This window comes from Helianthus annuus, chromosome 7 (assembly GCF_002127325.2).
Source record: "Helianthus annuus cultivar XRQ/B chromosome 7, HanXRQr2.0-SUNRISE, whole genome shotgun sequence".
In the NCBI taxonomy this organism is placed as follows: Eukaryota; Viridiplantae; Streptophyta; class Magnoliopsida; order Asterales; family Asteraceae; genus Helianthus; species Helianthus annuus.
This window is the reverse complement of record NC_035439.2, coordinates 95,758,937-95,831,025: the sequence shown is the minus strand read 5'-3', so window position 1 is coordinate 95,831,025 and position 72,089 is coordinate 95,758,937. Positions and strand designations below refer to the sequence as shown.

Below are 72,089 nucleotides of genomic sequence, written 5' to 3'. Positions count from 1 at the left end.
ACAGATCTGCCTTCATCACCACCACCAAGCACCACCGCAAACCCACCACCACCGTCACCACTACACCACCGTCACCACTACACCACCGCCACCACCGTCTGTCTCTCCTCGGCCTCTCTCTCATCTGCCTTCATCTACCACCACAACCACCCACCGCTCCCTCGATCTCCGATTTGGGGTTCGATTTAGGGTTTTTGGATGATCTTCGATTTGGGGGTTTGTTTGAAGATGAAGAACATCAAAACCCACCATCTGCCGTCGTTCGATTTGGGGGTTCCACCACCGCCATAGCACCACCGCCATCACATATCTCTCTCTCTTCTTTCCCTCTCTCCTGCCGCTCCCTCTCTCTCTTGATTCTGTGGTGGGTTTTGACTTGTTGGGAGTTGATTTGTGTTGAAGAGAGAAGAGGGTGGTGGTGGCACAGGAGGTGGTGGCGGCGGAGGAGTGTCGGAGGTGGAGGTGGTGGCGGCAGAGGAGTGTCGGAGGTGGTGGTGGTGGTGGCAGAGGAGGTGGTGGTGGCAGAGGGAGAAGAGGGAGAAGAGGAGAAGAGGTTGGAAGAGGTTGGAAGATGATGGAACATGTCTGCTTGGTGAAGAGGTCTCGCAGACCTTTTTTAATGAAAGGTCTGCGAGAAAACAAACAATTTGCAGCATCCAAACGTCTGCCCGCGTCTGCGCGGCGCAGACATAAGTGGCCAGAAGTACTTCTGGCCAAAAAACAAACAGAACATAAAAGTCTATTCAACATGTTGAAATGAATTAAATAAAAGAAATTTTATAGTTCGTTTTTCCGCTACAACTTTACAGATAAAATATATTAGGGTCTCACATGTCAAGTTAACACTTTATAAACTTTGCTAAAAGTATTGTTTATTACTATATAGTAATAAGTTTTTGAAATATTTACGCAATTGTGATTTTAATTAAAAAAAATGTTTTTGATTTATTATAAAAATAAAACATTTATACAGATACTAGTAGTAATAAAGACATAATAATTTAAAAATGTTGTAAGATCAACAAAGTGAAACATAAATAAATAATTCATAGGTTATCAATTAAAAGGGTTTATGAGAGTATATATAACATATGATACGGTTGGCTAACAACTAAAAAAATAATCAGATAATTGCTTAAACAATAAACAATTTTTTAAAGAGAGAATGTATTATCACCTGTCATTATTTGGAACTGTTTATTATAATGATAATAATATTAGAGGGTAGGGATATGGTAAAAAGTGTCTAAAATGTAAGAAGGTTAAGAAGTGTTTTAAACCATTGGATATTTGATCTAATGGTTGAGATCAATAGGGTATAAAATGTAAATTGTGTTTTAATTAGAAGGACCTTATGTAAAAATTGAAGGGCAATAGTGACTTTTCCAACGTTTCAAATATGGTAACCGTTTCAAAACCCCCATCAACTTCCTAAAGATCAGCGAATTATATGGTAACCGTCATCAATCTCCAAAAAATCAACGAATTTATTCATACTTTATCATAAATAGATCTATAATCAGATTCATGGCGTGGTGTTTTAAAACAACTGGATAAATTGACTATGATTCAGGTCATGGTGTTTTATCTGGAGACATTGTTCATGTCGTGGTGTTTTAAACGCTTATGATTCAAGTCATGGTGTTTTATCTGGAGACATTGTTCATGGCGTAGTGTTTTATCAATAGAAAACGTTCCCAGATTTTAAAACACCATGACTATGATTCAAGTCATGGTGTTTTATCTGGAGACATTGTTCATGGCGTGGTGTTTTAAAACATCTCTGATTCAAGTCATGGTGTTTTATCAGGAGACATTGTTCATGGCGTGGTGTTTTATCAATACAAAAACATCCCCAGATTTTAAAACACCATGACTATGATTCAAGTCATGGTGTTTTATCTGTAGACATTATTCATGGTGTGGTGTTTTAAACATCTATAATTCAAGTCATGGTGTTTTATATGGAGACATTGTATAATCAGATTCATGGCGTGGTGTTTTAAAATAACTGGATAAATTGACTATGATTCAAGTCATGGTGTTTTATCTAGAATCCAGAAAACATTGTATTGTGATTACATCCATGGTGTTTTAACATCTGGACAATCAATACAAAACATTCCCATATTTTAAAACACCATGACCATGATTCAAGTCACGATCAGAAATGAGGATGACGAAGATGAAAGACGATGACGGTGAATGATTTGTGGAGACGAAAGAAATTGGTGACGGTGGTCGGAGATGCAGGTGTGTTCAAATCGGAGAAGATGACGTGAACTGTGATGATGATGACGGAAGGTTAACAAGATGGTCGGAGAAGATGATCTGAATCGAAGATGGATATGAAACGATCAATCCCTAAAAATTCTCATGGCCATTTTTTTTTTCAGTTATATTGTAAATCAATTAAATGACAAAAATGTACAATTACTAATCTATCCTTTTGAATTAATTAAGAGGATGGACACTTGTCATTCCAAGATTATTTCTTACACTTCTTACAAAAGATGAACTTTTTACAGGATCCTTTACCTAATATTAGATATTAATATAATGTGGATGTGATGAGGTTAATGGAAGGTATACTAGGTAATGGTGCGGGGATCATGTTCTAGCTGGACAACTGGGTTTCGAGGTCCCTTTGGCAAGCTATTTTCCAGCATTGTTTGCACTACACAGAGACAAATCTTGCTTGGTTGCTAACTGGGTAGAAGTGGGATCTTACGGTTAGTCGTGGAAATGGAACTGGAGGAGATAGTCGGGTTAGGGTGTCGAAGCTGCTGAGTTGGCTTAGCTGCTGGCTACGTTGGGGAATCCTACTTTGAGCGAAGCTCGAGATGGGTGTAAATGGGTGTTGGACGGATCTGGTAGTACACGGTCAAAAGCGTCAAGGTGTGCCTCCAAAACACAGTATGTTCAGCCTAACTATGTATTTCGTTGGAATTCCTGGGTCCCAGAAAAGGTTGGAATATTGGCATGGAAGGGTGGAACTCAATAGGGTCCTAGAAAGGTGTGTGCTGGCCCAGAGAAACATAAATGTACCGACTACTTTGTGCCTGTTGTGCGAGATGATCCCGGAGACCAGTGAATATCTATTTGTTTCATGTGGTTTCGCTCAGGCGGTTTGGGCAGTAGTTTCACAGTGGGTTAAGCAATCTAAATTCTTCGCATTTGGCGTAATGGATGTATTGGATTTGGAGGTGCATACTAGGGGGTCGACCAAGTATAAAAAGGTTGTGTATGCAATCCGCCTAACGATGTTGTGGTGCATATGGAAGTCGAGCAATGATGTTATTTTAACCAGTGCAACCATTCACTGCAGAAAATTTTCGGAGATATTAAGAGCCTTAGCTTTTTGTGGGTGAAGAGTAGATCCAAGGAGGCAGCTCTGGATTGGGCAATTTGGAATGGTTCAATTTATACAGGGTGGGATGATAGTATGTCTTTAGTTGGGTGGAATGCTGATGTTGCAGTTTATGTGTAATAACCAAGTCCTTTTTGGCTAGTTACCGGCTAGCTTTGTTTGTTTGTTTTATTTAATAACTAGTTTTAAGCACATCGCGTTGCGGCGGGGCGAACACCAATGTCAAACTACTGTCAACGACCACCAACACTAAAGTTGCAGCGTGTTAATGCGAAGAATTAAACCAAAACGTCAAACATATAAAAAATAACTAAGTCGATCTAGGACTCGCACATTATGATGAACCTGTCAAACGGGAAAAATAGACGACGTAAAAACGTTTAACCACACACACACATTGCGTCATGTTAACTCGCAACATTTAGAACAGAAAACGAAAATTTTGTGAAAAATGAAAAGTATAGAGCACAAAAGTTGTGATGTTAAACTGTAAAAGATGAAAAGTTTTGGGGTTAAAAGCAAAAAATCAAATAGTTTTGGGTTATAAATAAAGATGGAAAGTTTTTAGGGTTAAAAGTAAAGAATCAAATAGTTTCGGGTTAAAAGTAAAGAATCAAATAGTTTTGGTTTAAAAGTATAAAAAATGGAAAACTTTTAAAGCATAAGAGACAACACTTCTATGCGTAAAAATGTTGCAAATTATAGCATTGAGTAATGAGTAATGAGTAATTGAGTAATCACTAACGAGTAATGAGTAATTATAGCATTAAGTAATGAGTAATTAGTAATATATGTTTCATTGGACGTTAAAAAAATAGATGAAAAGACAAGAAACAGTCTAAATATGATTCATTAGAATTTAAAAAAATAGATGAAAACACAACAAACTGTCTAACGATAATAGCTCATGTATACATAGTAAACTTTTCTTTTTGGTTTTATCTTTTATGTTTTTTTGTTTAGTAAACTTCAAGATTTTTTACTTTTGTAATAAAACTTTGATTTTGTTATAATTTTCTGACAAAACTTAAATAAGTTTAGTTTTTTATATTAGTTTTTGTTTTATAACTTTTTTTTTCGAGTTTGATCGTCTTTGTTGCTACTTGCCATTGTGTTTGATGGTCACATTTGGTCTCTCGGATTTTTTTAACCCTACGTATGTTTAATACGTGTCGGTATACATTCAACATTGTCTATGTTTTACGTCATATGAATCATGCGGTGTTAAAAGTTCGTGGTTTATGAAAAGACAACTTACTCATTATTGCAAGTTGAATATTAGCATAGTAGGTTTTCAAAATACTATTTACTCGAATGCATTAGTTTAAATAAAAATTATTCATGAACCACACTTTATTGTTGTCTTATACTTGTTACTATAAAACTTAATACATTTTATTGTTGTTTTATATCTTTTATATACAGTATATTACTCTATTCTCACAGTTCTATGAAAGAAACAGATCCTTAGATAGGAGTAGTATTGGATAAATAAACATAATTCATTATTTTGCGATTTATGATATCTAACTTTTTATATATCTTTTTACTACTGAATTTGAGACCAACAATCCTCAATGAACTTACAAACTGATATATAAGATGAACCATTTTCACGTATTGCCTTTTCCGCACCTTTCTTTAACATGTCTACATTGATTTTCATTACTTTTACTTCTTCACCCTCCACTAAATCCATGACCATCCTAGCAACATCCTCCCTCCCCACCACTTTCTTCGTCGGCAACACCTCCGGCCTCACCGCCACCTTCAGCTCCTCCGTCAACATGGCAGCATTCATCTTCTGCTCTGCATACAATGGCCATGCAATCATCGGCACTCCATTCGTAACACTCTCTAACGTTGAGTTCCATCCACAATGTGTCAAAAACCCTGCAACAGACGTGTGGTTCAAAATCTCCACCTGTGGGGCCCATGATGACACCACAAGCCCAACTTTTTGGGTTCGCGTCAAAAACCCTTCCGGAAGATAATCACATGTAGCATCTGATTGACCAGCTTTGAAAAAAGATCCATCGGGCACATGTCCGGTCGGTGGCCGCACCACCCAAACAAATCTTTGTCGGCTTAGCTCCAAACCCCAAGCCAACTCATTTATTTGCTCGGCTGATATCGTCCCTCCGCTTCCAAACGACACGTATATAACCGACCGCTCTGGTTGTTTGTCGAGCCACTCAACAACCTCACCCTTTAACGCGTCCGGTTCATATCTTTTGTTTACCGGTCCAACTGTGTAAACCGGTTTGTATTTCACCACGGACCGTAAAATCTCATTGGTTCGTAGTGCGTTAAGAGTTTGAGGTTCAAGATCTTCCCACGTGTTAATCAACATTCCATCTGCCAAAGTTACACCAACTGCTAGGTTTAGGTAAACGTCATAGTTTTCATCATCCCGGTTCAGCATGGCATCGAAAACCTCGTCCGGTCGTACTGGTCTACAGCCGGGTATCTCCAACGGCTCTTTCTGGTCAACATATTGACCCACCACTTGCTTATCAAGCACCGGAGAGTAAGTGAAGAGTGCGGTGAACCATGCGTTGCCAGTTACGAACACGTACTTCGGTATCCCCAGTTCTTCCGCAACGGCCCACGACTCGTTGGAAAAAATATCACCAACGAAGACGTGGGGACGTGAGTTCATTGCGGAGATAGTGGCACGGATGGCGGGAATTGTTTCCCGCATCATGACGCAAAGTTGCGTGACAACGTTGGCGTTGCGTGGAGCGACAGCGGAGATGTCAGCAGCCGGGATTTGGATGACGGAAAGGTGGGTGGTGAAGGAAGTAATGAGTTGGGATAGGTATTGTGGGATGGTGGCAGTGGCGGTGACGGCTAGGACGGTGACACGGAGGTTTGGTGGGTGGCAAGACGGTGGCCGAGTAATAATATTGGGAGTAAATGGCCAACGCCGGGACTTGCAAGCATTGCTACGTGAAGTTGTTTGGTGGCCATTTTTGATAATAGGATGAATAAGTTTTGTGGAAATGTTTTGTCGATCTACGTTATATATAGTACTCTATTTATGAAGGAGAAAATTGTTTAGTTCAACTTAAAATATCAACGTTTCATAAATTCGTAATAACATGAATCTTCTCCTCATTGTTAATATGCAATTAATTCATCTTTAACTATACATTAAGCTTACACTATATGATCTTTCATATCTTGAAATTCTATTTGTTATAGACTGAAATTTTCCAACATATTATATAGATATTGAAAAAAAAAACCATCAACTTAAATGTTAGCAGTGATGGCATTATAATATATCATAAATGAATATTAACTTTTTTTTTTTTTTTGATAAAAGGCGGAATATTATTGAACCTGAGCAAGCTGCTCAAGGAGAAAAAACAGTACATGGGAAAAAAAAGAAAATAAATAACAGAGGAGATACAACCTCAGTCATGTGTTACATGATCTGATATATTACCATATGAACCTAAACTCCCTCCAATTCATCCATTCTAATTTCAGTTTTGCCGCCCTTGAACTTAGCCACAGAAACGACAGTGCTTTTACCTCCCCCATCATCTTCGATAACTGACAAGCTTTGTTGTTGAAGATTTTGTCATTGCGTGCTTTCCACAACGACCAGCAACCCGTAGCCGAGATCATGTAAACCGCCTATTGCTTATTCCCCTCCATCTGCAGATTGTTGATGTAGTCTAACAGCTCAACCACACTTAATAAATATTAACTATACAGGTAATTGTTGTGTTTATATCAAATGAATATTAACTATACAGGTAAGTTCAACGACTCTTTACAACATATATTTCTTTGCAAAAGATATTATTTGCATGTTCCTAGCGTGATAAGTAACGGTTATATCAAATTTGCCTTGAGTTTTATTCACTGGCGGACCTAGAAATTCTTTTCTGAAAATGCGAAAAAAAATTAAAAAATTTTAGATCCCTAGCTATATAAAAAAAATCAGTTCATAACGAGTCGGATCGGATCAGGTCGGGTCATGTAAAACATGTAAACATAAACAAACAAAGTTTCGTAGGTCGGATCAAATCGGGTCGAGTTGGGTCAATTTCAATTTTGAAACAATCAATGTTGTTTGGTATAGAGAAAACAATGTGGTTTGGAATTGTTTGTATTGAAATTGTATTGTACAAAAAATAGGGTTATACAAAGATGGTGTTTATATAGTCCAACATATTACACACTAGTCCATATACTATTTGTTTCCTTATTTCCGACAATCAAACCATATTTCTTAACTTCCTATTACATTAACAAACAAAGTTCCAAGTAAAATAGTAAACAATATAAGTAAAAAAACCCTCACAAGTAACTAAAGTAACAACAAAAAAACATCAGAATTCAAACCCTACCTACCCTACCAACTTCTATTTACCTTAACCATTAAATAAAACAACAAAAAAACTTATCTAAGACATAGCTTAATCTTTAATTAGAAAAATCCGACAAAAAAAAGTAGTACAACGCATTTCCTCTTGAGAAATCGCGCCATAACTTCTCTATTCATGGTTCTTATCACATATAAATCGCTCCATAAGTTCATAAAACAACACTAAACACTTAAACAAAATAAATAATAATGTTCAACCAATACCATAGACTATAATTTTCAATTTTAATTTTCAAATATTCAAGCCCTAGTTTTAAATGTTGATTAGTAATCATATAAACAAACAAAACTTACACTACAAGAATTTTGAGCTTTAGTGGCGACAGTATTAGTGGCGACTGCTAATATGTCGTCGCTAAAGGTGGATCCGTGTCATGGGACCATTAACCGCTTATTGGCCGTTGGATGAAGACCTGATCCAACGATCTGGGAAATATCTCATTTGAGTTGCCACTAAAGGGTTTTAAGCGGGATAAAGTCCTTATCCATTCCCTTTCCCTCCATTCTACCCTACACATCTCCACTCACCATCTCCAGAGCCCTAATATGGTTCCAAGTTAGGGTTTCTGGTGTTTGTGAGCCCCGTTCCAAGCTGTGCTCCGTCCACCCCACTCAAAACACTAAAGATTCCGGCCGCCTCCACTCAATTTCTACCACCTCCGGCGACATACACAGTTAGGGTTCTTTATATCGTTGTTTATTTTAGTTATATAGTTATATTTCTTGATTTTTTATAGTGTTTGTAGGTCACCTCCACTAAAATGCAACCACTTCCGGTCATCTCTGCTGAAATCCGGTCACCTCTACTGAAATCCGGCCATCTCCACTGAAATCCGATCACCTCTACTGAAATCCAGCCATCTCCACTGAAATCTGGTCACCTCTGGTTAGTTCTTTTCAATCTCTCTTTTAATTTCTTAATTTTGTGTAGTATAGAATCACTACAAGAAAATGAAGCTAGGGTAACCCCTAAAAAATGTTGCATTAAGCCTTGAAAAAGTTGCATTAGGCCTAATGCAACTTTTTATTGGGGGCTGCATTAGAAGCAGTTGCATTAGATATAATGCAACTTTTTTAGGGCCTAATGCAACTTTTTTCTTAAGTGTTGCTTTTAGTATACAAGTGCAACTTTTTTTCTATGCAACTTTTATAATACTCAAATGCAACTTTTTTTATATTTTAGTTACAAAAATGTAACCTTTTTTTCACCCAAATGCAACTTTTTATACACGTAAATGCAACCTTCAATATGGTTTAGTTACAAAAATGTAACCCTTTTTTAGAGTTAATGCAACTATTATTTTCTTTTTATTAGAAAAAAATGCAACCTTTTTTTACGCTAAATGCAACATTTTTTTTACCAATTTTAGTTACAACTAATGCAACTTTTTATACCCAAATGCAACTTTGTACTATAAATTTTATTGCTATTATTCGATATACATTGAATCGCAATTACACTAGAACAAATAATGACAAATATCATTGATAGAGAAATAGTGTACTTTAACATACTTGTTCAAACATAAATAACAATGTGTTCAACACAAAGTTTCAATACAATACTAAAAAGAAACAGAAACATTCTACTCATCTCGATCTCCAACAGACAGTCGTTTCATAACTTTCTGCATCATAGCTTCCAAGTTTTGTCGTTGTCTGTCAATGTCTTTTTGCATAGCTTCCAGCTCAACCTTTTTTTTTCATGATCTTCTTCAATCTCTTTACCATAGAATAACTTCAAGCTATCATAATTATGAAAGTTCATCTCCCTAACCAACCCTACATCTAACGAAAGGTGAGTCGCACGTGTTCTATAATCGCTTCAGCTATATATGATCCTTGCACTTCTCCTGGGGCCCGCATTGCGGATTTACAAGAATTGTTGGTTTTACATAGTATAATGTCAAATGACAAGGCACCAAAATTGTATTTCTTGAGTGAACCAACGAAATTCCATGGTATTATAAGGCTAACATCTATTGACATCCCAGCATTGATTAAAACATCTAGATGTAGGGCTGTGATTTTCCCCTTAGATTTGAATCCAATCGTGTAATTTATCTTCATTGGATGTCTTCTTCCTGCTCCTGCCAATATCATGTCGGTTTTTCGATTTACATATGTTCTTACAGGACGGCGTAGTTTGTAAGCTGCAAGTGCGCATGCTGCCGCAACCTATATTATCAATATTCGTAACAAAACGCAAAATTATTATAACGAAAAACTGGTAGTATAAATGTATAATAATTGATACTCATGGGCATAGCTTTAATAGCCTTTCCACCAAAACCGCCACCAACTCGTCGTGTAATCACACGAACATTGTGTTCGGGAATATTAAGACACCGGGAAATGATACTTTGTACCGATTCAGGGACCTGACTGGAACTATAAACCACCATGCAGTTGTCTTCATCCGGGACAACTAATGCTGTTTGTGATTCCATATAGAAATAGTATTGTCATGGAAGTTTGATCTGAATAGCAATTACAAATAAAGAAGTGAATAATTAAAGAGAATAATGCCCCCAAAAAAAATATACTTTTAGTTAAAATACCTCAGCAGAGTGAATTTGGTGATCAGATTCAGCCATTCCCTTTGAGAAGTCACCAACTAGTGATGGGGTTAAGAATGATGGGACTTCAAAAAGCTCGACTTCTCGACTGCTTGTTCAACGGTTAATATAGGTGAAAGTGTTGTGCAATAAGAAGTACTTACTACTCAGGAGTCATGGCTGTGGATTATGGTCGGAAAAACACCACCGAAAGTTATATGATACACTAATACACAATACTTATCAAATATTTTATTTGTCGGAATTTTGAAGAATTTAAATATATAATAAAAACTAAAAACATTAATGAACTATCGAACATAAACGGACACGTTACCGAACGTTCGCGAACATAAATGAACAAACGCGACCTATGTTCATGTTTGTTCATTTAACTAAACAAACAAAATTTATTGTCCGCGTTCGTCCGTTTAGTAAACGAACGAACACAAACGAACTTCCCACCAAACAGTTCGTGAACTGTTCGCTGAACGTTCGTACATCATGTTGCATCAACATACATATATTTTGAAGCAATGATAATAGAAAATTGAAACAGATAATGGACCTCCTTTTCACTTCCGTAATTAATACTACTGCCATCTTGCCCTATCATCAAAATATTCTAAAGGTGCTCCATTTAGGTGTTACACTTCATCTCATAAATTAGCATGAACTTTAAACGGAAAGCGTAGTTAAACTCATACGAATAAGAATGATATCTTAAAATAGTAATATCTAGTTTTGAAGAGCGTAATTTATATAGGATCCACGGCACTTACAGCAAACCGCAAAAGCAGACAAGACTCTCCGACACCCGAATCTCCAATGAGCAAAAGCTTGAATAGGTAGTCACTGCGAAAGATGACGATGGCAGTAAATAAACGAATTGATTGAAGCCACAAGTAGTAAGTTAATGCAAAAGCAAAACCACAAATTTAAAGACATTATTAAAGTATACATTGTAATTACGGATAAACGACAAATCCAAAGGCATTATTTCAAGTCGACGTTGTAATCATGAATATATATACGAATCTTGGAACCATGTGAGTGAAACGATATTATAAGCACTTGAACTAATCATCACTTATAAACTCTCGTTCCAATAGAAGATCAACAAGAGAAGGTTATAACTTAATAATTACGTGTGTCATATCCTTTTTTAACGAAGTTTAAACAATTAACATATGCTGAAAGTTTTGTCCTTTTAATCCAATTAGAAAACAATGAAATATCATACTTATATATAATAAAACTCTCATTATATATTTTTAATGGTACAGTGTTTGCCTAAATATCAACCATTGTCCCTCATTTGTATACTCTCTCCCTCTCTCGTTGATTTTCTGAATGAAAGATCTTAACAAACTTATCAAGCCATTACATCAATAGAAAAGGCCACAGCCTAAAGTACATAAACAATAAATTCTCAATTTTTACCACTAACAGCTGCTGCCTGCCAGTATGATTTACCGAAAAAAAACCAACTAGACTTAAAGTAAACCGTCAACTTTTCGATCAACACATTAACACATCATCATCTGATATGATAATTATCATCCTTTTTTGAGTAACAGCTAACTAAACCTACTCCCATACTCTATAACATCTTCACCCAATTCAATTCCACAACTTTCACGAATAATTATGATCAAAACTATGCCTATATTTCTAAATCTTATGTGATCTACCCTCCCTATATCCCGATCCAACAACAATCAAACATAAGCACAACAATAAAAAAAAATCAAAACCCTAACTTACCCATCACACAAAAATCCCAAATCCAAACATCCAAATCAGATCAACAAATCAAGATCCAATTATACGAACCCACTAACTAACGAACAACAGGTATGAGATTACAACAAGAATTCCGGTGATACCCACATAAGATCCGATCGAAAAAAAAATTAGTGAAAGTGTTGTGCAATAAGTACTTACTACTCAGGAGTCATGGCTGTGGATTATGGTCGGAAAAACACCACCGAAAGTTGTGGATCGCAGCCGGTGTGAAGCTCCAATGAGAGAGAGAGAATTGGGGGACACGTACTTACTACTCAAGTTGAGATGGATGAATTGGGGACCTAAAATTTAGGTTAATGGGAGTGAGAATTAATTTCTTGGGGGGAAATCAAAATTGGGGAGGGAACTTTTTTTGAAGGATTCAAAATCCGATCTTCTTATTTTGCTAATTTTTCACAAATTGATGGTAATATTAAATGGAAAAATAAAAGTTTTAAAGGGAAAATAGAAATTTTAAAAGGAATTGCTCAACCTTTTTGTTGTCGATCATAGTGGTTCACATTTATACATGGGTGTATATGATCATCATGTGTTTTTAGGAGTTGAATTGTTGATTAAATTCATAGTTAAATTTTCTTTTTTTAAATTATTTATGGTCAAAATGGTTACTCATATTAAATATAATTAAATAAAAAAATCCTTTAAATGCCCTTGATGCTATTCACAAAGTTTGTCTATTAATAATAGAGTTTCATAGTTAAATTTTCTTTTTTTTTTTTAAATTATTTATGGTCAAAATGGTTACTCATATTAAATATAATTAAATAAAAAATCCCTTAAATGCCCTTGATACTATTCACAAAGTTTCTCTATTAATAATAAAGTAATAGTAGAGTAATGGTGCAAATGAGTCGAGCGGCTCGCGAGCCGAGCTCGAGATTAAGATTGAGAAACTATCAATGAGCCAAGCTCGAGGCTCGAACCGAGCCGAGCTCAAGCTTCATATGTTACGCGAATCGGGCTTGACTCGGCTCGTTTGCACCCTACTAAAACATTTGGAACAATCATGCGGATTTCAAAATTTAAGCAATATGTCAGAATTGAACAAACAATTTTGGTCCATGTGTATTTCTTGAACAATAATCAAAGAAACGAGTATGAAATCACAGGGTAAGTATTAAAATAAATCTGATGATGAGTTCTAAAGGGTGAGATAAAGTAATAATTCAACAGTTATATCCACTATTATATTATCTACAACACCAATAGAATACTAATCATTAGACCTGGTAAACGGGTCGGGTCATGAGTCAAAACGAGTTCAGATCAAAACGGGTCAATTATAAAAAAGGGTTGTTTTGATTCGGGTCGAAACGGGTCCGGGTCAGAATGGGTCCGGGTCAGAATGGGTCCGGGTCAGAACGGGTTTCGGGTCGGGACGGGTCCGGGTCAACCGATTTTTTACTGTAGTGGGCCTTCGACGGTGGATTTTCCATGGAACTAAAGCTAGTGGGCTTGGGCTACCCAGTATTGTCTACAGTCGTGGGCGTATGGGGTCACCTTTTGCCATTGGGTTACCCCGGATAGCCAGGCTTTTATTCCATTGGCTTTGGTTGTGAAAGTTTGCGGGTAAATAAATAATTACATTAAAATATATAACACCACGTGTATGTTTGGACGCACCATTTTAAAATAATAGTGGCGTTTAGTTTTAACAATACAACTTTTAAAGCAGTATAGTTGCATTTTAATTTTAACAATGCAACCCTTTTAGTTAAGAGTTGCATTTACATTTTCTTAGTGCAACCTTTCTAATAAAAGTTGCAAATTTCAATAAAATTTGCAACCTTTCAAGAAAAAGGTTGCACTTTTTAGTTAAATTTGCAACTTTTTAGTAAAGAAATTGCATTATATCTTCTAATGCAACATTTATGTTTAACGAAGTTGCATTAGAGTCAGATGCAACTCATTTAAAAAAGGTTGCTTACAAAAAGTTGCACTAGGCCTATTTTCTAGTAGTGAATGAATCTTTAATATAAGTTGAGTGGTGTATGGTGTGATATATAGAAGCTTCAGCTGTGCAAATGTTCCTTAGGATATTCATATAATTCTGACAAATGAGTGGAATAGAAACTGCATTATTTGATACTTAACTTGTTAAATCATTAAAAAGAGATTCCTAAATATAACGAATATCAATTAAAATACAAGATTTAGACTCTGTGCGCATAGAATTTGGCAGGTAAATATATATAATTTAGAGCTATTGAGAGTTTCCAAAGTCCACATTTACAAGGCTTTTTGTAAACTTACACCACCATCATCAAGCAACAAGTTGCTCAATACCTCCACACATCCTTACAAGTGACGCTAGAGTACAGTAATGCAGCAGCGGCGACTGCACCGCACGCACGCCTCAACAAGTATTCATGTTGCTGTGTAATTTGTAGTCATAGTTTGTAGGCTATTGTAATTTGTAGGGGTCACACTGACCAGGTATTCATGTTGCTGTGAGATTAGATGAAACAACAACGTGATTGAGAATATGAAAGGGAAAGGGGGCATGATAGGCATTGGTACGCATTAACTATTACTATAGTCTATACACTTGTGTGGTGATTGATGTTATGATTATACAGAAGATTGAAATAGAGAAAGGGTAGAACATGGCTTGTTTTAAAGATGTAGACTGTTAATTTATGAGTCATAAATTGTGACAAATAAGGTTAGTTGCACACAAAGTTATGGTTTTTCTTTTGTGATATTTTTTTGTTGTTAAAAAAAAGTTGTATTTAAAATTATCCAAATGCATAAATTACTTTACTAATAAAAATGAACAAAAGGTCAACTGGATAGATTTCTAGCATAAAAAATGCCATTATCAGAAAATGAAAACCAACAGATCCGTTCATTTTTTATACAAATGAAAACCACTAGATAGTTTCACTCACTTTACTTCATTATAGTTGTAACGTATTAGTAGTCTAGCACTTGTGCCGGTTGACATTTGTATCATCATCATCATGGACTCACGGGGTATCAAGGACATAGTCACCTAATTCGCGGTTCGCTCCGGTTCGGGTACGCGGTTCGGGTTCGCGATTCGCTAGTTGGGACGAATTCGGTTCGCAGCGGGGTAGATTCATTTCGGTACGATTCGGTACGGCGTACCATTCCGTCCGGTTTAGTAAACACAAACTAAAACAAAAATTACTAATTTCATAAATCCAAATGATCAAAATCCAATATTCATATTAGCAAAGAGAAAACATAACCATAAAGTTTCAAAGCTGTTATACAGTTGTTTTTATAATACATAGACTGTTTCAAAGCTGTTAGTTTTTTTTTATAATACAAAGAGATGATACATAGACTGAATATAACAAAGCTGTAGTAATTCATGATCAACAACTTTATAATAAGTCAGAAAATCTGTTTTTTTATCAACATGTAGACTGTTTTAGTTTTTTATTTTTGCTATTAACAACAACTAGCAGCATGTAGTAATGAAGTTCATGATCAGCAGCTTTATAAGAAGAACTATTAGAGCATATGTAGTAATGAAGTTCATGATCAGCAGCTTTATAAAAAGAACTATCAGAGCATATGTAGTAATGAAGTTCATGATCGGTAACAAAACTATCAACTATTTCTGTTTTTTATTTTAACTAAATGAACTAATGATTATGAAAGAAGAGAACGTGAACAAGAATTTCTTACCAACACCCATGTACGTATTGACCCTAAAAATTCGCTATTAGGGCAAATGAAATTCAGTGAATTGAAAAAGGAAATTCAATGAATTGATGCTGGAAATTCACAGAATTGAATAGCATGATGCACTGAATTGATGGAGCGAATTCGCGAATTGGAACCGTATTATACGCATACGAATTACGTATGGTACAAAACGTAAACTATCCTTTTTTTTTTGAACGACCAACAAACTCAATCCCGAGTACTCTTGGGGCACCCACTGGACAAACGGAGTACTCCGAGAGTAACCTGAGTCCACCACCAATTCCGGGGAAAACCCGGTAACCCACCCGCCCGTAGGCAGGACGGTGAAATTACCGGGAAAACCCGTTTGGCTCAAGGATCCAACCCAGGTTTCCCTGTGTCTCCTATCATTGCCCACCAATGCCTCACTCTGCACCAAGTGGGAGTCGAACCTGCATCTCTCAAGAGAAATGCAAGCCCCCACCACTTGATCTAGAGATCATTGGCTATTTTAGTTTAGAAACTAGCCTATTGTATATGTTGGTTGCTTTACTTGGTAGTTTAATAAATTTGGTATATATAATGTTGTAGGCACTATTCCAGAGTTGGTTCGAAAACCCGGATTTTAGAAATGAACTTCAAAACTTTTTGAGTTCAAGTTACCCGACAAAGTTTGGAAGCGAAGATGTTGATGGTGAAGAAGCGGATGATGGCAGCGATGATGACATGGATATGATTTAAAATTATGGCATTTTAGATGTTAAGTAGGTTTATGACGTATTAGTGACTTAAAACGAATTCGGATTGTGACGTTTATGTAGTTTACGCTTATGTAGTTTATGCTTATGTAGTTTATGTTTGGTTGGTTTTTTGTGGCTCATGAACTAGAAATGTACAGGTTTTAATATGAAAAAAAACTGGAAAAAACGAAAAAAATGGAAAATCCAAAAAAAAAAAAAAAACGTTTTAGTGGCGACGCTCATCGTCGCTATTGAATAACATGTTTTAGCGACGAAATCAGCAATAGCGGAGACATGCTTTAGCGACGAAAATCAAGCAATAGCGACGAAGCAGTAGCGGCGACAGCTTTAGAGACGACATGTCGCCGCTATTGCCAATTTCTATCTTTAGCGACGACTTTTTCTAGCTTTAGCAACGATTTTTGTCGCCACTAAAGCTGAAATTTCTTGTAGTGTTAAAATAAAACAACAAAATAATAAACTACAAGTCTAGAACAACTAAAAAAAGTCAAAAAAACACAAAAAGATCAAACTCTTATACATCTATATTTTCTCCTAATCACCACATAAAACAACAAAAAACAATCAATAAAAAAGGATAAATCGTTGGGTTGGATAGTTGGATTAATAAAATTATATTGTAGATTGGTTTAAGTAAGGTAAATAAATGGTTAAAGAATAATTATACAAATTGTGTTATATACTTATATATTCATAATAAGGTAGAGGATCATGTACATTAATCTAGAAGTGTGAGAAATGTGAGAAGTGTATTATAACACTATATATAACAATATATAACACCATATAAACACCATATAACACTATATAACACCATATAACACTATATAACACTATGTAATACTATATAACACTATATAACAAATATAACACTATATTTTGTCTGATAGCATGTCTATGATAGATGTATAGTGTTATATAGTATTATATAGTGTTACATAGTGTTATATGGTGTTACATTGTATTGTGTTATACGGTGTTTATATGATGTTATATAGTGTTATATATATAGTGTTATAATACACTTCTCACATTTCTGAATTAATGTAAACTATCTCTACCCTTCATAATAATTAGTGTTTAATTTTCTTTTATAAATTCATAATATTTTTTTCTAAGTAGGGCGGTTGAAAATTTTCAAGGGGTGCGGTTGAAAAAATTCATGGGATGTGGTTGGGATTTTCAACGAAAATTAGCACTTAATTTTTTTTAAAGGGTGCAGCCGCCCACCCATCATTGTGTGGGTCCACCACTGGTTTTATTTATTTTTTATTTTGTACGGCTTGTGTGATAGGTGGTGGATTATATCTAAATGCATATATAGTTCATATAGGTTGTCAAAATATCTAAATGCATATTATCAGTTTATATAGGTTGTCAAAATATCTAAAAAATAAAGCGGGAAACCATTGTAACTTCTCTATATAAAGGTACTATAGATTATCCCGATAAATACGCAATATAGTATGAATATGATGTTTGGAAAACAAAACATTTCAAGCTTTCTTCAACAAGTCAATGGATGTCCAGGTGAATACGTAAAAACCATTGTAAATTCTCTATATAGGTACTAGGTTATCTATCCATGTGATACACGGGTTAAACAACCTATTTTGATAATATGTAAAAATTGATAACCAATAAACAAAAGTTATTTGTGTTAGTAATTGATTTTTGAAATAATTTTCGACTTGTCATTTAAGTAGTTGTGTAAGGGAGTGCGCACAAGTTTTTTTCTTCTCTCCGCTTGAGTTCTTAGTGCCTGAACGGAAGGACTCTTTGACTACATTAACGAGTTGATCAACATCATTTGTGGTTACACAATCAAAGTAATTTGATCAATCAAAAGGAATTTCCACCGATCTGACTCAACAACAAAAAGAGAGTAGTTGTAGCATAAAGATTAACTAAAACAATTCACCACAATACGGTTATAATTGATAATAAAGACTACAATAAACAAAACAAATACATAGTATTATCATTAAACTCTAACACGGGTTTAAAACTAGTCCAAACTGAATCAGTTAGGTTTTAATACCGGTTATTTAGAACCGGTTTATTTGTAACCGATTCAAAAAACCGGTCCCAAAAACCAGTCCAAGAAACTGCAGAACGTTGCTGCAGTGTTGCTGGTTGCTGTTTTCGCCGAATGCCCGAACCCAGTCTAAAAATCGACAGAGCACTGCTGCTGGTTGTTGTGTTACTGGTCCAAAACCTTTAAAAAAACTGCAGTGACGCTGCTGCTGGTTGCATTTTTCACTAAAAAAGACTGTGTTATTTGAGATTTTTCGTAGAAAAAATCTACATTTTTTGAGGTTTTTTGGCTGAAAAAACTGCATTTATTGTGTCCGAATTCGTGATTTAGTATATGGTCCAAGTTTGTTGAATAAGTATATGGTCCGAACTTGTTGATTAAGTATATGGTCTGAACTTATTTAAACACATAAGGTCCGAACTTGTTTAAGTGTAATGACCGTCACCGCCGCACCCAAATCACTACCATAACCTAAATCACCACTGCACCCACCACCGTTGCCAGAACAGTCTAATTCCACCCAACACAACAGTCCGATCATCAAAAAATATGCACTCACCTTCATCATGATCGTCGTTGTCGCCGATTCATCTTGAAACTACCACCACCGTCTCTATCGTCGTCGCCCCTAACCCACCGCGAATTCATCAAAAAATATGCACCCACCTTCATCGTGTTTTTTTTTCTTTCTATCTTTTAGGGCTCATAGGATTTTTCAACTTTTTCTTTATGCCCACAAATATCGGTACCCTTGGTTTTCTTGCTAAAAATTTAATAGAACAAGATATTCTTTAAGCACATATCTCAAATCATGATCCTTTCTTAACAATATCAGTTGATACAAAAAACCAGCAAAAGAAAAAAATCCTTTCTTTAACCACCGTCTTTGTCTCCGCGCCGTCTTTAAGCACATATCTCAAATCAAGATCCTTTCTTAACCATCACACCCACCACAATCCACCACCGTGCACAGGTTTTTAGAGAGGGAAGACTGCAGAGGTTTTTTAGAGAGAGAGAGAGAGAGAGAGAGAGAGAAGACTGAGAGAGAGTGTGGAGGTTTGTTTAATTAAATATCATTTTTTTTTGTAAAATAGTCCTCATATATCGTATTTACACAATAACCCCTGAAAAGGTAAAAAGACAAGGATACCCTCATGTGCAAGGCACATGACTATACTTAACCAAAAAATCTAACTGGATTAGGGCTAAAGGACATAATGTGCATGATTTTGAAACGTTAAGGACAAAACTCGTCAAATTTAAAGGTAAAGGATAATGCCTGCAATTTGGTGTAAAAATAAAGGACAAAACTTGTAATTTACTCTAGAACTTAATTGTTAGCGTTTGTGATGATAGAACTTAATTGTTAGAGTTTGTGGTGATAGAACTTAGTTGTCAGAGTTTGTGGTGAAAGAACTTAATTGGTCAGAGTTTGTGATGATAGAACTTAATTGTTAGAGTTTGTGGTGATAGAACTTATTTGATGGAGTTTAACTTGTAAGTACTTATGGAGTCCGAATTTGCCTTGTAAGTACTTATAGAGTCCGAATTTATCTTGTAAGGACTTATGTGATCTTGTAAGGACTTATGTGATTTATTGAAAGAGTTTGTTTTGTAAGGATTTAATTGATAGAGTTATTTGCAAAAAGACACCATGGCTACTATGCGGAACGGTATAATAAACAAATTAACCTGATCACTAAACACTGAGTGTCACACCCCCAAAATCCACACGCGGAGTATCACCGCTTGGAGGCGTGACATGACCAGGATTGAGCCACCAATCATATTGAACAACACAATTAAGTAAATAAAACCAACCACAATAAGATTGGTGACCTAAAGAAGGTAACCGATTTTAAGTTAACAGCGGAAGCATAAAACGTAAGTCCAAAACATAAGTTCCATAGTTCATAAGTTTAAAGTTCAAAACGTAAGTTTAATCGGTTCACAAGGATTAAATATTAAGCACGGGACATAACAATCCATATCCCACAACGACTTCCTCCTCGTGTAGGCTCCATAAGCATCTAGCGACCTGTAAGGCATGTAACATCGAGTCAACAACAAAGGCGAGTGAGTTCACGGTTGGTTGATTAGTTTTAAGTTGTTTCTGAAAACGTGGTTTGACTTTCGTTGGCTTATTTGCCGTGGGGGTTACCCCATAGTTGAAAGTATGTTTAACCAATTTCTCTTTTCCCAAACCATATTTAGTGGGGGCTTCCCCATGTGAACCACTAGACCGATAACATATCGACAACTGACGAACAATAATTGTGCCCTACGTCAATGTCTATCATCATTGACAGTTTGCCATAGTCCATTAGTACACGCCTGTCCGACTGGCACGGTGTGAGGTTTGTTAAACCTAATAGCGCTATTAACTAATGACCCGCTCGCCATTGGCCTCAGCGATTAAGTCGATATAAAATGAGGGACTTAATGATAGAGTTTTGTCTAGTAAGTTTTAAGGTTGTTGTCCTACCCAAGGAGGACGAACGTACGTATTCTACCCAAGGAGAATACGCAGGATTAATATTGGCATCCTACCTATGGAGGATGGCGGTACATATCCTACCCAAGGAGGATATGTAGGTTCCGTTTTAGTTCTTTACCCCATTCCCAACCACCGCGAATCCCATGCCTTAGAAAGTGTGTGAACTCACCTTGGTTTGCTCGGTTAGATTAATTACTCATGTAAATCAGGAAATCAAGCACGTCCTAATAAGGTACAGATAACAATCAGTTTCTCATGCATAACACGTATCCTACGTACGGTTTATCTACTCATTACTTCTATTACATACCACATAGTTCAAATGTCAAGTTATATTGTTAAGTTACATTATTTTACCCTAAAATAATATAACTATCTCACAAATAAACAAGTATCCACACAAGTGTTCTAGTATAAGATATATATATTCTAAATATATATATTTACCCATTTTTATTTACAAAAACCAACCTCCGACACTTTGTATTTTATTACCAAAAATTATGGCGAAGTTTATATTCGAAGCACAAGCTATAAAATATACTTGTAACGCTTGTTTAGAAAGATATTTTCGAAGTGTTGGAATTCATAGAAAATTTCGCCAGAGTTTCCTTTGTAAATGGAGGTGTCCATGCGTATTAGCATATCATTTTCTTTTCAAAAATTCATTCAATCAATCAACGACAAGTTACTAAACAACATTACACTAGTCAAGTGCAAAACAATGCACTTTACATACAACATGAACTTGGTTTTTCATAAAAACACGTAGTAACTTAGTGGGGTGTTTAGTGGGTTTAGTTACCCTCCAAAGTGTGTTTACTTTTGTTGAAATCTCATTCTCAGGATTTTTAGATGTTTACAACTAGTAAACTCATTTTGCAAAAATGCGTATTTATTGGATCTTCTTGTTCTAAAAATATTTCTACGCTTATTTTGTTACTAAAATAGTGTAGGTTTAACAAAAGTCATAACCTTTCAAAAATAATCTTCTACTCTTGGTTTATTTAGGAAAAACCATTTGTAAACCTCGGATCCATACGATCACCAACGTACTTTGTTTACTAATTTTTCAAGAAAACATATTGTTACCAAGTTCATGCTTAAACATGGAGGTGATTCTTTTATGGAAATCACTAATCACCTCCTAACTTGTTAACTTAAGCTTTTAATCTTACTTTAACAAGTTTCAACTATGATATTTAACATCATATCTCTAGTAATCAACAAACAAGCAACAAGAAATCATCAACAATACAAGACAACATCATTCATATCATTACTTCTTCATTTTATCAATATTTCATCATTAAGTTAGCTTTATGTTCAAGACCTATCTTTATGATTTTTAGTGTTCTAAAGGTTTCATCATGATTTAACTATTAAGCACTCTAAATATGAAGCAAATGAATATTCAAGAGACTTACTACTAGCGTTTAAGCTAGGGAAGATCAAGAGTAGAAATGAGGTGGTTAATAGCAAATGAAGGAGGTTCTTGCACTTCCGAAAGCTCCTAGCTTCTTTATATGACCTCTAACACCTTTGTATGTATGGAGATTGGATGAAACTTGGATGAAAATGGTGGTGGTATGGGTGTGGTATTCGGCCGAGACCAAGGGGAAGAAGAAGAGAAGTTCAAGTGTTGGTGATATTGTGAAATGTGAGATGATGAAGGTCTAATGGGTTTTTAAAGCATGGTCTTCCAACATACCTTTAACCTCTAGGTATAATGCTCTCCAAGTACTAAGCATATCACATAAATAATCAAAGAAAATCAAAGGGGTGGGGGCCACATCCTAATCGGTTTTTTTTGGTTGGGGGGGGGGGGTTGGTTTAGTTGGTTTGCAATGAATAGTTAGTTAACTAGTTAGGTTTTAAGTATCTAGTTAATGTTATAAGTGTGTTATGTAATATATTGTGTGTTAGGGTGTTCGGGGACCCTAACTAGCTTAAAAAAATACAAACAATGTTTCTTGCAATATTTTAGTGTTCCGGGTAATGTCCGGTTGTTCGGTTTGATACTGTTCAATTAAAGTGCTAAGTTATGTCGTAAAGTGTCTTTTATATATCTTTTTGTAACACTTTTAATTCCCAACACTTAGGGAAGCATACAGGACTATTTAGTAACTTTTTCTGCACAAAACTATATGTTAACAAGCACATGTAAGTATGACACAGTAATCAGAAGCCAGTTAAGTAGTTCAACACAGTCATCAAGCACTTTAATTAACATTAATTAATCGTACGGATACATGTAATTTGGAGGGTTGTCACACTGAGTTATTTAGACACTTAGGGTATTGCAAACACTCTACTCGCATACATACTTACATTTAAACTACTTAATTTGAGACCAACAATCTTCAATGAACTTACAAATTGATATGTAAGATGAACCGTTTTCACGTATTGCATTTTCCGCACCTTCCTTTAACATGTCTACTTTAATTTTCATTACTTTTCCTTCTTCACCCTCCACTAAATTCATGACCATCCTAGCAACCTCCTCCCTCCCTACCACTTTCTTCGTGGGCAACACCTCCGGCCTCACCGCCACCTTCAGCTCCTCCGTCAACATGGCGGCATTCATCTTCTGCTCCGCATACAATGGCCATGCAATCATCGGCACTCCATTCGTAACACTCTCTAACGTTGAGTTCCATCCACAATGCGTCAAAAACACTGCAACAGACGTGTGGTTCAAAATCTCCACCTGTGGGGCCCATGATGACACCACAAGCCCAACTTTTTGGGTCCGCGTCAAAAACCCTTCTGGAAGATAATCACGTGTAGTGTCTGATTGACCAGGTTTGAAAAATGATCCATCTGACACATGTCCATTCGGTGGCCGCACCACCCAAACAAATCTTTGTCGGCTTAGCTCCAAACCCCATGCCAACTCATTTATTTGCTCGGCTGATATGGTCCCTTCGCTTCCAAACGACACGTATATAACCGATCGGTCCGGTTGTTTGCCGAGCCACTCAACAACTTCACCCTTTAACCCGTCCGGTTCATATCTTTTGTTTACCGGTCCAACTGTGTAAACCGGTTTGTATTTCACCACGGACCGTAAGATTTCATTGGTTCGTAGTGCGTTAAGAGTTTGAGGTTCCAGATCTTCCCACGTGTTAATTAACATTCCATCTGCCAAAGTAACACCAATTGCTTGGCTTAGGTAAACGGCATAGTTCTCATCATCACGGTTCAGCATGGGATCGACAACCTCGTCCGGTCGGACCGGTGTACAGCCGGGTATCTCCAACGGCTCTTTCTTGTCAACATATTGACCCACCACTTGCTTATCCAACAATGGCGAGTATGTGAAGAGTGCAGTGAACCATGCGGTGCCCGTTACAAACAAGTACTTTGGTATCCCGAGTTCTTCCGCGATGGCCCACGACTCATAGGCGAAAATATCGCCAACGAGGACGTGGGGATGGGAGTCCATCGCGGATATGGTGGTACGGATGGAGGGAATTGTTTCCCGCATCATAACGCAAAGTTGCGTGGCAACTTTGGCGTCAGGTGGAACTACGCAAGAGATGTCGGCAGCCGGGATTTGGATGACGGAAAGGTGGGAGGCGAAGGAAGTAATGAGTTGGGATAGGGATTGTGGGGTGGTGGCGGTGGTGGTGACGGCGAGGACGGTGACATGGAGGTTGTGGTGGGTGACAAGACGGTGGCCGAGTAATAATATTGGGAGTAAATGGCTAACGCCGGGACTTGCAAGCATTACTACGTGAAGTTGTTTGGTGGCCATTTTCGATAATAGGATGAACAAGTTTTCTGGTGGAAATGTTTGGTCTACCTTATATATATAGTACTCTATTTATGAAGGAGAAAATTGTTTAATTGAACTTAAAATATTGATCAGGGCCACCTAGAATTTTGGGAGCTAAAATCGAATAAAAAATTCGAGGCCTTCTTAATTTTTTTAACCTCGTAATTTTGGTTTGTATATCACATGAAATGTATTAGAAAGAAACTTATAAATCACTTAACCATTATATAAACTAGATAATTTCTCTAATCAAATTATGTTAGGATCTAATATATAAATCAAATCTAAGTTGGTCAAAAGAGTTTAACTTAAGAGGAATGGGGGTGGTCACTAGTGATAGAATTTCATCACTCACAAGCACCCAATCAAGTTTCGCCATGTCATCAACTATTTTTCCATCACTCACAACCTTTTTTGGTGGCAATGGTCATCACTCACAACACCCAACAATAAACCCCGACACCCCCTCACATCCATTTATCATGCTAACCCCATAATGCGTTGAATTTATTACGCCACTTAAAGTTCCACGCGTGAAATCGAGAGGTGGCGGTGGTATCTTCCTGTCCATCACGCGTTGTTCTTGGCCATCACTGGGGAATAACGCTCCGCCCCCACTCCCCTAACAAATAACAACTTGCATTATGTGTGAAAGTAATTAAAACATGCTACTTATTTTAAGTATACTATTGTTAATAGTTAGAAACGACTTTTTTTTAAATAAAACTTTACTTGGACATATTATGTTAAAAATTGTGTGGACAAAATATTTTAGCTAATTAAATTAAGAGAGGTGATTTAAAAAGATGCATTTATAACCTTTATTAAAAAGTGAGTGATGTGATTAATAATTTTGAAAATGGGTAGCAAGTAGCATTCGAACCCAGCCCTCTACAAAACCAAATCTTGTTCTTACCACCAGACTACCCTTATATTAATATTAACAAATATTACGGTAAATATAATATTCTTTTTCTTATAAACATAGATTTTTTTTTTTAATTTTGGAGGCCCTGTTTTTTTGAAGGCCTTAAACCATCGTCAAGCCCAATTACACTAATAGTTCGGCCCTGATATTGATGTTACATAAATTTATAATAACTTGAATCTTACTCATCGTTTATATATACAATTAATTCATCTTTAACTACACTTAAAGCTTACACTATATCATCTTTCATATTTTGAAACTCTATTAAAGCTAAATGCACCCGCGCTCTTAGACTTGTCATAACTCATTTCCTTTTTTATATCACATTAAAAGTTTTCATATTTCCCTAAAAATGTAGTTATTTTTAAAATTGGTTTTTTATGTCCGAAACGCTTTTAGTATAAAAAATAAAAGGTTTCTTTGAAAATAAATAAAAAAAACAACACTATCACACATCGACAAAAAAAATTATAAATGTTTTTTAGAAAAAAAAATATAAACGTTTATTAAGAAGACATTATCTAGTTATCTACTATTCTAGTTTTTGCAAGTTGCGTGTATCAGTTAAATTTTTTTATGTGTTTGTTTTCTTACTCTAGTTTAGGGGTTAAGCAATGAAAATTTGAAATTTCTAATCATATTAGACATTTCTATTTCTATTTCTAATTTCTATTTCTAATATATATACGAGTAAATTACGATTTTAACCCCTATGGTTATATCACTTTTACCCTTTTAGCTCAAAAATAATATATTAACGTCTGAGTCCCCAACGTCTTTTTTTCTAACTCTTTTGGCCTCTAACACTAACCTCATCCATTTACTTTTAGTGGCCAAAGGGTTAGAAAAAAAGACGTTGGGGACTCAGATTTTAAAAGATTGCTTTTTGAATTAAAAAGATAAAAGTGATATAACCAAATGGGCCAAAATCGTAATTTACTCTATATATAATTAACAATTTACATGAACTAGGATTGCGACCCGCCGCAATGCGGCGGGGATTCTTTAATTATAACTAAGTCGATCTAGGACCCGCACGTTATGTTAAACCTGTCAAACAGGGAAAAACAGACGCTGTAAAAACGTTCACCCACACACGCACGTTGCGTCATGTTAACTCGCAAAATCCAGAACGAAACGTAAAAACGTTAAACCAAGGACGCATGTTGCGATGTGTTAAGTCACAAAATTTAGAACCAAGCTTAAAGTGAAAAATATGTGGAAAATGAAAACTATAAAAGACCAAAGTTGAAAGCAAAAAAAGTTATGAGGATAGATTGCAAAAGATAAAAAGTTTTGGGTTAAAGGTAAAAAAACAAATAGTTTTGGGTTAAAAGTAATTTATAAAATACTTTTGGGTGAAAAGTAAAAAAATCAATTTTTTTTGGAAAACCCACAAAGCCAACGTTACGACAACTATATGTATAACTATTTTTTCATTGAAAAACCCCCAAATCACACCCCGCGTTGCGGCGGGGAGTAAAACGGTGTCAAATAGTACTAATGTCACACAACCGTCATCGACCACCAACACTGACTCGACCTAGGATATGCGTGTTGCGATGAACCTGTCAATATGGAAAAATAGAGGTAAAAACGTTGAACCACACATGCACGTTGCATCGTATTAACTCGAATTTAGAACTATACGTAAAACTAAAATTTGTGAAAGATGAAAAGTATAAGTGACAAAAGTTGTGAAGTTAAATTCCAAATAATGAAAAGTTTTGGGTTAAAGTTAAAAAAACAAATTATGCAGGGTTAAAACTGCAAAATGTAAAAACCTTTGGGTTAAAAGTAAAAAATCAACTTTTTTTTTCTTGAAAAATACCCAAAACACAATGTACAACTCATAATACAGATATAACTTGCTAATTTATATATGGGATAATATTTCTATTTCTAATTTCTATTTCTACTTCTATTTCTTTTTCTTTTTCTTTTCTAATTTCTATTTCTTTTCTATTTATCTATATATTTAAAACACAAATGAATGAACAGTATTTTTAATAAATTATAATATAAATATATTATAATATAATAGAATACATTTTTTTATAGTTTTATTATTTTAATATTATAATAATTATTATCTTCTTTATATATGCCATTAACAACTTTATATGAATAGTAAATTTAACTTTTATACTTACTTTGATTTTTATCTTTTAGCTACTGTGTTCTAATTACACTTCTTTGATTTCTAATAAGTTAAACATTTGTTCATTTAATTTTTATAAAGTTGTGTTTTTTATTTTTTTAACCACTCTACTTTAGTTTAAATATTTGTTCGTAAAACATTTGTTCGTTCAACTTTGTTTTTTAACCACTCCACTTTAGTTCAACTTTCTAATAAGTTAAACATTTGTTCTTTCAACTTTAATAAAGTTATGTTCTAATTACAATTAACCCCTTGCGGTTTATTTGGTTTTTTTCCCACCTACACGTTAGTTTAATTTTTGTTTACACCCATATAATTACTTTGTTGTATATTTTTTCCTTTCCTTTTAACCGATTTACATTACAACCCCTAAATTTAATAAATATATTATTTTTGAATTTTTAACGAATTTTCTGTTATGTAATTTTTTCTGGGTTTCGTTTTTTATATCAACACTCCACGCGACTTTTTTTTTTTTTGACTTTTCCCTTTTTTCCTCGAACAGAAAATTTCACTAACTTTGACTTTTTTTAAGATTGACATCCATCGAAATTCCCACTGCATCGCACGGGTAATATTACTAGTTGAATATAAATTATAAACCTAAATGTTAGCCGTGCTGCATTATTATTATATATCAAAAATGAATATTGAATTCACTATGTAGGTAAGTTCAACAAATCTTAATTTAAAACATATATTTATTTAGAGAAGGTGTTAAATACAATATGCCTAATCATAAGATACGTACATTACGATCGGTTCATGACGCGTGTTATTCTTTTATTTACACTCCCGGTGGCAAATCAGGCAATTCCCTTCAGCACCGGATTATGAGTTCATTCCACGTTTCCGGTATTTATGATTCAGATCAGTTTCAAATATTTCAGTAATTTTGAAACTATACAGTGTGGTTAAATCTCGGCGATTAGGGCTTCAAATAAATTCAATTACAATGGATTCACAGAATGGTGCCAGATGAAATATAGAGGATGTTGAAATGGAAGACGATCATGATTCGATTCAAGAAGTTCGAAATCCAGATTCAAACAATGTCGAAACATGGGATCCTTCCAGCATGCGTATTTACATGTTTTGTTTTTTCCAACATGCATGATTATCTTTTCTATTATATGCGTGATTAGAAAAACACATTATTACTAGATTTATATAACATGCATTATTACATATTTATAACATGTGTGATAAGCAAAACACATTATTACTAGATTTATATAACATGCTTCATTACATAATTATAATATGGGTGATTAGCAAAACACATTATTACTAGATTTATGTGACATACTAAATTACATAATTATAATATGGGTGATTTGCAAAATACATTATTACATGATTTATATAACATACTTCATTACATAATTATAACATGCGTGATTAGCAAACATACTGGACAGAGTAAAAAATGACTCTGGTAAGGTGAAGTGGAGTGTTGCAATAGTCTATGAGGTTATGTGGCAATGAGAGATTTATGGCTTAATTGTGTGTAGAATCGGAAGCGAGAAAAATGTGTGTTGAATCGAAAGCAATAACTGAGAGATTTTATGGCTAGAATTTCACTTCAATTTGGTATTCAAATTTCGAATCTCGTATGATAAATGAGAGAGTGAAATTGACAACTAAGTCCCTTTCTCCAAAATTTCTATCAGAATGTTTGCTTATTACGATGGTGCCACCGCGTCTAATCAAGAGCATATTTTGTGTGGTTGTGGTTATCACATACGCATCGCACGACTAGTCAAATTGTACGTTAACAGGCCTCTATTTATTTAAGGGGAAGGTTAACGTACAATAGCTCCTTAACGTGTGCGACGGTGTGAAGTGAATTACGCATGTTCGTTTTTAAAATACGAACGTTATAATATATAATTACAAATGGGTTGGGTTAAACCCTAATTACACACGTTATTTGATTAATTACGCATGGATTGGGTTAACTCTAATTACACACGCTCTTTGCATAATTACGCACACTATTGTTCACTCCCACACCATCACACATTAAGACCTTTTTCTATTTAAAACTTTCACTATTTATTTGAAACATATATTATTTGCATGTGCCTAGCGTGATAGGTATCGGTTATATCAAACTTGCCTTGATGACTTTTCTTTCTTTGTTTATTTTTATTTTGTATGGCTCGATGTGTGACGTATGGGTGTTCAGGATTCATTTCAAATTTGAAAAATTTGAAATTCGATTAAATTCAATTCGATTATGAAGAATTCGTTTCGACTATAAGAATTCGAATTTGAATTTGATTCAATTCGAGTCAAGTAAATCGAATACGAATTTATAATTTCAGATTCGATTTGAAATTCGAAAAAAAATTATACATTTTTATTTATTATTGTTATATACAATACATATATAACTTTTATTGGGCTATACTATAAATTATTTTCAAAATTTATTCCAAGTGTTAAAATTACCCATTACCAAACCCACTACATGGCCCATAACTAAGACCTAAGCAACAAATCTATCAATAGATTTATAACCCTAAAAATAATAACTTGTAATGTGAAGTGATTGCTCCTGACTTTTTGTTTTGAATGTTAGACTTAGGGTACTTTATTTGAAACTCTTTAATGTGATATCGTACTTTGTACTTTATGACTCCTTTAAAATTTAGAGTAAACTTTCATTTTGCTCCTTGTGATTTGGTCATTTTAACGGTTTTGCCCCATATCTTTAAAAATAGCCATTTTCCTCCAATAGTTTGCTATGGTTTTTCCGTTTTGCTCCCGGCCTCTAACTCCATCCAAATTGTCTTTTTTTTCCATTTTGCTCCCTGTGATACGTGGTCAAAAACCGGTGTTCGTTTATGTTTAAGTTCGGGTTTTTACGTAACTTTTAATCTTGAAAAGCCTACTTTTGATTAGATATGTGTTTTGTAGGTCTAGTGGAGTTTAAGGAGCTTTTCGGGAGCTTTACGGACAACCGGGACGAAAAACGGACCACCGGGACGCGAAACGGGTCAACCGAATTCATGAAATTGAAAAAAACAGAAAGTTGGTTATCTAAGCACCGTCGCCGACCCACAAAGGGGCCATCGGCGATGCCCCATGGAGTCTGCCGTCGTTCAAAAGTGTCGTAGACAGCTAAACAGGTTGTCGGTCGTTTTGGGTTTTGTGTATGCCGTCGGCGACAGACCGTATGGCCGTCAGCGATGGCCTCTCCGTTCTTCAGTCGCGAATTTTGCGTTTTTGTTGGTTGGAACGAGTTTAAACACATCTAGGGGTCATTATTTCGAGGGTTACACTTAGTTTGAGTTTGAAAACTTTTCTTGGAGCCACTTTTCATCATTAACTTGAATCCCAATCGAATTATTCCATCCATCACACCATTGATCAAAGGAATTCATCTTTATCACCATCATTTTAAACCCTAATCCATAATCATTATCATTATTACCATCATTCATCTAATTCCATACTTCACCATAAACCCTAATCATTCCATCCTTACCCAAGCTTCAAGATGATGATGTTCAAGCTCTCAATTTCCGTTGATCGCATTCGTCATACCGTGAGGGGCTAAATTTTCTGGGACACGTGGCTCCAATCACAGTGCGCCAGCACCGGAGATCTTCTAGAAGACACTAACGGTCGATACCAGTGATACAAGGAGGATATTCCCTGTTTGTCGTCTTCCGGCCCAAGGCCCATCAGCCCATCTCCTCTTACACTTCCCCGGCTATAAATAGAGACCTCCATAACAGGTTAAAGATTCCACACTCTCCTCTCTTACTCTTAACACACACTTATTTCCTCAAAGCAGATACTTATTCTCACGCCGGAGTCTGGTTAAGAGGGAAACCCCCATATTCCCCTCTTAACGAGCTAACGGTGTTTCTGTTTTGCAGGAAGAACGGATTAAGTCGGAGCTCAGGAAAGTTTAAGAAGATTAACCCACATGTTTGAAACATAAAACAAACTAATTAACCTTAAAATTAGTTCCGTGTTTCTTCAATCAATAAGAAATAATTCATGGTTTAATGGTACGAAAAGAGAACTTCGTTGATTAATTACTTATCTTGAATATTAGTAGTAGGTTTGCAATTAAACCTTAAGTAAAAAGTAAAAATAAGTAGTAAATATTTTTAATGTGTTTCTATTCGTTACATTTCATCGTTATCATAAGGATATTAATAAACATTTGGGTTTTGTGACAAGTGACGAGGAATGACCCGGATCAGCAAACCCGGCCCGGTCATTACCTATTATTTCATTATAAATATTTAATTACATACGTTTATTCTCGAATGTTCTATTCTATGCATGGATAAACTATAACCAAATCCCCAACCTTTTGGGAAGATCATGCAAATCCTTAACTTATCGGAGCCCATCTTAAGTTAAGGAAAACCCTAATGGTAAACTATAAATAGAGGTAAACATCTAAGGTATGATTCATCTTATCTCTCGTTTACTCTTTCTTCCTACACACTTAAACTTTCTCCCAAACCGAGACTTATTCTCACGCCGGAGGGTGGTTACAGGAATAACCTCATTCCTGTAACGAGTCCTAACGGTGTTCTGTTTTGCAGCTAGCAGTTTGGATCACCAAGAGTTGAAGTCCTAGTTGGATACTACCGTAAAGGTCAGTGTTTCTTCATTGGCGCCATCCATGGGACCCTTTCGGTAACAACAGCAAGACTGAACCCAATGGTAAGCGATCAGAACACGGCAGCAACACCAAGTCAGGCGATGATAACTAGCAACGCACTGTTGGAGACGAACCCTGTCACCACCATGCCAGCTTCACCTGCTGTAACCAGGTCTCTCGACTTGGAATTCAAAGCTGAAGGACCACCACCGGGTTTTACAGGAACCTCCGCCCTATCTTCTGGAACAATGGCGGCATACCTTTTCTCGTATAGTTCATTGCAGTTCCGGTCGGTGGAACCAACTACAACAAACGCCAATGTCTTCACCCCAACATCCACCACGAGTGCACAGACTATACGTCATAGCACTACGCCGGTTATCACGTCTGCAAGCTCAAGTACTACCATACCACAGGTGAGCACGACTCAGTATTACCAACCCTCAGTTACATACGCCATGCCGCCTCTCTACTCGGCAGCACTAACGGCGGCGCTGTCCACTCCACCACATCAACCAGTAGTCATGCCTACAGGAATCATGAATGCCCCGGTTACGCCAGGGAATCAAGCTTACTTCCCAGGATACTATTACGAACCCCCATACGGGTATTTACCCCCATACAACACTCCAACGTACACTCCCCAGGGGGCAGCACAAGGCTATGCTCAGCAATCGCCATACGCGGCTTATATGCCACCTTGGTGGACTTTTCCAACATCACAGCCGGTTTACAGTCAGACCCCGCCAACAGCGGAACCCGTGTATGACAGAGGAAACACATCTAGGCCTCGTTTTTCTCCAGACGAAGGCCCTAGCCCTACACTGAACATCACCTCGGCTCAACCCCCAGTTACCCAGGGTACCAGCCAGGGTGGGGCACCTCCTCCAATACAACCCATCAATGTAGAAGAAGACGAACTTACTAGACCTTACAAACCAGTGGACGCCACTTTCAAGTCCAAGTTCACCAGAAGAATAGCGGAAGCTCCTATTAAGGAAAAACCTAAGATGCCTTAAACTGTGGGCAAGTACGATGGTCTAGGCGATCCTGATGACCATTTCAATCTATTCAAAAGCGCTGGGGAAGTAGCCTGTTGGCCCATGCCCCTCTGGTGCAAGATTTTTGTCCAAACACTGGTAGGTGCAGCCCGGGTCTGGTGGGATAGTTTACCCACCGGGGAAATTGACAGTTTCAAAGATCTAGAGGCCAAGTTCATATTGTAGTTTAGCCAACAGAGAAGGCACACAAAAGACCGGAACGAACTCCTCCACATTCACCGGCGAGACAATGAAACAGTGGAAAGTTTCATTGTTAGATTCAACAAAGAAAGCCCGGCGATCCCAGGTGTCACGAACGATCTAGCGTGTGGTGCTTTCCTACAAGGGGTAAACGATGATGAGCTATTAAGAACACTCCACGGGAGGGATGGTGTACCTCCCACCATAGACGAAATCTTGAGGATAGCCAAGGTATACGTCACACAAGAGAAAGCTGTTGCCGCCAGTCACGCGGCCAACAGAAAGAAAGAGGCTCAGAAAAATCAGGATGGCGGAGAACAGCGGGGCTCCAAAGGTAAAGGTAGAGGAGACCGATATCAGAGAAGTGACAGAATGGACTCGCGGTATGATAGGTCTAAAAGCACCTATTCAAGGAATGAATCCTCCTCTAAACCGCGGTCCGATTACCCCAACTTGAGCAAAACTCCAGCAGAAATCCTAGCCTCTGAAACCTCAAGTTTAATCCTCTGAAGCCGCTGAACGAAAACCCCAACAAAGACACCAACAAGTATTGTGAGTACCACAAAGGAAGCGACCATGATACCAACGACTGCTTTCAATTAAAAAAGCAAATCAAATATTTTGTAAAGGCGGGAAAATTGGCTCACCTGGTTCGAGACATCAAACAGGGCCCGCCCCCATCAAAGAGGAAAAAGATAAAGGGGCGGGCAAGAGGCCACGAGAGCTAAACATGGTATATGCTAATAAGGGAAAGGGGACTAAGCGGAGTTTCTCCACGCTTGAACCGTGGATGCTAGCAACCATGACAATCGAGCCACGCATGGAAGATTTACACCTCACCACTGATGCCTTAATCGTGGTAGGTGACTATAACATGAGAAGAATCCTGGTAGATACCGGGAGTTCTGAAGATATCATTTACGAGCATTGCTTCAATAGAATGCAACCAGAAGACTGAAGGCTGTGTAGGATCGATTTGACGATCAAGTGAGTCAATTAAAGTCAATACACCACTGTTTGAGAAGCGGAAACAAACAAACAGTGTTGAAACAGAGAGAATTGAGTAGAAAACAGAAGAATATCACTTTAACACTTGTTTCTCATTAATAATTCACTTGAAAATCCGGCAGCAGTTCGGTATACAACTTTGGAATCCGTGCCCAAATGAGAAACACAAACACTATATATAGGCCTCCTTATTCCGCTTGAAATGACACTTGCCATTTCGAGCTGAAACACAACCTTCTGATTTCGCTTGAAAATGACAAGATGTCATTTCAAGCGGAATCACTACAATTAACATTAAATTTACATTTTAGCCCCATGTACTATACATACTTGACATATTTAGACCCCTAGACTTAAGACATAGGCTTTAGACATCGTGCACTAACAAACTCCCTATTGGATACAGCCGGAGTCTTCAGTCTTGGTCTTCAGGACTTCACAGCGACTCAAAACTTTCTTCTCTTGACTTTGGCTTTTTCCTTAGCAAATTTCTCAGCTTTTCATTTTCTTTCTTTGCTTTCATAGCTTCTTCAGCTTGCATCTTCATCCACTTCCTTTTGTTTTCTTCCAGTTTCTTTCTTTCCTTTTCAGCTTTCAACTTTTCTTTCTTTTCAAGCTTCCACCACTTTGAGTTCCATTTGTTATCAGCATTAATACTCTTTTGAAAACAAATAGACACCACTTTCTGAAACTGCATCGCTTGTTCTCTGTCTTCAGCTTGGAAGCGGATCTTGTTCACAAATAAACATTCGATGTCTTTTGCAGAGCAGTTTACTAACCACATAGGGTCATAAACAAAGATCTCTCTGATTTCATTCCCTGCTCTGTACGTTATCACAGCCTCTGTTGATATACAGCTATACACCCAGCCTATAAAACCTTTGTAGAACTCATGTTCCATCTTTGGCATTGGTATATTCTTCATCACTTTTGGCTTTTTCACATTCAAGATAGTTTCTTCATTTCCTGTTTCCGGATTAACTCTTCTAACTCTCTTTGGATAATGAGGCTTCCAATGCTTGAAGTTTTTCAGAGCTTCAAACTTTATCAGACCCCACATAGCAACATCATTCTTTCTCACCTTATATCCCAAGGTTCTCACCTTTGATAACTCCTCTACATCCCACCAAGGTAGGGACATAATATCATGCAACCATTCAAAGTACTGTACTCCACACTCTCTTCTAATAGCATATGCATTAACTTGAGGTAGAAATCCCCAGCTAATGATATCTCCCAGTAAAATACTTCTATCTCTTTGATAAAACTTCAAAGGACGCTTGAATTTTCTTTCATTACTATTCTTGAACCACTATTTAGTCTACTAAGTAAACTTCATCCATATTTTGTGTTAATGATTAGGGCAATTCGACCATTTTATATATAATTTTGTTAACTAGAATGACAATTCGGCCTTATAAAATGACCGAATTGCCCAATGTGTTAACAGAAATAATGGATGAAGTTAACCCAATGGACTAAAATGGAAACGCTAAAACCTTTTTGAACCCACATACGAAAAATGAAAATTTGTACTAAACTGCCAAAATGACACAAAACACATGGACTAAAATGGAATTTAATATGTTATTATGTTAAAAATCGCCACCACTTTTGATTTTATATATAAACAATGTTTGACCATTTAAAACCAAAATTAGAATTTGATATGGTGGTTGCTGTGCCTTAAGTTAAACAGGGGACCAGGAGTTTGACCCCTCAACTGGAGCTTTTTTTCAAATGGATATATTTTTTCTTCAACTGCAGCTTTTTCTCAAATGAAAATATAATTTTATGTGATCATACGTACATGTTACTTTTTAGTCTTGATTTATTAAAATTAATTACTTACATATAGTTTAATATTTATTTATTAGAGCCAATGATCTCTAGATCAAGTGGTGGAGGACTTGTATTTCTCTTGAGAGATGCAGGTTCGACTCCCACTTGGTACAGAGTGAGGCACTGGTGGGCAGTGATAGGAGACCCAGGAAAACCTGGGTTGGATCGTTGAGCCAAACGGGTTTTATCGGTAATTTCATCGTCGTGCCTACGGGCAGGTGGGTTACCGGGTTTTCCCCGGAATTGGTGGTGAACTCGGGTTACTCTCGGAGTACTCCGTTTGTCCAGTGGGTGCCCCGAGAGTGCTCGGGATTGAGTTTGTTGGCCGTTCAAAAAAAAATATATATTTATTTATTAGATTATAAAAAATAAAAGTTGATCCTTACACTTTCTAAATTGACATCTACACCCCCTATTATTTAAGTTAGCAGGTTAAACAGGTAGAGGATCCTGTACAAAGTCCAACTTTTGTGAGAAGGGTGAGAAATAATGTGGTGATGACAAGTGTCCTATATCTAAATTAATTCAAAAGGGTGAATTAGTAATTTTCTATTTCTTTCAATTAATTGATTAAAAGATAACTGCCCAAAATAACCGTCACCCTTTATTATAGGAATTCGAATTTAGGAATTAATCTACGAATTTGTGTAGTGTTATATAATTCTGTAGTGCAACAACCATTCAGAACTGTATAGTGTTATATATTTTTTATATAGTGTTACTTGGTGTTATATGGTGTTATAATATGGTTTTTGGTGTTATATAATTCTGTAGTGTTATATAATTATGTAGCGCAACCATCAAAAAACACTATATAACACCATAAATTATTAATTCTGTAGTGCAACTACCATTCAGAACTGTATAGTGTTATATATTTTGTATATAGTGTTACATGGTGTTATATAGTGTTCTTTGGTTATATAGTGTTAGATGATGGATGCATAGTGTTATATAGTGTTATATTTTCTGGTAGCATGTCTATGATGGATGTATAGTGTTATATATTGTTATATAGTGTTATATGATAGATGTATAGTGTTATATGATGGATGTATAGTGTTATACGTTTCTTACAGCAGTTACATATTTTTGTATTTTTAGAATTGAGGATCGATATAATTTAGCAATTAAATTTGAATAGCTAGTTTTTAGGAGATTAATGGGGTTTTGGTTATGTAGGATACGGTTACCATATTTGAAACATTGGAGAAGACACTATTGCCCTTCAATTTTACATAAGGTCCTTCTAATTTTAAACACAATTTACATTTTTATACCCTATTGATCTCAACCATTAGATCAAATATCCAATGGTTTAAAACACTTCTTACCCTTCTCACATTTTAGACACTTTTTACCATATCCCTATCCAAGTTAAACATTCACTTCAAATATTTGATAATTTGATTCGCCAACCTTTTCTACTTAATATCTTAACGTCTCATTTTTTTAATTGCTTTTACGATTTTAGACCATAGTGTGTCATAAATTACTATACTTTTTTATATCTATGCCAAACCATGTTAATGTCTAAATTACTTTTACGATTTTACACGGCTGTTGAAATTACTGTTACAACTTTACACCGCAACGACTGAGACATACTCTTTTTTTATTTATTTCAAATGGCGTTAATGTTACGCACGTACCCTGTGAACAAAGTAAAAAACACGTAATGTCACGTGGGGATATTACACATTAATGTCGTCATCGTAAATTGTAAGCGTAATGCTTATATAGGTTACACCGAGTTAGATCGGATACGTCGAAACACGTGTTTTCATATGGATAACACATCACATAACGTGCCGCCATAAATAAATAACTAAGGTGTCGCATCCGTGACGCGTGGCGTATGCCAGTTTTGACGTACATATCGGTTTAAATTCGCGTTTCAACGTAAAGGACTCACATTTTGACGTAAACGTTTTCCTGAAACAAGTTTGATCAAATATAATATGTTTTTATACTTATTTTTTGTACATTCGTAAACTGTGTTTGATAGCGAGTGGGTTAAGTATAACATTTTTTCATTCGACGGCTACCTATTTTTTCTTAGAAACAAGTCGGGTCAAATATACGGCATAAACTCGAGTTTTTTTTTTTTAACTTTCGACGCCGGCGCAACGCGCGATGGGTCAAAATCCTAGTTATGTTTACCTTCTAAAATATATTAGTAATAAAAAACTACGGGTATTTTATTAATACAAAATATTATGTTATGAGTTAATTATATATATATTAATAATTGGAGAACAGTTATTGAGGGCATTTTGGGGATTTTACACTTTGATCCTTTACACGTACTTGGACACCTCGCCCTCCACCGCTCCACTTCAAAAAAATCCAGATTAGAGAGATGGATATATATATATATATATATATATATATATATATATATATATATATATATATATATATAGAGAGAGAGAGAGAGAGAGAGAGCAGCTATAGCACGACAGAGACAGAGAGAGGAGTGGCGGAAATGGTGGAACCGGCCATCGTCTCCCGTCGGCCACCCTCTTGGCCTTCAGTCAGACCGGTGGTGGGTTGTGGTGGTTAAGATGCGTGAAACGATGGTAGAAGGCGGTGGTAGACGAGGGTTCCAGCATGATAATATGATGAAATAATGTTATCGGCGGTAGCTAAATCCGACAATGACGGTTGGCGGTTCTAGGGTTCCGATAAATGTACCATTGGTGACTCTCATCGGGCGATCTAGATAAAGAATGGGAGACTGGAAGCAAACAACGATAGAAGGCGGTGGTGCTCCGTTCGGTATCAAGACATAGATTAGGGAGATAGAGAGAGGAGTAAGAGCGAGACAAATATTAGAGAGGTAGTAGAGGGAATGGAGCAATGGCGATGGAGGAACAGGCGGTGGTCTCCGTCCGGCCACCGACCTGGTGGTGATGATTTGGCTGTTTTGACGCAACAAACAATGATAGAAGGCGGTGGTGCTTAAGGGTTCCGATGTGACAGTTTGACGACGGCGATAATAAACCTCCCTTTAGTCTACTCTTTTCTTTTGCCAGATCAGAAGATCATATCCTTTCAACAATGGGGGAGGGGGGCGATTTGCAGTTACTTGCTTGCTTAAAAATGTAAGATGATGATGGTGAAGGTTCTGGTGTACGGCTGTACCGGCGATCGTTCTGGCGACATCTTAGGTAATCGATTTTTTTCTTTCTTGCTGAAATTCATTGCAGGTGGTGTTTAAGAAAGATATGGGCAAACTTTTCGATCAATGAATCGAAGGGATTTTAGGCCCCCAGTTCTTCAAATGAAGAATTTAACGAGTTTTAATTAATGAACAAGTTTGTATTTGGTTTTCTGTTAACGCTAGTTTTGATTCGTTTTGTAACTAAAAATAATGATGGAAAAGGGTTGTGGAGGTTAGATTCAACGATTTTTTTATTTCAAATCGGCCGGTACATCCATGTATGGGCTTTGGTGTCACAAACTAGGGTTTGTGATTGTATGATTGTCTTGGCGGTAGTTTTTGATGGCGGCGAACATAGTTTGTGATGGAGAGCGACGAGGTATGTTTCATCGGATGAATAGACGGCTGTCAAGCGATTAGGGCTTCGATCAACTTCGGTAAGCCCTTTTCTATTGCTTGTTCGCTATTTGGTTAGATCGGTTGTCGGCAAACGCAAGAATACACCAACCCACCATCACCGTTCCACCATCTATCCTCGGCACCATTAAATCTGGCCACCGGACACCACTCCACACTCCTTTAACCCTTTCCCCCATAACAACGTGGCGGCTCAAGGGTTTTCCGGTGTTCTCCGTCTGTTTCCAGCAAAGATTGTCAAAACCCGAATCCTAGTTCTTTTTTTCGGTGAACTAGACTCTTTTAAGATCGATCTATGGTTGCATGTCATTATTTGACTCAGATGTTGATACTCCACCAGTAGTCCCGCAACCCCAATAGTGGAAGTAACGCCGTTCACGTTAATTGGAGGCTTATTGAAGGTAATCATTTAAGTGTGAAACTGTATTGACATCATTCATTGCTGAATTTCGGTAATAATTTTGAAATATTGCTTTTGGAGTCATGTTTGAAAGTTCCTTGCTTTTGGTATATCATGTGATTTTGAGTGTATTTTAAGGGGCAGCTTGTATTCAGTTCGATCTTGGTTTAGGGTTTTTTCGTTTGCAATTTGGTGCTAAAGGGCAAGTGAGTTCTGCTTTTGGTTTGCAGCTTTGGTAGCGCTGGTTTTATTTGATCATGAAAACTAAACAATAGAATTATTGTAACTTATGATTCAGTATTATAAATTAAGTTTTTAGCTTTATCCATAAGGCATAAAGTTTTTGAGGGTTTACCAATGGTATCAATAGTACAAGTACTAACCCTAAGTGTTTACTTTTTTATGATTTGCAGACACGTTTTTCTTAGATGGTGATATGGTTGCAATGGTTGACTTATAAAAAATCAAAATATTAAAAAAAAATGAAAACTTACAAGTAACCGAGGAAACTTTATAAGGCTATGGGGTGTGGAGGTGAATGGGGTTTAACGCTGGCTACACCACCCCAGCTTAGCGTTGGGTTTGGCGTTGCCCGCTTGGCATGGAGACTGTGCCTGACGTGGGGCGGAGGGGCTGTATGACATGGCAGGCTGTGGTTGGCTGGTTCAAAGTAGCCGTTAGGGGTAGCTGCTATGCCAAACCAATTTTTTTTTAAATTACATTTTATACCTATAAATACCCAACCCCAAACCATATTTTCCCATCTTCTTCACCCACACCCACACCAAAAAAAGAAAAAAACCGAAGGTAAACATGGTGCATTGGACCAAGGGGGAATTTTTTCTACGGAATTAGTTTGGTAAGATCCTAAAATCTTGTAAATGGTCTTAAGAATATAAGTACTTGGGTGTCGAAGGATTTGATTATGATGAAATTAAAAGGCTGAGAGTTTGATTCCATTGGAGTTGTGGTGCACACCTTCTTATTTTTTAAGCACGTGAGGTGATCTCATTGTTGTCATCAAAATATTATGTTTAAATTGTCTATTAGTTAAGCCCTTAACTGAGCGTTGCTTTTTCTTTATTGCTAAAAGCTATATAGTTCTTCCATAATGTTGTTGTTTTGTGCATTTGGTATAACATGTCTTTTGTTGAATCTTGATTGATAAGATGATATATTGCAAGGACGAGTTGCAGATTACATTTCGTTGATTGTAACAAATCATGGTGTTACTTTTATTTAATCAATAAAAGTTGTCCGATTGTAAGGTAACGGATCAACAGGTGAAACTGCAGGTTGTATTTCATAGGTAACTATAATTGGTGTAACATTACGGCTTTAGATAGCAGATTGCATTTTATTATTAACACTTAACACTCCAGCTTAGCTATAACCATGTTGATGGTTAATCTTTAGGACAAGAAGTATCAAGATGTTTACCCACTCGATACACACAATGTTGGTACACAGTGCTGATTACCAAATGGATGGGTTTGTTGACGGAGTTGAAGGTCCCTTTTTATGTTCTCTGAGGGCTGCAAATATGTCATTTGGAACAAAACAATGTATAACTATTGAAACAAGTAGAGCAGGTGGCTTTTAAAAGCCTAAGTTCTTAGTTTGCATACTTTCAAATGCCTAAAAATTGTATTCAATTATAACTCTTCAAACGTGTTGCGTCAAATGACATTAGAAAAAAAAGAGTATCCTGCCGTGAAGCGCGGGCGAATCCACCTAGTTACTTTTATGTGCCGTTCAAAAAAAAGAAAATAGGTTAAGTATCAAATACTATTTTTTTACAGAGTATATTACGTAGTACATATTATTATATAAATATACATGTTTTACTTGAATATATCTGTGTAAAAGCACTCATAATGGTTCCCTTATATATTTATGTAAGAGGACTCATACCTGTTTATATGTAATATACGAGGAAATACTATTCACCTCTGTAAATTTTATAATGTTTCTAAAAATGGTTGTAAGTGATGGAGAGAAAAGATAATGATAGATGTATAAAAAATATTACTTAATTGAAAAGAAGATAGAAAAATAGTGATTTTTAACGTAATTATAGGACCTGTGATAAAGAATTCAGTGTGAATGCTTTAATAGAAAAGAAATAAACCAGTTTAATAATTGGAAGAGCCATATAGATAGAACGAACTCTACCAGAAAATACACATATCTTGACATGTGAACAATGACACATGCTTATTTTATAACATTTAAATGCGTGTGTCAAGAAAAAAATGTCATGGTTTATAAAATTCAAGAAATTTATAACACTCTTTTTTGTGTGTCATCTCTTTAGCGTCATAAAAAAACAAGATCATTTTATAACATTCGAAAGTGTGTGTCAAGAAAAAATGTCATGGTTTACAAAATTCAACAAATTTATGACACTCGTTTTTGTATGTCATCTTTTAGCGTCATAAAAAAGACCATTTTATAACATTCAAAATCATGTGTCAAGAAAAAAATGTTATGTTTTACAAAATTAAACAAATTTATAACTCTTTTTTGTGTGTCATCTTTTTATCGTCACAAAAAACATTATATTTTCTAAATTAAACTAGTGAAATCCCATGCGCGTTGCGACAGACATTCGATCAGTATTAAATAGGTTTGTTGCAATACTGGTTTGATAATCGCACTCGATATAGCAACCAAAATATATATTACCAAAATGATATCACACTACAATAAATTCCATTTAGTGGCCCACATTTCAAATGGCATTTAGCTTTTCTTTTGCAACTAATGTAGGTTTTTTAGTGGCCCTTTGCATATGCCATACCTGCTTGACACACTTTTAGTGAAATTTAGTTTTTATGCCACTAATTTAGGTTCTTAGTGGCACTTTACGCATACCATATTTGTTAGCGGTGTTCAAGGTCCAGTTTTGACGGTTTTTAGGTCAAATAGTGAACCAAAGCATTACTAATGGCTTTTTTTATCATCGAATACCTAAACTGGGTACTAATCGCCGTTCTAATTAAGCCTGCCTCCTAATTGTCGTTCCCAATTAAACCTGCCTCCTAATCATCGTTCCCACTAAACTATATCGCTCCCACCATCGCCCTACCTTCTCCACCAATCTCATCTGCTTCCTCCTCCTCGGCCTTTAGCTGCCGCCATTGCCACCATCTCTCGCAACTTTCGAGCTTCAAAGTGTGATTAAAGTAGTTAACAATTTTTAGAGATTAAAGCAGGAGAAGCAACCCATATGTTTTAACCGATTGAATTGTTTAAGTTTCATCTATGGTTTGAACCGGTTTAAATTAAAGTTTATGACATATTAGGGCCTATAAGCTCCATTAAGATCTATGATGACTCTTAAAATTCAACATGATACATTGAGACATGTATAATTTATTAGTAAGAAAAATGATAGAATATAACTATCGACAATCCAATCTAACCCCTTAAGACATGATATAACCTAATTAATCATGGGTAATTAAAGAGCTATTACAGTTGACAAGTCCCAAGATAGTCCATTTGTGTATTGTAATCTAATATAAGTGACTACAACATAATCTAACCTTTAATACCTAATACAAGCGAAGAAAACCCATCACGAGTCATTAAGATATTCCATGTCTTTTAAGACCTAATATGATCTATGTATAACACATAAGTGCCACATCACTAATAGCATCACCCACCATCCTCATTCACCACCTTATATGGTATAGTCCATGACTCCCATCATCCTCTACCACTAATCAGATTCCCTAAATTAATTTAAGGAGGCTTATGGTTAGCATGGAAATATCCATGCTCACCATGCGTGGATAGAAAGGGGTGGTTTACCACGAGAATTATGTCACATGTTACAATCCATGACCCAAACCACCATTCGCACACCCCACAACCTAACTTAGTAAAATCTAATATCATCATCATACTCAGTAAATCCCATCAATAGCAAAGTTACGGTAGGCTCTGAGGAGGGTAAGATGTAGATTGCCTTACCTCTACTCCGTAGGAATAGAGAGGCTACTTCCAGTGATACCCTCGGCTCGATTTAGTAAAATCTAATATGAATCATTAAAATATAATAACATTTATGTCATTTTATAAATAAATATAGTTATATATTTTATTAAAATTAAGAGTAACATCTATCGTTCGTTAACTTCCTCCTAACTTATTAGTTATTAGAACTGAAAGAATTATTTTTAAACACAAGATTATAAACCCGTGTATTACACGGAGTTAAAGATAGAAATTATGTAACTTTACAATGCATGCACAAATTTACATAAGTGAATTATTTTTATATATACACCAATTTATATAACTTAGGTATTCTTTTTCTTTGTTGTGAAACAATGAAAGTAGGTGATCCTTTACATTCTGTACAACTTCGTTCGTAGCAAGTATGACTCTATTATGAAAATATTCAGATTATTTGAAATATTAAAGAATAACACTGGTAGTATGGTATTTTATGATATGTTAATAGAAAAGGTAAACTCCTATGCTTTGGTAAAGTTAAAATTGTTATTAGTGGTGATGCAGATGAACATGTATAGCTTGATATTAATTGTTTTTTGAATTTTGAAATTCTGATACGCATTTTGATAATAGATCCCGAAATTAGGTTTTTTGAATTTTGAAATTCTGATATGCGTTTTGATAATAGATCCCGAAATTAGAGTCCTAGATGTAAAGGTGGAGATGTACTCTGATTGATCGTACATGTAAATTACCAAAATTGGGGACAAGAGAACATAATTATTTTCATAATTTATTATTGAAGCTGTTTAATTTAATTTAAAATTGAAACTGTTTATCATATAGAGTATTTTACTTATCATGTAGAGTATTTAAAATTGCTTATTGAATTCAATATATCATTTAATTCAATTACAATTTATTTAAACACTATTTATTTAATTAAGATAAATAAAGCATCTATATAGTATTTATTTAATTCATATATTTAAATAAATAAGTAGAGTATGATACAACATCTAAAGTAAAACAAAATATATAACGAATTATTCAAATTGTTTATATGATTATCTTTTGTTATGATAAATATCTATTATGTTTAATATCTGCCATAACATTTAAACATAATATTTACTTTAATATTTACCATAATCATAATCTTTTTCTATTATGTCATGTAACACCCCAAAACCCGCATGCTTAATTCATGATTATAATTTATGTTATGAAGTGGTTTAACTGGTTATAGATAACTTAGTTAGAGTATTAGCCAAATAGTGGGGAATGAAGTTTGTAACAATTACAGAAGAGTAACAAACTTGAGGGAGTAAATGTGGTGGAATGGAATTAAGTTTTATATAAAACAGGGTTCTAGTATGTGTGTAGTGTGTCGTGTATAGAGAGAAAGGAAAAAAGGGAAGAGGTGAAAACCTCTCAAAAGCAAGAAGGAAAATTCAAAAAATTGGAAAGGAGGGGCTTGATATTCAAGATGCATGAACCAAGTATTAGTATCATCTGGCCTTAAAAATCATGTGGTAAGTTGTAGATTCTTACTTGGTGATGTTGCATGAAATGGGTTATGATCAAATCCGTGAACTAGGATGAACTTAAGCATGATTTAGTATTAGAATCACTAAATAGAACTTGTTTTGTGTATGACTTTGAGTAATTTCATGTTTTGAAGTGGAACCCATTTTACATGATAAAGATGGCGACATGGGTATGTCAACCATGTCTAATCCTTATATAAATTTGATGAATTATGTAGTGTTAGATGCATAATTGTTAGTAAGGTTGAAGTAACAAAACTACAGTGTTTCATTCCATTTAATATTGTGAAATTTAATTGAAGCATAGATGTATTGATGAAGTGAATGCAAGAAGTAGGAATGAAAGCATGAAATACTTGTACATTGTGCTTAGATAGTAGTACGCACACCAAGTGCTTGATGAAAATTTAAATGACATTAATATGTGTAAGTATACAAGTAGTGGATAAATATGCATAGAAAGTGATAATGTTGTATTTCATAGTAAACTAACACGAGGAATGTGCTGTTAAATGGAGTTCATATGGAAATTGAGATTTATTAGTATGACACATTAGGAACTTGTACATTCTGTTTGAATGGTATGATCTTTACCACATGTTTGAGTAATTGCCTGATTACGATTAAAAAGTAAATGTGAAGTGTATAAGATTCTAGAAAGGGGTAATGTTGGAATGATGTTGGGATAGCTAAGTTTGGGTCATGCAATAATTGAATAATCATAGAAATGTTAGCATGAATGAAAATGATCGTTCATGTTTATGTATGTAACCAGGTGATCATGTGATTATATGTGTGTTACTACATGAGTATGAAATGTATATGATGTCCGTAGTATAATCTACTATAATGATGTGGATGTATGAGATTAAGTTGTTAATTCATATGATAGACAATTGACTTTCTGAAAGTCAACTATGCATATATAGCATAGTAAGGCATTTTGTCACAAATGTTATGTTAGGGAAATCATTAGGTACATGGTATATCAATATTTGTTATATGTGATGACACGAACAATTATGTGGAATGAAAGATGCGATTTCTAGCTTATACATTGTGTTGTTGGAATTTGACTAGTAAAGGTCAATGTAGGATATGAATGTGAAATGAATGACATTTAGAATGTGTGTGTATGCTAATAATGTGTTAACCATAATGACATGAAAGTATAGGATAATGTAAGGTGGGTGGAAGCATGGAAGGCTAACGAAAAGGATACGAGGAAGCATGTACGAAATGTGCGCTCGAGGTAAGTGATTCTCGAAATTCACTTCTTATATTATAAAGAGTAAACTACCATTTTGGCCCCTGAGGTTTGGTCACTTTTGCCACTTTAGTCCAAAACTCAAACTTTTTACATCTGGGTCCCTGTGGTTTCAGTTTTATTGCCATTTTAGTCCAAAAATAAAATCAGATCATATTTTTCTTATAAAATACTGTAATTTTGTCCTTTTCCACAGGAGCAAATCAAGTCGTATTTATCTTATAAAATCTGGTATTTATTTATAAAAAAAGAAATAACCATTTTGCTCCTGAGGAAAAGGACAAAATAACAGGATTTTATAAGACAAATATTACCTGATTTCATTTTTGGACCAAAATGGCAATAAAACTGAAACCACAGGGACCCAGATGTAAAAGGTTTGAGTTTTGGACTAAAGTGGCAAAAGTGACCAAACCACATGGACCAAAATGGCAGTTTACTCTATTATAAATGAAGTTTGGTATGTTGAATATAGGGATCCTTGTAAGGAGATATGGGTAAGGGTAAGTACCAAGGCAAGTATTTGTTGTGGTAAGTCGTATGTAGTCGTCTATGTTGAAATTACACGGTAGAAGTGAACAGGTCAAAATGTAGAAAGTAATGTATCGAAGGATGGAAATTTGATGTCAGGGCATGGGGTTTAGTGTAGGATAATTTTGAGGGCTTGAATTATGTCACTTCACGTTTTCGAACTATCGGGATGTTGGAACGGACAAAAAAACCCATTATTGCGAAAATCAGCGAAGCAACAAACCATGATGTGTCGCCGACGGGCCCTTAAGGCGTCGATGACGTGGCTTGCTGACTTGGTTTTCTCTCGACGCCTTAAACTGTTGTCAATGGTGTTTTCCAGGAGACGCGACGTGTCGGCGTCGCAGCTTTAGGCCGTCGTCGACACAAACTCTAAGTCCAACTACCAATTTTCTTTGTTCCGTATGTCCGATTGACCCAAATCACCTCCCGATGTTCCGTTAAGCTCCCGAAATGCACCTTAACCTTGCCGAAGAGTTTAGGCGAGATGTGATGAGTACGAAACTTGTATATGAGTACGTATGGAAAGGAAATAAGTATGTAAGCTCGTAAGCTTGTACGTAAAAGGTATGATGACGGATGGATAGTATAGAAGAGCACGAATAAGGAGCGTATGTAAGAGTTAGATAAAAGATAAGTATGTATATATATAAATGTGTTGGAAAGTAATATGTACTAATGAATATGTCATGTACATTCGGGGGCGTGGACTCCATACGTATAAGTATAAAGGGTACTAATCATGTTGTTATTGAAAATGAAATGATTTGCAGGTACATTATTGTTGGGCCATTGAAGGATTGACACGGAATTCGTAAAGTATGAAGTTAGAAAGCTAAACAAATGAGATGTATTTAAGAACGGACCGCAATGTGGTCGTTTAATTAAGCACCTTTAGATTATGTTTAAAGTCACCAAGTACTAATAATGCGAATGTATGTGGTGGTTGCAGGTTATACTATATCACACAACATTTCCATGGAATGCAAGGCGATGAAGATCGAGTCACATAATAGATTGTACGAGAGTGTGTAGTTATGTAACTTGATAAATGTATGTCATGTTCTTATTATTTAAAAAAATGGAGAATGTATTTATTGTAAAGAGCCTTTTAAGGTGGTGTTTGTTTTTTCAGATGCAAAAGGTCTGCAGTCTGCGGACCACATCTGCAGGCATCTGCAGGAGAAGAGGTGGACCAAAGGTCTGCAGTCTGCAAGGAGAAGAGGGTTTGTTTTTTTATTATACATAAACCACTTCTCACACACACCCACCTCTTCTCACACACACCCTCCACAGATCTGCCTTCATCACCACCACCAAGCACCACCGCAAACCCACCACCACCGTCACCACTACACCACCGTCACCACTACACCACCGCCACCACCGTCTCTCTCTCATCTGCCTTCATCTACCACCACAACCACCCACCGCTCCCTCGATCTCCGATTTGGGGTTCGATTTAGGGTTTTTGGATGATCTTCGATTTGGGGGTTTGTTTGAAGATGAAGAACATCAAAACCCACCATCTGCCGTCGTTCGATTTGGGGGTTCCACCACCGCCATAGCACCACCGCCATCACATATCTCTCTCTCTTCTTTCCCTCTCTCCTGCCTGTAGGTCCCTTTTCTCGGAGGATCGAGAACAAACCTAAACCTTGTTATACTAACCCACTAGCGAGTGCGGAATCCAAGCTAGCGGGCAAACCGGGATGATGCAAGAACAAACACAAGAACACACAAAGTTCACCGATTAACACCACTGTATTAATACGTATGAAGGTTTACGGTTACAAGCACAATGTTTACAATCTTGTTTGCAAACTCTCTAAAGTGTGTGTGTGTGTGTTTTCCAGCAGAGTTTCTCTAACTCTCCAAATGTGCATCTCTCTCCTAACACTAACACACTGCATGGGTATTTATACCCATACATAGCAGGTCTTGGTCGAAGGATCGATAGATGGTCCGAAGGATCATCTGTCGATGACAATGTGTCCGAAAGATCAGCATGGACATCGAAGGATCATCCTTCGATGCCTAATGGTCGAACCATGGTCGAACCATATCTTTCGAGCACCTCGAAGGATCAGTTGTATCCTTCGAGGCTATCCTTCGATCCAGACAAACATCATGTTGTCCAAGTCAAACTAGGAGGATAGTTGACTTGGTCAACTTACAGACTGATTTAGGACATCGTTTACATACAGACCGAATACAGACAAAGTACAGACACAAGTGCACCAACAAACTCCCCCTTGGCTGTAGCTTTGTCTTTATCTTGTCTTTATCTTCTATAGATGTAGACTTGTCTCGAACTTCGACAGTCTTTGGTCTTCGAGTTTCCAAAACTCTGATGTCCTTTCAAGTCTTCATGGTCGGAGGATCTTCAAAGTCTTCACGTCTCGAAAGCAGAGAGTGTATCAACAAACTACCCGTATCATGTAGGAAGTGTGTTGACAAACTCCCCCTTAACATAAGCTCCCCCTTGAGTTATGCTCGTGAATGGACTTTATCTTTATGAAGTGAGATCCTTGTGGTGTTGAGGATGGCCAGCGGCAACTCGATCATCTTCGTCTTTTGAGCGCCTTCTCGTCGTGTCTTCATTCCAAAGCTTGTCATCGACCATGTTCTCCTAGCCTTTAGAATCTGCACATGCAAGAAATCTAAACGCGTAATGAGAACAACTGCTTGGAACATAGTATAAGCAAATGACACACGAATGACCATGTCACAATCAAGCACCGTCCGACAGTTTGAAAGTTTAATAAATTTTTCAAATTTTAAATTCTAACTTTCAAAACATGCAAATTTCGACCGTTTATGAAGATTTAGTCAGTTTGGTTTTCGTTCAGGTTTCAGGCAACGAAGACTTGAGCTCCAACATCGTACGATCGAAAATAAAGCAGAAATAAAATCTTTTTGGCTTTTATAAAGTTTATATTAAAACACGGATTTCAGGTATATACAGACATTCTTTTTGCGAGTTTCGAGGGTAAGAGAATCATATCAGTGTACGGTCATGCCAAAACACTCTTGTTGTTCAGTTAGTTAACATTAAGATAAGCATCCTATAACAATTATCGGTATTGTTGTCCACTTAAGCTCAACTTATCAGATGTAATCATGGCGAGAGGATACGTTAAGGTATGATTTATACTTACCAACCGGTGTTCATCCACATCACGACACATTCCCGTATCAAGGTATGCACGAGAGTTCATCTTACCGGTGAGTATACCGATTATCATCTGTTTGACCGTATAAATTGTGAGATACTCACTTATTTTGATTTGAAAACAAGTCCTTTGTGATATAATCACTTATTGATGAGGAACTTGATTTTCGTATGCATGAGGGCACAGGTGCAAGTCCGTGAACAGGTCAGTACTTCCGTACAGCAGAGAGACGAACTTGACACCCGGATAAATGTGATATTTTATCACTTATTTGTTTTGGACATGTGATTGTTTATCACTTATTGAGGTCGAATGCAGTATGCAATATGTACACGTATGTATAGTATCATGGAAGATCTAGACTTGCGTCCCCGTTATTTTTCGGTAAAAGATACAACCATGATACCCAGATGATAAGCAGCATAAAGACCGAATATCTCAGAACCTCGGCAATCTATCAAACGAAATTTCGGTACTAAGACCATATGCCAATGAATGGTTCCCACCTGGTCTTCAGTCGATTAAGATTTATATCACCCTGCACACTTTAAAATGATTGTGAGCCTACCGATACATCTTATATAGAGCTGCTTATCGTTTTGCATTTAAGGTTTAAAGAGGTTTGGATAGACCACTGATGTACTATCATTTTCTCTTTTGCTTGCCAGGAAACTCATTTTTGTTTTTCTATTGTTTTTGTGTTTTTGAAATTTTTCGATGTTTTTGTATTTTCCGATTTTTGGATTTACTCCCCCTAAAATCAACAAACTAAGATAAATTTAAAAACACAAAGATATTTACAAAAATGATTTTCCGATGTTGGTTTACTCTTGCTTGACCTTAATGCCATTTACCAAAAATAAGTTTTATCAGAAAAGATTTAACAAATTTTGGAAAAATGAGTTGGCATGTCGATAAGCGGTGCGGACCACGACAACATTGATGAGTTTCATATTGAAACAATCACGTGTAAGGTGATATCCGAGATCAACGTGTCATGTCAAAGAGTGATGTACGAGATAATAACAATTCACAAAGCAGCTAAAATATCGACAAGTATAGGAGAGATTAAGAATTTAAAGGCGTATCCTGCAACTGTTCCGTGCATTGCAAGGAATCTAAGCACTCTCCCAACTGGATATCCACCCGGTGTGGACTTCAAAGTCGAATTTGCAACTACTGAAAAATCTCTTGACAGCAACAAGCTCATAAACCTCCGGGTCCGGCTGGTCTTCCACATTGTACCAGCGAAGGTCTTTGACTTTCTCTTTCAGAAATGGTGTGCGGATGTTCAATCCATGCAAAGGCATCGGCACACATTTCACTTCATTCGTTCCTGAGGACCCGATCAAAAACCATAATGACCAAATTTTGGCATGTTCTTCATTTGGTCGAATTATGCACCATCATTCAACCACATTTTCTTTTTCTTTTCTTTCTCTCCATCAAAGGCAACAATTTCTTCTGTCGCCTATCTTGTGCACGGACATTCCACTATCAATAATCCTATGACTATCGATAGTTCCTCCTGGAACTTCCTGCACACTCACTCAGAGATTAGTTGGAGAGGGGGACCCAAGCCTTCATAGACTTGGGTTGCCCCTGAGAATCAAGAAATGTAATTTCAATTTCCTGATAATTTTCAAGCACAACACCTCCCCCTGAACTTTCACCCGATTTAGGTTTCCAAGTTTGTTTTTGTTTACCAGATTTTTGTTTTTGTTTACCAGATTGTGTATTATGTACAATTTCTGGTTTTAATGGTTGTGACAAACTCGGTTTCCTTTTAATCACCGTTTCCGGTTTTAAAGCCTTTTCGATCACCTTTACATTTTTACGTCGTTGTTTTGTTTCTTGTTCTTTAATAGTGCGTTTATCATGTTTTGGAGAAACAGGACGACGTTGTGAGTGACCTCGTTCAGTGGGGGTTCTTTCAACAAAATTTGGTTTGGGCGAGTTTGTGCAGTCTTTAATGATGTGCCCAAACTTCCCACATTTGAAACAAGTTCTCCTTTCAACAAACTTAGGAGAATTTGTTCGACTGGCAGATGTTGAACCTGTAGAACCTGAGGTACTTGCTCGTTCATCACACCCGTTTGTGTGTTGGGTGTAATTGTTATCACTGTTACGCTTCAAAATCTTGACTTTTTGTACAAAATCGGTGTTTGATTTGTTTTCGAAAGTCTCAATTTTATCGGTACCCTTTGATGCTACAAATTTAACATCTTTGCCCTTCTTCTGATTACGAGCTCCCTTTGTTTCAACCTTAGCCTTTGGCTTTGGAGCTAGTTGATGTTGTTTACCCTTAAAAGCAATCGGTTGTTGCTTTGTCGGTGATTTCTGTTTTCCAAATTGTTTTCTGATTTCAGCTTTTGGAATTGGATCACATTGAGTTACAGTAACTCCAGGGATCGTCTTTCCCAAAAACTTGCTTGTGTTATCTTCAAAAACTTTATCAATCAGGGATGGATTGACATTTTTAATTGGAAAATCATTGTTTGAATAAATCTTAACATCTCCGACCAAGGTGTACAACAAATCATTGCTTTTAACAGCAAACACACTTTCTTTGTCATTCTTGACATCTTTGACAGGATTTATCACTTTCTTGGCAACAGGTTGCACGACAGGAGTAGGAGGATCACAAAGAATATGATTCTCAATTGGAATTTCTACTCCTTTCGCCTCATCAAGTGATTCATCCTGGTCATTCACATCTGATTCATCATCTGAAGAATCACAGTCCTCAATAGTTGGAGGACTTTGATTTGAAGCACATGATGACTTTTCTTTGTTATCAGATGAGCCCTCCGATGAATTGTCCGGTTTGAACCCTAGCCCAGTAGCAAATTCCTCAACGTTAAGAGGCACACTGGGTTCATACCGGGGCATTTCCTCTTCATCGGGCATTTTGGTATAGTTGTTCATCAAAGGGGGCGGACATTTCTTATATCCTATCCCCTTCTGATTTCCTTTCGGTTGTTGAACCTCGATGATGTGATCAAGCACAAATTGGGAGTTAGAATAACTATCCAATTTTTGTTTGATCGCATCATGCTCGCATTGGGCAATGGCTAATTGCTTTTTGGTTTCCTCAACAAGGTTGATATAGTCATTAATACTAACTTGTTTATGATACACAACTTTGTTCAATTCGGAAACACTTTTCTTTAGAGTTTCAATCACAGTTTTAAACTCCTTTTCGTTTTGAGTTAACGCCATGTTTGCCTCTTTGCACTTGGCCAGTTCAATTACCAAACTTTGATTGTGACTATGAACCGTTTCAGATTCACGTCTCAATTCAACACATTCATGCTTCATTTTAGCACATTCACTACATATGCTAGGAGTTTCAACCTTTACCTGACTTGAAGAAGCTGTGACATTAGTCATAGAGACAGGTTGAGAAGAGAAAGATCCATCTTCAGTGAGAATCTTCTCCATTTCTTTCGATGTAGCATCAGCTTTCTCGATCAAGTCAGATTTCTTGTCAGCCTCATTCGACAAATTATCAGCTTCAGAATCAATTCTTTCATTTAGATTAGATTCTTCATCTGAACTGCCACTATATCCTGAACTGTTATCATCTTCCGAAGATTGACCATCATTGACATTCTTGACAATCTCAGCGTAAAATGCAGTTCTTGTTTGGTCACCGTTTCCCAACTGTATATTCGTACCACAATCGACGCTTTGCTCAAATTGAGGTTTTGTTGTGGAAACTTGAGGTTGTGGTTGTGGCTGTGTTGGGACAGGAATGTACGACCTCGGATCGAATTGAGGTTGTGGAGCAGCTATTGACCGAGGAAATGAAAAGGAACTCATATTGGACACAAAAGCAGTTTGAAGCTTCGGTTGCTGAACAGAACTAGAACTAGCTGAAGGACCAAAACCAGGCAAATACATTTCTGTGTTTTTAGGAACAAGAGCTCGCTGAGCTTTCCGGATTTCTTGGTCATTCTTGTGTTCCAGCTTCTCAATGAATTCATAGATGTTGATTGTATTCAGAGTACCCGTATGCTTCAGCTGCTCAATGAATGAACCCCACTTTGGTGGTAGAGCATCAGCAAACCGTGCCACCATTTCCTGTTGAGATGTAGGAACACCAAAAGCACGCATTTCACACATTAAATGATAATAACGATTCGTTATATCATTTAGTGTTTCTTTCTCTAAGAAACGAAATGATTCGAATTTCTTCTTCAACTGATCCTGGCGTATCTTAGTAGTAGCTGCATATCCTTCTCCTCTTTCTGCCACAAAATTCTGCATGTCTTGATTTTGCTTTGACACCAAAGCCCATTGACTTGCACTGATTGAAGGCTGTGGAATCATACTCTTTGCCCAATCTGCAGCAGTGACTAACTTTTGATTGGTTCGTGAGTCCAAACTCCAATCCCATGGACTTGTACAGCTCATTTTGATCAAAAAATTAACAAATAACCTACACACCACAAACTGTTAACAACAAACAGACAACAATTGAAAGCTACAATCTGATCGAAAGATCAAGACTTGTTCGAAGGATCAACAGTGATCGAAAGATGACTGTTGAGTTTCGAGCAAAGTCTTCGAAAGATTCACAATTGAAAGATCCTTATCTTTCGACTGATTGTCACGAAAGATTCACAGTTCGAAAGATCTTTATCTTTCGAATTCTGGTCTCGAAGGATTCACTATGAATGATCCTTATCTTTCGAGATGAATTTGTATCTTTCGGACAATTATCTTTCAAAAAGATTCCAAATGCGAAGGATGATTGTAGACTTCGAAAGACTACTCGAAGGATGCTAATCTTTCGAGCTGTCTCCAATCGAAAGATGATCTTTCGAAATCGAAAGATATCCTTCGGCGGTTGACTGACACACTGACACTGACTTGACAGGTTGGTGAAAAGTGTGATAGGTTGGTGAAGTACTTTCGGCAGAAAGGATGGTCTGCCAACACCTTTTTCACCAAACTTTTGACTTTCAAAAATTTTTGCCAAAATAAGCAACCTTATCTTCAAGATCTGGTCACCGGAAACAAATCGGAATATGGCCGGAAAAATCAAAGTTTTACAAACACGATTTTTATGTTACCCAAACCGACCCCGAACACTCCCGATAGGTTTAGTACGCGTTTTTATGCAGAAAACTACCAAAAACGAGTGCTAAGCCAAGTGTCCAAACACACCAAGAGTCTTGAACAAACCGGTTTTAAACAAGGTAAAGAGCGAGGCTCTGATACCACTTGTAGGTCCCTTTTCTCGGAGGATCGAGAACAAACCTAAACCTTGTTATACTAACCCACTAGCGAGTGCGGAATCCAAGCTAGCGGGCAAACCGGGATGATGCAAGAACAAACACAAGAACACACAAAGTTCACCGATTAACACCACTGTATTAATACGTATGAAGGTTTACGGTTACAAGCACAATGTTTACAATCTTGTTTGCAAACTCTCTAAAGTGTGTGTGTGTGTGTTTTCCAGCAGAGTTTCTCTAACTCTCCAAATGTGCATCTCTCTCCTAACACTAACACACTGCATGGGTATTTATACCCATACATAGCAGGTCTTGGTCGAAGGATCGATAGATGGTCCGAAGGATCATCTGTCGATGACAATGTGTCCGAAAGATCAGCATGGACATCGAAGGATCATCCTTCGATGCCTAATGGTCGAACCATGGTCGAACCATATCTTTCGAGCACCTCGAAGGATCAGTTGTATCCTTCGAGGCTATCCTTCGATCCAGACAAACATCATGTTGTCCAAGTCAAACTAGGAGGATAGTTGACTTGGTCAACTTACAGACTGATTTAGGACATCGTTTACATACAGACCGAATACAGACAAAGTACAGACACAAGTGCACCAACACTGCCGCTCCCTCTCTCTCTTGATTCTGTGGTGGGTTTTGACTTGTTGGGAGTTGATTTGTGTTGAAGAGAGAAGAGGGTGGCGGTGGCACAGGAGGTGGTGGCGGCGGAGGAGTGTCGGAGGTGGAGGTGGTGCTGGCAGAGGAGGTGGTGGCGGCGGAGGAGTGTCGGAGGTGGTGGCAGAGGAGGTGGTGGTGGCAGAGGGAGAAGAGGGAGAAGAGGAGAAGAGGTTGGAAGAGGTTGGAAGATGATGGAACATGTCTGCTTGGTGAAGAGGTCTCGCAGACCTTTTTTAATGAAAAGTCTGCGAGAAAACAAACAATTTGCAGCATCCAAACGTCTGCCCGCGTCTGCGCGGCGCAGACATAAGTGGCCAGAAGTACTTCTGGCCAAAAAACAAACAGAACATAAAAGTCTATTCAACATGTTGAAATGAATTAAATAAAAGAAATTTTATAGTTCGTTTTTCCGCTACAACTTTACAGATAAAATATATTAGGGTCTCACATGTCAAGTTAACACTTTATAAACTTTGCTAAAAGTATTGTTTATTACTATATAGTAATAAGTTTTTGAAATATTTACGCAATTGTGATTTTAATTAAAAAAAATGTTTTTGATTTATTATAAAAATAAAACATTTATACAGATACTAGTAGTAATAAAGACATAATAATTTAAAAATGTTGTAAGATCAACAAAGTGAAACATAAATAAATAATTCATAGGTTATCAATTAAAAGGGTTTATGAGAGTATATATAACATATGATACGGTTGGCTAACAACTAAAAAAATAATCAGATAATTGCTTAAACAATAAACAATTTTTTAAAGAGAGAATGTATTATCACCTGTCATTATTTGGAACTGTTTATTATAATGATAATAATATTAGAGGGTAGGGATATGGTAAAAAGTGTCTAAAATGTAAGAAGGGTAAGAAGTGTTTTAAACCATTGGATATTTGATCTAATGGTTGAGATCAATAGGGTATAAAATGTAAATTGTGTTTTAATTAGAAGGACCTTATGTAAAAATTGAAGGGCAATAGTGACTTTTCCAACGTTTCAAATATGGTAACCGTTTCAAAACCCCCCATCAACTTCCTAAAGATCAGCGAATTATATGGTAACCGTCATCAATCTCCAAAAAATCAACGAATTTATTCATACTTTATCATAAATAGATCTATAATCAGATTCATGGCGTGGTGTTTTAAAACAACTGGATAAATTGACTATGATTCAGGTCATGGTGTTTTATCTGGAGACATTGTTCATGTCGTGGTGTTTTAAACGCTTATGATTCAAGTCATGGTGTTTTATCTGGAGACATTGTTCATGGCTTAGTGTTTTATCAATAGAAAACGTTCCCAGATTTTAAAACACCATGACTATGATTCAAGTCATGGTGTTTTATCTGGAGACATTGTTCATGGCGTGGTGTTTTAAAACATCTATGATTCAAGTCATGGTGTTTTATCAGGAGACATTGTTCATGGCGTGGTGTTTTATCAATACAAAAACATCCCTAGATTTTAAAACACCATGACTATGATTCAAGTCATGGTGTTTTATCTGTAGACATTATTCATGGTGTGGTGTTTTAAACATCTATAATTCAAGTCATGGTGTTTTATATGGAGACATTGTATAATCAGATTCATGGCGTGGTGTTTTAAAATAACTGGATAAATTGACTATGATTCAAGTCATGGTGTTTTATCTAGAATCCAGAAAACATTGTATTGTGATTACATCCATGGTGTTTTAACATCTGGACAATCAATACAAAACATTCCCATATTTTAAAACACCATGACCATGATTCAAGTCACGATCAGAAATGAGGATGACGAAGATGAAAGACGATGACGGTGAATGATTTGTGGAGACGAAAGAAATTGGTGACGGTGGTCGGAGATGCAGGTGTGTTCAAATCGGAGAAGATGACGTGAACTGTGATGATGATGACGGAAGGTTAACAAGATGGTCGGAGAAGATGATCTGAATCGAAGATGGATATGAAACGATCAATCCCTAAAAATTCTCATGGCCATTTTTTTTTCAGTTATATTGTAAATCAATTAAATGACAAAAATGTACAATTACTAATCTATCCTTTTGAATTAATTAAGAGGATGGACACTTGTCATTCCAAGATTATTTCTTACACTTCTTACAAAAGATGAACTTTTTACAGGATCCTTTACCTAATATTAGATATTAATATAATGTGGATGTGATGAGGTTAATGGAAGGTATACTAGGTAATGGTGCGGGGATCATGTTCTAGCTGGACAAGTGGGTTTCGAGGTCCCTTTGGCAAGCTATTTTCCAGCATTGTTTGCACTACACAGAGACAAATCTTGCTTGGTTGCTAACTGGGTAGAAGTGGGATCTTACGGTTAGTCGTGGAAATGGAACTGGAGGAGATAGTCGGGTTAGGGTGTCGAAGCTGCTGAGTTGGCTTAGCTGCTGGCTACGTTGGGGAATCCTACTTTGAGCGAAGCTCGAGATGGGTGTAAATGGGTGTTGGACGGATCTGGTAGTACACGGTCAAAAGCGTCAAGGTGTGCCTCCAAAACACAGTATGTTCAGCCTAACTATGTATTTCGTTGGAATTCCTGGGTCCCAGAAAAGGTTGGAATATTGGCATGGAAGGGTGGAACTCAATAGGGTCCTAGAAAGGTGTGTGCTGGCCCAGAGAAACATAAATGTACCGACTACTTTGTGCCTGTTGTGCGAGATGATCCCGGAGACCAGTGAATATCTATTTGTTTCATGTGGTTTCGCTCAGGCGGTTTGGGCAGTAGTTTCACAGTGGGTTAAGCAATCTAAATTCTTCGCATTTGGCGTAATGGATGTATTGGATTTGGAGGTGCATACTAGGGGGTCGACCAAGTATAAAAAGGTTGTGTATGCAATCCGCCTAACGATGTTGTGGTGCATATGGAAGTCGAGCAATGATGTTATTTTAACCAGTGCAACCATTCACTGCAGAAAATTTTCGGAGATATTAAGAGCCTTAGCTTTTTGTGGGTGAAGAGTAGATCCAAGGAGGCAGCTCTGGATTGGGCAATTTGGAATGGTTCAATTTATACAGGGTGGGATGATAGTATGTCTTTAGTTGGGTGGAATGCTGATGTTGCAGTTTATGTGTAATAACCAAGTCCTTTTTGGCTAGTTACCGGCTAGCTTTGTTTGTTTGTTTTATTTAATAACTAGTTTTAAGCACATCGCGTTGCGGCGGGGCGAACACCAATGTCACACTACTGTCAACGACCACCAACACTAAAGTTGCAGCGTGTTAATGCGAAGAATTAAACCAAAACGTCAAACATATAAAAAATAACTAAGCCGATCTAGGACTCGCGCATTATGATGAACCTGTCAAACGGGAAAAATAGACGACGTAAAAACGTTTAACCACACACACACATTGCGTCATGTTAACTCGCAAAATTTAGAACAGAAAACGAAAATTTTGTGAAAAATGAAAAGTATAGAGCACAAAAGTTGTGATGTTAAACTGTAAAAGATGAAAAGTTTTGGGGTTAAAAGCAAAAAATCAAATAGTTTTGGGTTATAAATAAAGATGGAAAGTTTTTAGGGTTAAAAGTAAAGAATCAAATAGTTTCGGGTTAAAAGTAAAGAATCAAATAGTTTTGGTTTAAAAGTATAAAAAATGGAAAACTTTTAAAGCATAAGAGACAACACTTCTATGCGTAAAAATGTTGCAAATTATAGCATTGAGTAATGAGTAATGAGTAATTGAGTAATCACTAACGAGTAATGAGTAATTATAGCATTAAGTAATGAGTAATTAGTAATATATGTTTCATTGGACGTTAAAAAAATAGATGAAAAGACAAGAAACAGTCTAATATGATTCATTAGACTTTAAAAAAATAGATGAAAACACAACAAACTGTCTAACGATAATAGCTCATGTATACATAGTAAACTTTTCTTTTTGGTTTTATCTTTTATGTTTTTTTTGTTTAGTAAACTTCAAGATTTTTTACTTTTGTAATAAAACTTTGATTTTGTTATAATTTTCTGACAAAACTTAAATAAGTTTAGTTTTTTATATTAGTTTTTGTTTTATAACTTTTTTTTTCGAGTTTGATCGTCTTTGTTGCTACTTGCCATTGTGTTTGATGGTCACATTTGGTCTCTCGGATTTTTTTAACCCTACGTATGTTTAATACGTGTCGGTATACATTCAACATTGTCTATGTTTTACGTCATATGAATCATGCGGTGTTAAAAGTTCGTGGTTTATGAAAAGACAACTTACTCATTATTGCAAGTTGAATATTAGCATAGTAGGTTTTCAAAATACTATTTACTCGAATGCATTAGTTTAAATAAAAATTATTCATGAACCACACTTTATTGTTGTCTTATACTTGTTACTATAAAACTTTATACATTTTATTGTTGTTTTATATCTTTTATATACAGTATATTACTCTATTCTCACAGTTCTATGAAAGAAACAGATCCTTAGATAGGAGTAGTATTGGATAAATAAACATAATTCATTATTTTGCGATTTATGATATCTAACTTTTTATATATCTTTTTACTACTGAATTTGAGACCAACAATCCTCAATGAACTTACAAACTGATATATAAGATGAACCATTTTCACGTATTGCCTTTTCCGCACCTTTCTTTAACATGTCTACATTGATTTTCATTACTTTTACTTCTTCACCCTCCACTAAATCCATGACCATCCTAGCAACATCCTCCCTCCCCACCACTTTCTTCGTCGGCAACACCTCCGGCCTCACCGCCACCTTCAGCTCCTCCGTCAACATGGCAGCATTCATCTTCTGCTCTGCATACAATGGCCATGCAATCATCGGCACTCCATTCGTAACACTCTCTAACGTTGAGTTCCATCCACAATGTGTCAAAAACCCTGCAACAGACGTGTGGTTCAAAATCTCCACCTGTGGGGCCCATGATGACACCACAAGCCCAACTTTTTGGGTTCGCGTCAAAAACCCTTCCGAAAGATAATCACATGTAGCATCTGATTGACCAGCTTTGAAAAAAGATCCATCGGGCACATGTCCGGTCGGTGGCCGCACCACCCAAACAAATCTTTGTCGGCTTAGCTCCAAACCCCAAGCCAACTCATTTATTTGCTCGGCTGATATCGTCCCTCCGCTTCCAAACGACACGTATATAACCGACCGCTCTGGTTGTTTGTCGAGCCACTCAACAACCTCACCCTTTAACGCGTCCGGTTCATATCTTTTGTTTACCGGTCCAACTGTGTAAACCGGTTTGTATTTCACCACGGACCGTAAAATCTCATTGGTTCGTAGTGCGTTAAGAGTTTGAGGTTCAAGATCTTCCCACGTGTTAATCAACATTCCATCTGCCAAAGTTACACCAACTGCTAGGTTTAGGTAAACGTCATAGTTTTCATCATCCCGGTTCAGCATGGCATCGAAAACCTCGTCCGGTCGTACTGGTCTACAGCCGGGTATCTCCAACGGCTCTTTCTGGTCAACATATTGACCCACCACTTGCTTATCAAGCACCGGAGAGTAAGTGAAGAGTGCGGTGAACCATGCGTTGCCAGTTACGAACACGTACTTCGGTATCCCCAGTTCTTCCGCAACGGCCCACGACTCGTTGGAAAAAATATCACCAACGAAGACGTGGGGACGTGAGTTCATTGCGGAGATAGTGGCACGGATGGCGGGAATTGTTTCCCGCATCATGACGCAAAGTTGCGTGACAACGTTGGCGTTGCGTGGAGCGACAGCGGAGATGTCAGCAGCCGGGATTTGGATGACGGAAAGGTGGGTGGTGAAGGAAGTAATGAGTTGGGATAGGTATTGTGGGATGGTGGCAGTGGCGGTGACGGCTAGGACGGTGACACGGAGGTTTGGTGGGTGGCAAGACGGTGGCCGAGTAATAATATTGGGAGTAAATGGCCAACGCCGGGACTTGCAAGCATTGCTACGTGAAGTTGTTTGGTGGCCATTTTTGATAATAGGATGAATAAGTTTTGTGGAAATGTTTTGTCGATCTACGTTATATATAGTACTCTATTTATGAAGGAGAAAATTGTTTAGTTCAACTTAAAATATCAACGTTTCATAAATTCGTAATAACATGAATCTTCTCCTCATTGTTAATATGCAATTAATTCATCTTTAACTATACATTAAGCTTACACTATATGATCTTTCATATCTTGAAATTCTATTTGTTATAGACTGAAATTTTCCAACATATTATATAGATATTGAAAAAAAAAACCATCAACTTAAATGTTAGCAGTGATGGCATTATAATATATCATAAATGAATATTAACTTTTTTTTTTTTTTTGATAAAAGGCGGAATATTATTGAACCTGAGCAAGCTGCTCAAGGAGAAAAAACAGTACATGGGAAAAAAAAGAAAATAAATAACAGAGGAGATACAACCTCAGTCATGTGTTACATGATCTGATATATTACCATATGAACCTAAACTCCCTCCAATTCATCCATTCTAATTTCAGTTTTGCCGCCCTTGAACTTAGCCACAGAAACGACAGTGCTTTTACCTCCCCCATCATCTTCGATAACTGACAAGCTTTGTTGTTGAAGATTTTGTCATTGCGTGCTTTCCACAACGACCAGCAACCCGTAGCCGAGATCATGTAAACCGCCTATTGCTTATTCCCCTCCATCTGCAGATTGTTGATGTAGTCTAACAGCTCAACCACACTTAATAAATATTAACTATACAGGTAATTGTTGTGTTTATATCAAATGAATATTAACTATACAGGTAAGTTCAACGACTCTTTACAACATATATTTCTTTGCAAAAGATATTATTTGCATGTTCCTAGCGTGATAAGTAACGGTTATATCAAATTTGCCTTGAGTTTTATTCACTGGCGGACCTAGAAATTCTTTTCTGAAAATGCGAAAAAAAATTAAAAAATTTTAGATCCCTAGCTATATAAAAAAAATCAGTTCATAACGAGTCGGATCGGATCAGGTCGGGTCATGTAAAACATGTAAACATAAACAAACAAAGTTTCGTAGGTCGGATCAAATCGGGTCGAGTTGGGTCAATTTCAATTTTGAAACAATCAATGTTGTTTGGTATAGAGAAAACAATGTGGTTTGGAATTGTTTGTATTGAAATTGTATTGTACAAAAAATAGGGTTATACAAAGATGGTGTTTATATAGTCCAACATATTACACACTAGTCCATATACTATTTGTTTCCTTATTTCCGACAATCAAACCATATTTCTTAACTTCCTATTACATTAACAAACAAAGTTCCAAGTAAAATAGTAAACAATATAAGTAAAAAAACCCTCACAAGTAACTAAAGTAACAACAAAAAAACATCAGAATTCAAACCCTACCTACTTCTATTTACCTTAACCATTAAATAAAACAACAAAAAACTTATCTAAGACATAGCTTAATCTTTAATTAGAAAAATCCGACAAAAAAAGTAGTACAACGCATTTCCTCTTGAGAAATCGCGCCATAACTTCTCTATTCATGGTTCTTATCACATATAAATCGCTCCATAAGTTCATAAAACAACACTAAACACTTAAACAAAATAAATAATAATGTTCAACCAATACCATAGACTATAATTTTCAATTTTAATTTTCAAATATTCAAGCCCTAGTTTTAAATGTTGATTAGTAATCATATAAACAAACAAAACTTACACTACAAGAATTTTGAGCTTTAGTGGCGACAGTATTAGTGGCGACTGCTAATATGTCGTCGCTAAAGGTGGATCCGTGTCATGGGACCATTAACCGCTTATTGGCCGTTGGATGAAGACCTGATCCAACGATCTGGGAAATGTCTCATTTGAGTTGCCACTAAAGGGTTTTAAGCGGGATAAAGTCCTTATCCATTCCCTTTCCCTCCATTCTACCCTACACATCTCCACTCACCATCTCCAGAGCCCTAATATGGTTCCAAGTTAGGGTTTCTGGTGTTTGTGAGCCCCGTTCCAAGCTGTGCTCCGTCCACCCCACTCAAAACACTAAAGATTCCGGCCGCCTCCACTCAATTTCTACCACCTCCGGCGACATACACGGTTAGGGTTCTTTATATTGTTGTTTATTTTAGTTATATAGTTATATTTCTTGATTTTTTATAGTGTTTGTAGGTCACCTCCACTAAAATGCAACCACTTCCGGTCATCTCTGCTGAAATCCGGTCACCTCTACTGAAATCCGGCCATCTCCACTGAAATCCGATCACCTCTACTGAAATCCAGCCATCTCCACTGAAATCTGGTCACCTCTGGTTAGTTCTTTTCAATCTCTCTTTTAATTTCTTAATTTTGTGTAGTACAGAATGAATCTTTAATATAAGTTGAGTGGTGTATGGTGTGATATATAGAAGCTTCAGCTGTGCAAATGTTCCTTAGGATATTCATATAATTCTGACAAATCAGTGGAATAGAAACTGCATTATTTGATACTTAACTTGTTAAATCATTAAAAAGAGATTCCTAAATTTAACGAATATCAATTAAAATACAAGATTTAGACTCTGTGCGCATAGAATTTGGCAGGTAAATATATATAATTTAGAGCTATTGAGAGTTTCCAAAGTCCACATTTACAAGGCTTTTTGTAAACTTACACCACCATCATCAAGCAACAAGTTGCTCAATACCTCCACACATCCTCACAAGTGACGCTAGAGTACAGTAATGCAAGCCACAACACCAAACACCAAAATAAACATAATTAAAATTGTTCAAAAACACCAATAAAAGGCGACTGCACGCACGCCGCAGCGGCGACTGCACGCACGCCGTAGCGGCGACTGCGCGCACGCTGCAGCAGCAACGCCACATGCAGCAGCGGCGACTGCACCGCACGCACGCCTCAACAAGTATTCATGTTGCTGTGTAATTTGTAGTCATAGTTTGTAGGCTATTGTAATTTGTAGGGGTCACACTGACCAGGTATTCATGTTGCTGTGAGATTAGATGAAACAACAACGTGATTGAGAATATGAAAGGGAAAGGGGGCATGATAGGCATTGGTACGCATTAACTATTACTATAGTCTATACACTTGTGTGGTGATTGATGTTATGATTATACAGAAGATTGAAATAGAGAAAGGGTAGAACATGGCTTGTTTTAAAGATGTAGACTGTTAATTTATGAGTCATAAATTGTGACAAATAAGGTTAGTTGCACACAAAGTTATGGTTTTTCTTTTGTGATATTTTTTTGTTGTTAAAAAAAAAGTTGTATATAAAATTATCCAAATGCATAAATTACTTTACTAAGAAAAATGAACAAAAGGTCAACTGGATAGATTTCTAGCATAAAAAATGCTATTATCAGAAAATGAAAACCAACAGATCAGTTCATTTTTTATACAAATGAAAACCACTGGATAGTTTCACTCACTTTACTTCATTATAGTTGTAACATATTAGTAGTCTAGCACTTGTGCCGGTTGACATTTGTATCATCATCATGGATTCACGGGGTATCAAGGACATAGTCACCTAATTCGCGGTTCGCTCCGGTTCGGGTACGCGGTTCGGGTTCGCGATTCGCTAGTTGGGACGAATTCGGTTCGCAGCGGGGTAGATTCATTTCGGTACGATTCGGTACGGCGTACCATTCCGTCCGGTTTAGTAAACACAAACTAAAACAAAAATTACTAATTTCATAAATCCAAATGATCAAAATCCAATATTCATATTAGCAAAGAGAAAACATAACCATAAAGTTTCAAAGCTGTTATACAGTTGTTTTTATAATATATAGACTGTTTCAAAGCTGTTAGTTTTTTTTATAATACATAGAGATGATACATAGACTGAATATAACAAAGCTGTAGTAATTCATGATCAACAACTTTATAATAAGTCAGAAAATCTGTTTTTTTATCAACATGTAGACTGTTTTAGTTTTTAATTTTTGCTATTAACAACAACTAGCAGCATGTAGCAATGAAGTTCATGATCAGCAGCTTTATAAGAAGAACTATCAGAGCATATGTAGTAATGAAGTTCATGATCAGCAGCTTTATAAAAAGAACTATCAGAGCATATGTAGTAATGAAGTTCATGATCGGTAACAAAACTATCAACTATTTCTGTTTTTTATTTTAACTAAATGAACTAATGATTATGAAAGAAGAGAACGTGAACAAGAATTTCTTACCAACACCCATGTACGTATTGACCCTAAAAATTCGCTATTAGGGCAAATGAAATTCAGTGAATTGAAAAAGGAAATTCAATGAATTGATGCTGGAAATTCACAGAATTGAATAGCATGATGCACTGAATTGATGGAGCGAATTCGCGAATTGGAACCGTGTTATACGCATACGAATTACGTATGGTACAAAACGTAAACTATCCTTTTTTTTTTGAACGGCCAACAAACTCAATCCCGAGTACTATTTGGGCACCCACTGGACAAACGGAGTACTCCGAGAGTAACCTGAGTCCACCACCAATTCCGGGGAAAACCCGGTAACCCACCCGCCCGTAGGCAGGACGGTGAAATTACCGGGAAAACCCGTTTGGCTCAAGGATCCAACCCAGGTTTCCATGTGTCTCCTATCATTGCCCACCAATGCCTCACTCTGCACCAAGTGGGAGTCGAACCTGCATCTCTCAAGAGAAATGCAAGCCCCCACCACTTGATCTAGAGATCATTGGCTATTTTAGTTTAGAAACTAGCCTATTGTATATGTTGGTTGCTTTACTTGGTAGTTTAATAAATTTGGTATATATAATGTTGTAGGCACTATTCGAGAGTTGGTTCGAAAACCCGGATTTTAGAAATGAACTTCAAAACTTTTTGAGTTCAAGTTACCCGACAAAGTTTGGAAGCGAAGATGTTGATGGTGAAGAAGCGGATGATGGCAGCGATGATGACATGGATATGATTTAAAATTATGGCATTTTAGATGTTAAGTAGGTTTATGACGTATTAGTGACTTAAAACGAATTCGGATTGTGACGTTTATGTAGTTTACGCTTATGTAGTTTATGCTTATGTAGTTTATGTTTGGTTGGTTTTTTGTGGCTCATGAACTAGAAATGTACAGGTTTTAATATGAAAAAAAACTGGAAAAAACGAAAAAAATGGAAAATCCAAAAAAAAAAAAACGTTTTAGTGGCGACGCTCATCGTCGCTATTGAATAACATGTTTTAGCGACGAAATCAGCAATAGCGGAGACATGCTTTAGCGACGAAAATCAAGCAATAGCGACGAAGCAGTAGCGGCGACAGCTTTAGCGACGACATGTCGCCGCTATTGCCAATTTCTATCTTTAGCGACGACTTTTTCTAGCTTTAGCAACGATTTTTGTTGCCACGAAAGCTGAAATTTCTTGTAGTGTTAAAATAAAACAACAAAATAATAAACTACAAGTCTAGAACAACTAAAAAAAATGAAAAAAAACACAAAAAGATCAAAAAGATCAAACTCTTATACATCTATATTTTCTCCTAATCACCACATAAAACAACAAAAAACAATCAATAAAAAAGGATAAATCGTTGGGTTGGATAGTTAAATTATATTGTAGATTGGTTTAAGTAAGGTAAATAAATGGTTAAAGAATAATTATACAAATTGTGTTATATACTTATATATTCATAATAAGGTAGAGGATCATGTACATTAATCTAGAAGTGTGAGAAATGTGAGAAGTGTATTATAACACTATATATAACAATATATAACACCATATAAACACCATATAACACTATATAACACCATATAACACTATATAACACTATGTAATACTATATAACACTATATAACAAATATAACACTATATTTTGTCTGATAGCATGTCTATGATAGATGTATAGTGTTATATAGTATTATATAGTGTTACATAGTGTTATATGGTGTTACATTGTATTGTGTTATACGGTGTTTATATGGTGTTATATAGTGTTATATATATAGTGTTATAATACACTTCTCACATTTCTGAATTAATGTAAACTATCTCTACCCTTCATAATAATTAGTGTTTAATTTTCTTTTATAAATTCATAATATTTTTTTCTAAGTAGGGCGGTTGAAAATTTTCAAGAGGTGCGGTTGAAAAAATTCATGGGATGTGGTTGGGATTTTCAACGAAAATTAGCAATTAATTTTTTTTTAAAGGGTGCAGCCGCCCACCCACCATTGTGTGGGTCCACCACTGGTTTTATTTATTTTTTATTTTGTACGGCTTGTGTGATAGGTGGTGGATTATATCTAAATGCATATATAGTTCATATAGGTTGTCAAATATCTAAATGCATATTATCAGTTTATATAGGTTGTCAAAATATCTAAAAAATAAAGCGGGAAACCATTGTAACTTCTCTATATAAAGGTACTATATAGATTATCCCGATAAATACGCAATATAGTATGAATATGATGTTTGGAAAACAAAACATTTCAAGCTTTCTTCAACAAGTCAATGGATGTCTAGGTGAATACGTAAAAACCATTGTAAATTCTCTATATAGATACTAGGTTATCTATCCATGTGATACACGGGTTAAACAACCTATTTTGATAATATGTAAAAATTGATAACCAATAAACAAAAGTTATTTGTGTTAGTAATTGATTTTTGAAATAATTTTCGACTTGTCATTTAAGTAGTTGTGTAAGGGAGTGCGCACAAGTTTTTTTTCTTCTCTCCGCTTGAGTTCTTAGTGCCTGAACGGAAGGACTCTTTGACTACATTAACGAGTTGATCAACATCATTTGTGGTTACACAATCAAAGTAATTTGATCAATCAAAAGGAATTTCCACCGATCTGACTCAACAACAAAAAGAGAGTAGTTGTAGCATAAAGATTAACTAAAACAATTCACCACAATACGGTTATAATTGATAATAAAGACTACAATAAACAAAACAAATACATAGTATTATCATTAAACTCTAACACGGGTTTAAAACTAGTCCAAACTGAATCAGTTAGGTTTTAATACCGGTTATTTAGAACCGGTTTATTTGTAACCGATTCAAAAAACCGGTCCCAAAAACCAGTCCAAGAAACTGCAGAACGTTGCTGCAGTGTTGCTGGTTGCTGTTTTCGCCGAATGCCCGAACCCAGTCTAAAAATCGACAGAGCACTGCTGCTGGTTGCTGTGTTACTGGTCCAAAACCTTTAAAAAAACTGCAGCGACGCTGCTGCTGGTTGCATTTTTCACTAAAAAAGACTGTGTTATTTGAGATTTTTCGTAGAAAAAATCTACATTTTTTGAGGTTTTTTGGCTGAAAAAACTGCATTTATTGTGTCCGAATTCATGATTTAGTATATGGTCCAAGTTTGTTGAATAAGTATATGGTCCGAACTTGTTGATTAAGTATATGGTCTGAACTTATTTAAACACATAAGGTCCGAACTTGTTTAAGTGTAATGACCGTCACCGCCGCACCCAAATCACCACCATAACCTAAATCACCACTGCACCCACCACCGTTGCCAGAACAGTCTGATTCCACCCAACACAACAGTCCGATCATCAAAAAATATGCACTCACCTTCATCATGATCGTCGTTGTCGCCGATTCATCTTGAAACTACGACCACCGTCTCTATCGTCGTCGCCCCTAACCCACCGCCGATTCATCAAAAAATATGCACCCACCTTCATCATGTTTTTTTTTCTTTCTATCTTTTAGGGCTCATAGGATTTTTCAACTTTTTCTTTGTGCCCACAAATATCGGTACCCTTGGTTTTCTTGCTAAAAATTTAATAGAACAAGTTATTCTTTAAGCACATATCTCAAATCATGATCCTTTCTTAACAATATCAGTTGATACAAAAAACCAGCAAAAGAAAAAAAATCCTTTCTTTAACCACCGTCTTTGTCTCCGCGCCGTCTTTAAGCACATATCTCAAATCAAGATCCTTTCTTAACCATCACACCCACCACAATCCACCACCGTGCATAGGTTTTTAGAGAGGGAAGACTGCAGAGGTTTTTTAGAGAGAGAGAGAGAGAGAGACTGAGAGAGAGTGTGGAGGTTTGTTTAATTAAATATCATTTTTTTTTGTAAAATAGTCCCCGTATATCTTATTTACACAATAACCCCTGAAAAGGTAAAAAGACAAGGATACCCTCATGTGCAAGACACATGACTATACTTAACCAAAAAATCTAACTGGATTAGGGCTAAAGGACATAATGTGCATGATTTTGAAACGTTAAGGACAAAACTCGTCAAATTTAAAGGTAAAGGATAATGCCTGCAATTTGGTGTAAAAATAAAGGACAAAACTTGTAATTTACTCTAGAACTTAATTGTTAGCGTTTGTGATGATAGAACTTAATTGTTAGAGTTTGTGGTGATAGAACTTAGTTGTCAGAGTTTGTGGTGAAAGAACTTAATTGGTCAGAGGATAGAACTTAATTGTTAGAGTTTATGGAGATAGAACTTAGTTGTCAGAGTTTGTGGTGAAAGAACTTAATTGATAGTGTTTGTGGTGATAGAACTTATTTGATGGAGTTTAACTTGTAAGTACTTATGGAGTCCGAATTTGCCTTGTAAGTACTTATAGAGTCCGAATTTATCTTGTAAGGACTTATGTGATCTTGTAAGGACTTATGTGATTTATTGAAAGAGTTTGTTTTGTAAGGATTTAATTGATAGAGTTATTTGCAAAAAGACACCATGGCTACTATGCGGAACGGTATAATAAACAAATTAACCTGATCACTAAACACTGAGTGTCACACCCCCAAAATCCACACGCGGAGTATCACCGCTTGGAGGCGTGACATGACCAGGATTGAGCCACCAATCATATTGAACAACACAATTAAGTAAATAAAACCAGCCACAATAAGATTGGTGACCTAAAGAAGGTAACCGATTTTAAGTTAACAGCGGAAGCATAAAACGTAAGTCCAAAACATAAGTTCCATAGTTCATAAGTTTAAAGTTCAAAACGTAAGTTTAATCGGTTCACAAGGATTAAATATTAAGCACGGGACATAACAATCCATATCC

The 72,089-nt window shown here is 36.4% G+C and overlaps 3 protein-coding genes, 2 long non-coding RNA genes and 2 pseudogenes across 10 annotated transcripts; 3 read left to right on the top strand and 4 right to left on the bottom strand.

The window, feature by feature from the left end:
* Positions 1–4,859: 4,859 nt before the first annotated feature.
* On the bottom strand, positions 4,860–6,361 carry LOC110869051 (annotated as a pseudogene).
* A 2,124-nt stretch (positions 6,362–8,485) lies between these two features.
* LOC110869054 lies at positions 8,486–16,663 on the top strand. The gene is made up of 2 exons (XR_002552910.2): positions 8,486–8,661; positions 16,394–16,663. It is a non-coding gene; the product is annotated as an uncharacterized LOC110869054 (long non-coding RNA).
* On the bottom strand, positions 9,237–12,634 carry LOC110869053 (probable aldehyde oxidase 3). Of its 4 annotated transcripts, none has more exons than XR_002552909.2 (4): positions 12,281–12,631; positions 11,116–11,188; positions 10,337–10,442; positions 9,237–10,255 (listed from the first exon to the last, which is right to left on the bottom strand). XR_002552909.2 is itself a non-coding variant. In XM_022118349.2 (3 exons), exons 1-3 carry the CDS (start codon positions 12,292–12,294, stop codon positions 9,564–9,566), a joined length of 477 nt encoding a protein of 158 aa, XP_021974041.1. In that variant the 5' UTR covers positions 12,295–12,630; the 3' UTR covers positions 9,278–9,563. The 4 variants fall into 4 exon arrangements, 1 of the variants encoding a protein (XP_021974041.1); XR_004863563.1 differs by having other exon boundaries at positions 9,278–10,255; positions 10,337–10,513; positions 12,281–12,630; XR_004863562.1 differs by having other exon boundaries at positions 9,278–10,255; positions 10,337–11,188; positions 12,281–12,634.
* A 6,641-nt stretch (positions 16,664–23,304) lies between the features above and the next one.
* LOC110866793 (anthocyanidin 3-O-glucosyltransferase 5) lies at positions 23,305–24,867 on the bottom strand. Its single transcript, XM_022115941.2, has one exon. The coding sequence runs from the start codon at positions 24,859–24,861 to the stop codon at positions 23,437–23,439; it is 1,425 nt and encodes a 474-aa protein (XP_021971633.2). The 5' UTR covers positions 24,862–24,867; the 3' UTR covers positions 23,305–23,436.
* A 7,802-nt stretch (positions 24,868–32,669) lies between these two features.
* On the top strand, positions 32,670–33,629 carry LOC110866778 (extensin-like). The gene has a single exon (XM_022115927.2). It carries the CDS (start codon positions 32,670–32,672, stop codon positions 33,627–33,629), a length of 960 nt encoding a protein of 319 aa, XP_021971619.2.
* Positions 33,630–61,586: 27,957 nt separating this feature from the next.
* Positions 61,587–63,076, bottom strand: LOC110877328 (annotated as a pseudogene).
* Positions 63,077–64,982: 1,906 nt separating this feature from the next.
* Positions 64,983–68,117, top strand: LOC118480615. Of its 3 annotated transcripts, none has more exons than XR_004863560.1 (4): positions 64,983–65,153; positions 65,226–65,365; positions 67,063–67,166; positions 67,848–68,117. It is a non-coding gene; the product is annotated as an uncharacterized LOC118480615 (long non-coding RNA). The 3 variants fall into 3 exon arrangements; XR_004863559.1 differs by having other exon boundaries at positions 67,034–67,166; XR_004863561.1 differs by lacking the exon at positions 67,063–67,166.
* The last annotated feature ends 3,972 nt before the right edge of the window (positions 68,118–72,089 follow it).

Excerpts from the sequence above, each read along its gene's own strand:
- LOC110869053 (XM_022118349.2), bottom strand. Across the intron at positions 9,954-11,115 it reads GTCTGCTTTTGCGGTTTGCT|GTTGCGGCAGCATGCGCACT; the intron begins GTAAGTGCCGTG and ends TTGATAATATAG.
- LOC110866793 (XM_022115941.2), bottom strand. The coding sequence starts at position 24,861 with ATGGCCACCAAACAACTTCACGTAGTAATGCTTGCAAGTCCCGGCGTT.
- LOC110866778 (XM_022115927.2), top strand. The coding sequence starts at position 32,670 with ATGGTAAGCGATCAGAACACGGCAGCAACACCAAGTCAGGCGATGATA.